Source organism: Orbicella faveolata, unplaced genomic scaffold, assembly GCF_042242905.1.
Source record: "Orbicella faveolata isolate gen_17 unplaced genomic scaffold, um_ofav_v1 contig_47, whole genome shotgun sequence".
NCBI classification, from domain to species: domain Eukaryota; kingdom Metazoa; phylum Cnidaria; class Anthozoa; order Scleractinia; family Merulinidae; genus Orbicella; species Orbicella faveolata.
Genome location: NW_028301577.1, coordinates 28,157,017 through 28,226,177, shown reverse-complemented (window position 1 = coordinate 28,226,177; position 69,161 = coordinate 28,157,017). Strand labels below are relative to the sequence as shown.

Below are 69,161 nucleotides of genomic sequence, written 5' to 3'. Positions count from 1 at the left end.
AGAAGCTGGAAAGTGAGCGTTCAAAAAGTTGCGCTGTGTCCATTTCACACCAGAGCAAGGCCATCAGGAGTTACTTTAGAGTCCGCGGGACTGCAAAATATCCCCCAAGTTCCGGGAAATCGAGCCGAAGTTGGTCAAAATTACGATGGGCGTAAGGCGGTCTAGGCTACTCTTTCACTCTTAAAGTGAAATGGAGCTATATTTTGGCCAAGAAGCTCAAAAGTGAGCGGTCGAAAAGTTTTGCTGTGTCCATTTTACTGCAGACCAAGGACGTCGGGGGTCAGTTTAGAGTCCCCGGGACTGGAAAATATCCCCCAAATTCCGGGAAATTTAACCGAAGTTGGTCAAAATCACGACGCGCGCACGGCGGTCACGGCTACTCTTTCAGTCTTAAAGGGAAGTGGGGCAATATTTCGGCCCAGAAGCTCGAAACTGAGTGTTTCAAAAGTTTTGCTGTGTCCATTTCACTGCAAAAACAAGGCCATCACGACTTAGTTTAGCGTCAAAGGAACTGGAAATATCCCCCAAGTTACGGGAAATCCACCCGAAGTTAGTCAAAATCACGATGCGCTTAAGGGGGTCTCGGCTATTCTTTCAGTCTTAAGGTAAAGTGGGCTTAGATTTAACTCCAGAAGCTCGAAAGTAAGGGTTCAAAAATTTTTGTCTCTATTTCACTCACATCTTAGACAATCAGGAGTGAGTTTAGAGACTTCGGGACTGGAAAATATCTCCCAAGTTTCGCCAGATCGAGCCGAAGATGCTCAAAATCACAATGCGCGTAAGGCGCTCCCGCCTACTCTTTCAGTCTTAAAAAGAAGTAGGGCTATATTTCGGCCAGCAAGCTCGAAAGTGCGCGTTCAAAAAGTGTTCCTATCTCCATTTCACTGGAAACCAAGGCCATCAGGAGTTAGTTTAGAGTCCCCGGGACTGGAAACTATCCCCCAAGTTCCGGGAAATTTAACCGAAGTTGGTCAAAATCACGATGCGCGTAAGGCGGTCTCGGCTACTCTTTCAGTCTTAAAGTGAAGTGGGGCAATATTTCGGCCCAGAAGCTCCAAACTGAGTGTTTGAAAAGTTTTGCTGTGTCCATTTCACTGCAAAACAAGGCCATCACGACTTAGTTTAGCGTCCAAGGGACTGGAAATATCCCCAAAGTTACGGGAAATCTACCCGAAGTTAGTCAAAATCACGATGCCCTTAAGGGGGTCTCGGCTATTCTTTCAGTCTTAAGGTAAAGTGGGCTTAGATTTAACTCCAGAAGCTCGAAAGTAAGGGTTCAAAAATTTTTGTCTCTATTTCACTCACATCTTAGACAATCAGGAGTGAGTTTAGAGACTTTGGGACTGGAAAATATCTCCCACGTTTCGCCAGATCGAGCCGAAGATCCTCAAAATCACAATGCGCGTAAGGCGCTCCCGCCTACTCTTTCAGTCTTAAAAAGAAGTAGGGCTATATTTCGGCCAGCAAGCTCGAAAGTGCGCGTTCAAAAAGTGTTCCTGTGTCCATTTCACTGGAAACCAAGGCCATCAGGAGTTAGTTTAGAGTCCCCGGGACTGGAAAATATCCCCCTATTTGCGTAAATCGAGCCGAAGTATCCCAAAATCACGATGCGCGTAAGGCGGTCTCGGCTACTCTTTCAGTCTTAAAGTTAAGTGGGGCTATATTTCGAGCCATAAGCTCGAAAGTGAGCGTTCAAAAAGTTTTGCTGTGTCCATTTAACTGCAAACTAAGGCCATCGGAAGTTAGTTTAGCTTCCCCAGGAATTGAACATATTCGCCAGCTTCCGGGAAATCGAGCCGAAGTTGGTCAAAATTACAATGCGCGTAAGGCGGTCTCGGCGACTATTTCAGTCTTAAAGTGAAGTAGGGCTATATTTCGGCCGAGAAGCTCGAAAGTGAGGGTTCAAAAAAATATGCTGTGTCCCTTTCACTGCAAACCAAGGTCATCAGCAGTTAGTTTAGAGTCCCCGGGACTGGAATATATCCCCGAAGTTCCGGGAAATCGAACGGAAGTTGGTCAAAATCACGATGCGCGTAAGACGGTCTCGGCTACTCTTTCAGTCTTAAAGTAAAGTGGGGCTATATTTCGGCCCAGAAGCTCGAAAGTGAACCTTTAAAAAGTTACGCTTTGTGCATTGAACTGCAAGGCAAGGCCATCAGGAGTTAGTTTAAAGTCACCCAGACTGGAAAATATGCCGCAAGTTCCGGGAAATCGAGCGGAACTTGGTCAAAATCACAATGCTCGTAAGGCGGTCTCGGCTACTCTTTCAGTCTTAAAGTGAAATACGGTTGTATTTCGGCCCAGAAGCTCTAAACTGAGCGTTCAAAAAGTTTTCCTGCGTCCATTTCACTGCAAACCAAGGCAATCAGGAGTTACTTTAGAGTCCACGGGACTTGAAAATATCACCAAAATTCTAGAAAATCGAGCGGAAGTTGCTCAAAATCACGATGCGCGTAAGGCGGTCTCGGCTACTCTTTCAGTCTTAAAGTGAAGTGGGGCTATATTTCATCCCAGAAGTTCGAAAATAAGCCTTCAAAAAGTGTTACTGTGTTCATTTCACTGCAAACCAAGGCCATCAGGAGTTAGTTAGACTCCTTGGGACTGGAAAATATCGCCCAAGTTCGGGGAAATCGAGCCGAATTTTGTCAAAATCACGATGGGCGTAAGGCGGTCTCGGCTACTCTTTCATTCTTAACGTGAACTGGGGCTATATTTCGGCCGATAAGCTAGAAAGTGAAAGTTCAAAAAGTTTTGCTGTGTTCATTTCACTGCAAAAGAAGGCCATCAGGAGTTAGTTTAGACTCCTCGGGACTGGGAAATATCGCCCAAGTTCGGGGAAATCGAGCCGAATTTTGTCAAAATCACGATGCGGGTAAGGTGGTCTCGGCTACTCTTTCATTCTTAAATTGAACTGGGGCTATATTTCGGGCCAGAAGCTCGAAAGTGAAAGTTCAAAAAGTTTTGCTGTGTCCATTTCACCGCAAACCAAGCCACATCAGCAGATTGTTTACAGTGTCCGGGACATCAAAATATCCCCCAAGTCCCGGCAAATCGAGCCGAAGTTTCTCAAAATCACGATGCGCGTAAAGCAGTCTCGGCTACTCTTTTAGTCTTAAAGTGACGTGGCTGTATATTTCGGCCCAGAAGCTCGAAAGTGAGCGTTCAAAAAGTTTTGCTCTCTCAATTTAACTGAAAACCAAGGCCATCATGAGTTAGTTTAGAGTCCACGGGACTGGAAAATATCCCTTAAGTTCTGGCAACTCAAGCCGAAGATGGTCAAATTCACGATGCGTGTAAGGGGGTCTCGACTACTATTTCAGTCTTAAAGTGAAGTGCGGCTATATTTCGGCCCAGAATTTCGAGAGTAAGCGTTCAAAAAAAATTGTTGTGTCCATTTCACTGCAGACCAAGGCCATCAGGGGTTAGTTTAGCGTCCTTGGGACTTGAATATATACCCAAAATTTCGGGAAATCGAGCCGAAGTTGGTCAAAATCACGATGCGCGTAAGACGGTGTCGGCTACTCAATCAGTCTTAAACTGAAGTGGGGCTATATTTCGGCTCAGAAGCCCGAAGGGGAGCGTTGAAAAAGTTTTGCTCTCTCCATTTCAATGCAAACCAAGGCAATCAGGAGTTACTTTAGAGTCCCCGGTACCGGAAAATATTCCCCATTTCCCGGGAAATCGAGCCAAAGTTGGTCAAAATCACGATGCGCGTAAGGCGGTCTCGGCTATTCTTTCATTCTTAAAGTGAACTCGGGCTATATTTCGGCCCAGAAGCTCGAAAGTGAAAGTTCAAAAAGTTTTGCTGTGTCCATTTCACCACGAACCAAGCCGCATCAGGAGATAGTTTACAGTCTCCGGGACATCAAAATATCCCCCAAGTTCCGGCAAATCGAGGCGAAATTTCTCAAAATCACGATGCGCGTAAAGCAGTCTCGGCTACTCTTTGAGTCTTAAAGTGACGTGGCTGTATATTTCGGCCCAGAAGCTCGAAAGTGAGCGTTCAAAAAGTTATCCTGTGCCCATTTCACTGGAAAGCAAGGCCCTCAGGAAGTAGTTTACAGTGCCCGGAACTGGCAAATATCCCCCAACTTCCGCGAAATGGAGACGAAGTTGGTCAAAATCACGATTTGCGTAAGGTAGTCTCGGCTACTCTTTCAGTCTTAAAGTGAAGTGGGGCTATATTTCGGGCCAGAAGCCCGAAAGTGAGCGTTCAAAAAGTTTTGCTGTGTTCATTTCACTGCAAACCAAGGCCATCAGGAGTTAGTTTAGCGTCCCCGGGACAAGAAAATATGCCCCAAGGTCCGGGAAATTGAGCCGAGGTTGGTCGAAATCACGATGCCCCTAAAGTGGTCTCGGCTACTCTTTCTGTCCAAAAGGGAAGTGATGGTATATTTCGGGCGAGAAGCCCGAAAGTGAGCGTTCAAAAAGTTTTGCTGTGTCCATTTCACTGCAAACCAAGGCCGCCAGGGGTTAGTTTAGAGTCCCCGGGACTGAAAAATATTGCCCAAGTTCCAGGGAATCGAACCGAAGTTGATAAAAATCACGATGCGCGAAATGCGGTATCGGCTATTGTTTCAGTCTTAAAGTGAAGTGGGGCTATATTTCGGCCCAGAAGCCCGAAAGTGAGGGTTCAAAAAGTTTTGCTGTGTTCTTTGACTGAAAAACAAGGCCATCACGAGTTAGTTTAGCGTCCCTGAGACTGGAAAGTATTCCCCAAGTTCCGGTAAATCGAGCTGAAGTTGGTCAAAATCACGATGCTCCCCAGGCGGTCTCGGCTACCCTTTCAGTCTTAAAGTCAAGTGGGGCTATATATCTGTCCAGAAGCTCGAAAGTGAGCGTTCAAAAAGTTTTGCTGTGTGCATTTCACTGCAAACCAAAGCTATCAAAAGTTAGTTTAGGGTCCCCGGGACTGGAAAATATTCCCCAAGTTCCGGGAAAGCGAGCCGAAGTTGATCAAAATCACGATGCGCGAAATGCGGTCTCGGCTACTGTTTCAGTCTTAAAGTAAAGTGTGGCTATATTTCGGCCCACAAGCTCGAAAGTGAGCGTTCAAAAAGTTTTGCTGTGTCCATTTCACTGCAAAACAAGGCCATCAGGACTTAGTTTAGCGTCCAAGGGACTGGAAAATGTTCCCCAAGTTCCGGGAGATCCACCCGAAGTTTGTCAAAATCACAATGCGCGTAAGGTGGTCTCGGTTACTCTTTAAGTCTTAAAGTAAAGTGGGGCTTTATTTCGGCCACGAAGCTCGAAGGTGAGCGTTCAAAAAGTTTTGCTCTGTCCATTTCACTGCAAACCAAGGCCATGAGGAGTTAGTTTAGAGTCCCTGGGACTGGAAAATATCCCCCCAGTTTCGGAATATCGACTAAAAGTTTGTCAAACTCACGATGCGCGCACGCCGGTCTCGGCTACTCTTTCAGTCTTAAAAATAAGGGGGGCTATATTTCGACCTAGAAGCTCGAGACCGGGCGTGCGCTAATTTTACCTGTGTCCATTTCACTGACATCTTAGGCCATCAGGATTTAGTTTAGAGTCCCCGGGACTGGAAAATATTCCCCAAGTTCCAGGAAAGCGAGCAGAAGTTGCTCAAAATCACGATGCGCGTAAGGTGGTCTCGGCTACACTTTCAGTCTTAAAGTGAAGTGGGGCTATATTTCGGCCGACAAGCTCAACACCGAGCGTGCGCTCCTTTTGCCTGTGTACATATCACTGCAAACTAAGTTCATCTGGAGTTAACATAGAGTCCTCGGGACTGGAAAATATTCCTCGAATTCCGGCAAATCGAGCCAAATATGCTCAAAATCACGATGGGCGTAAGGCGGTCTCGGCTACTCGTTTACTCCGAAAATGAAGTGGGGCTATATTTCGGTTCTACAAGCTCGACACCGAGCGTGCTCTCCTTTTACCTGTGTCCATTTCACTAAGAACTAAGTCCATCAGGAAATAGCTTAGAATCCTCGAGACTGGAAGCTATCCTCCAAGTTTTGGCATATCGAGCCATAGTGGCTAAAAATTTCGATGCGCTTAAGGCGGTTTCGTGTACACTTTCAGTGTTAAAAATAAAGTGGGGCTATATTTCGGCCTACAACCTGGAAACCCAGCGTGCGCTCCGTCTACCTGTGTTCATTTCACTAAAAACCAAGGCATTCAGGAGTTAGTTTAGAGCTTGCGGGACTGGAAAATATCCCCCAAGTCCCAGGAAATCAAGCCGAAGTTCGACAAAATTACCATGCGCGTAAGGCGGTCCCGCCTACTCTTTTAGTCTTAAAGTAAAGTGGGGCTATATTTCGGCCCAGAAGCTCGAAAGTGAACGTTCAAAAAGTTTGGCTGTGTCCATTTCACGGAAAACCAATGCCATCAGGAATTAGTTTAGAGTGCCCGGGACTGGCAATTATCTGCCAAGTTCCGGGAAATCGAGCCGAAGTAGCCCAAAATCACGATGCGCGTAAGGCGGTCTCAGCTAGTCTTTCAGTCTTAAAGTGAAGTAGGGCTATGCTTCGGCCCAGAAGCTCAAAAGTGAGCGTTCAAAAAGTTGTGCTGTGTCCATTTCACTGCAAACCGAGGAAATCAGAAGTTAGTTTAGAGTCCTTGGTACTGGAAAATATCCCCCATTTCCCGGGAAATCGAGCCAAAGTTGGTCAAAATCACGATGCGCGTAAGGCGGTCCCCGTTACTCTTTCATTCTTAAAGTTAACTGGGGCAATATTTCCCCCCAGAAGCTCGAAAGTGAGCGTTTAAAAAGTTGTGCTGTGTCCATTTCATTCCAGAGCAAGGCAGTCAGGAGTTACTTTAGAGTCCGTGGGACTGGAAAATATCCCCCAAGTTCCGAGAAATCGAGCCGAAGTTGGTCAAAATTACGATGGGCGTAGGGCGGTCTCGGCTACTCTTTCACTCTTAAAGTGAAATGGAGCTATATTTCGGCCCAGAAGCTCAAAAGTGAGCGTTCAAAAAGTTTTGCTGAGTCCATTTTACTGCAGACCAAGGACGTCGGGGGTCAGTTTAGAGTCCCCGGGACTGGAAAATATCCCCCAAATTCCGGGAAATTTAACCGAAGTTGGTCAAAATCACGACGCGCGTACGGCAGTCTCGGCTACTCTTTCAGTCTTAAAGTGAATTGGGGCAATATTTCGGCCCAGAAGCTCGAAACTGAGTGTTTAAAAAGTTTTGCTGTGTCCATTTCACTGCAAAACAAGGCCATCACGACTTAGTTTAGCGTCAAAGGAACTGGAAATATCCCCCAAGTTACGGGAAATCCACCCGAAGTTAGTCAAAATCACGATGCGCTTAAGGGGGTCTCCGCTACTCTTTCAGTCTTAAGGTAAAGTGGGCTTAGATTTAACTCCAGAAGCTTGAAAGTAGGGTTCAAAAATTTTTGTGTCTATTTCACTCACACCTGAGACAATCAGGAGTGAGTTTAGAGACTTTGGAACTGGAAAATATCTCCCAAGTTTCGCCAGATCGAGCCGAAGATGCTCAAAATCACAATGCGAGTAAGGCGCTCCCGCCTACTCTTTCAGTCTTAAAAATAAGTAGGGCTATATTTCGGCCAGCAAGCTCGAAAGTGCGCGTTCAAAAAGTGTTCCTGTGTCCATTTCACTGGAAACCAAGGCCATCAGGGGTTAGTTTAGAGTTCCCGGGACTGGAAAATATCCCCCTATTTGCGGGAAGTCGAGCCGAAGTATCCCAAAATCACGATGCGCGTAAGGCGGTCTCGGCTACTCTTTCAGTCTTAAAGTTTAGTGGAGCTATATTTCGAGCCATAAGCTCGAAAGTGAGCGTTCATAAAGTTTTGCTGTGTCCATTTAACTGCAAACTAAGGCCATCGGAAGTTAGTTTAGCTTCCCCGGGAATTGAGAATATTCGCCAACTTCCGGGAAATCGAGCCGAAGTTGGTGAAAATTACGATGCGCGTAAGGCGGTCTTGGCTACTCTTTCAGTCTTAAAGTGAAGTAGGGCTATATTTCCGCCGAGAACCTCGAAAGTGAGCGTTCATAAAGTTTTGCTGTGTCCATTTAACTGCAAACTAAGGCCATCGGAAGTTAGTTTAGCTTCCCCGGGAATTGAAAATATTCGCCAACTCCCGGGAAATCGAGCCGAAGATGGTCAAAATTACGATGCGCGTACGGCGGTCTCGGCTACTCTTTCAGTCTTAAAGTTTAGTGGGGCTATATTTCGAGCCATAAGCTCGAAAGTGAGCGTTCAAAAAGTTTTGCTGTCTGCATTTCACTGCAAACAAAAGCTATCAAAAGTTAGTTTAGGGTCCCCGGGACTGGACAATATTCCCCAAGTTCGGGGAAAGCGAGCCGAAGTTGATCAAAATCACGATGCGCGAAATGCGGTCTCGGCTACTGTTTCAGTCTTAAAGTAAAGTGGGGCTATATTTCGGCCCACAAGCTCGAAAGTGACCGTTCAAAAAAGTTTTGCTGTGTCCATTTCACTTCAAAACAAGGCCCTCAGGACTTAGTTTAGCGTCCAAGGGACTGGAAAATGTTCCCCAAGTTCCGGAACATCCACCCGAAGTTTGTCAAAATCACAATGCGCGTAAGGTGGTCTCGGTTACTCTTTAAGTCTTAACGTAAAGTGGGGCTTTATTTCGGCCACGAAGCTCGAAGGCGAGCGTTCAAAAAGTTTTGCTCTGTCCATTTCACTGCAAACCAAGGCCATGAGGAGTTAGTTTAGAGTCCCTGGGACTGGAAAATATCCCCCAAGTTCCGGAATATCGACCGGAAGTTTGTCAAACTCACGATGCGAGCAAGGCAGTCTTGGCTACTCTTTCAGTCTTAAGTCAAGCGGGGCTATATTTCGGCCCAGAATCTCGAAAGTGTGCGTTCAAAAAATTGTGCTGTGTCCAATTCAATGCAAAACAAGGCCATCAAAACTTAGTTTAGGGTCACCGGGACTGTAAAATATTCCCCAAGTTCCGGGAAAGCGAGCCGAAGTTGATCAAAATCACGATGCGCGAAATGCGGTCTCGGCTACTGTTTCAGTCTTAAAGTAAAGTGTGGCTATATTTCGGCCCACAAGCTCGAAAGTGAGCGTTCAAAAAGTTTTGCTCTGTCCATTTCAATGCAAAGCAAGGCGATCAGGAGTTAGTTTAGAGTCCCCGGGACTGGAAAATATCCCCCAAGTTCCGAGAAATCGATCCGAAAATGGTCAAAATCACGATGCGCGTAAGGCGATCTCGGCTACTCTTTCAGTCTTAAAGTGAAGTGTGGCTATATTTCGGCCCAGAAGCTCCAAAGTGTGCGCTCAGAAATTTATGCTGTGCGCATTTCAGTACAAACCAAGGCCATCCGGAGTTAGTTTAGAGTCCCCCGGACTGGAAAATATCGCAAAAGTTGCGTGACATCGAGCTGAACTTGGTCTAACTCACGATGCGCGTGAGGCGGTCTCGGCTACTATTTCAGTCTGAAAGTGAAGTGGGATTGTATTTCGGCCAAGAAGCTACAAAGAGAGTGTTCAAAAAGCTTTCCTTTGTCCATTTCACTGCAAACCAAGAACATCAGGAGTTAGTTTAGAGTACCCGGAACTGGAAAATATTCTCCAAGTTCCAGGAAATGGCGCCGAAGTTGATGAAAATTACGATGCGCGTAACGGGCTCTCGGTTATTCTTTCAGTCTTAAATTTAAGTAGGGCTATATTGCGGCCCTAAAGCTCGAAGGTGAGCGTTCAGAATGTTTTGCTGTGTTCATTAAACTGCAAACCAAGGTCATCGGGAGTTAGTTTAGCGTCCCCGGGACTTTAAATTATTCGCCAACTTCCGGGAAATCGAGCAAAAGTGGCCCAAAATCACGATGCGCGTAAGGCGGTCTCGGCTACTCTTTCAGTCTTAAAATTAAGGGGGAATATATTTCGACCTAGAAACTCGAGACCGGGCGTGCGCTAATTTTACCTGTGTCCATTTCACTGACATCTTAGGCCATCAGGAGTTAGTTAAGAGTCCTTGGGACTGGAAAATATTTCCCAAATTCTGGCAGATCGAGCCAAAGTTGCTTAAAATCACGATGCGCGTCAGGCGGTCTCGGCTACTCTTTCAGTCTTAAAATGAAGTGGGGCTATATTTCGGCCGACAAGCTCAACACCGAGCGTGCGCTTCTTTTGCCTGTGTACATATCACTGAAAACTAAGTTCATCAGGAGTTAACATAGAGTCCTCGGGACTGGAAAATATTCCCCGAATTCCGGCAAATAGAGCCAAATATGCTCAAAATCACGATGCGCGTAAGGCGGTCTCGGCTACTCGTTTACTCCGAAAATGAAGTGGGGCTATATTTCGGTTCTACAAGCTCGACACCGAGCGTGCTCTCCTTTTACCTGTGTCCTTTTCAACTAAGAACTAAGTCCATCAGGAGATAGCTTAGAATCCTCGAGACTGGAAGCTATCCTCCAAGTTTCGGCAAATTGAGCCATACTTTCTTAAAGTTACGATAGGCGTACGGCAGTTTCGTTTACTCTTTCAGTCTTAAAATGAACTGGGGCTACATTTCGGCCTAGAAGCTCGACACCGAGCGTGCGCTCCTGTTACCTGTGACCATTTGACTGAAAACTAAGGCCATCAAGAGTTAGGGTAGAGTCCCCGGGACTGGAAAATATCCCCCAAGTTTTGGCATATCGAGCCATAGTGGCTAAAAATTTCGATGCGCTTAAGGCGGTTTCGTGTACACTTTCAGTCTTAAAATAAAGTGGGGCTATATTTCGGCCTACAACCTGGAAACCGAGCGTGCGCTCCTTTTACCTGTGTCCATTTCACTAAAAACCAAGGCATTCAGGAGTTAGCTTAGAGCTTCCGGGACTGGAAAATATCCCCCAAGTCCCAGGAAATCAAGCCGAAGTTCGACAAAATTACCATGCGCGTAAGGCGGTCCCGGTTACTCTTTCATTCTTAAAGTGAACTGGGGGAATATTTCCCCCCAAAAGCTCGCAAGTGAACGTTCAAAGAGTTTGGCTGTGTCCATTTCACTGAAAACCAAGGCCATCAGGAGCTAGTTTAGAGTGCCCGGGACTGGGAATTATCTCCCAAGTTCCGGAAAATCGAGCCGAAGTTGCTCAAAATTACAATGGGCGTAAGGCGGTCTCGGCTACTCTTTCACTCTTAAAGTGGAGTGGAGCTATATTTCGGCCCAGAAGCTCAAAAGTGAGCGTTCAAAAAGTTTTGCTGTGTCCACTTTACTGCACACCAAGGACGTCGGGGGTCAGTTTAAAGTCCCCGGGACTTGAAAATATCCCCCAAGTTCCGGGAAATTTAACCGAAGTTGGTCAAAATCACGACGCGCGTACGGCAGTCTCGGCTACTCTTTCAGTCTTAAAGTGAATTGGGGCAATATTTCGGCCCAGAAGCTCGAAACTGAGTGTTTAAAAAGTTTTGCTGTGTCCATTTCACTGCAAAACAAGGCCATCACGACTTAGTTTAGCGTCAAAGGAACTGGAAATATCCCCCAAGTTACGGGAAATCCACCCGAAGTTAGTCAAAATCACGATGCGCTTAAGGGGGTCTCCGCTACTCTTTCAGTCTTAAGGTAAAGTGGGCTTAGATTTAACTCCAGAAGCTCGAAAGTAGGGGTTCAAAAATTTTTGTGTCTATTTCACTCACATCTTAGACAATCAGGAGTGAGTTTAGAGACTTTGGGACTGGAACATATCTCCCAAGTTTCGCCAGATCGAGCCGAAGATGCTCAAAATCACAATGCGAGTAAGGCGCTCCCGCCTACTCTTTCAGTCTTAAAAAGAAGTAGGGCTATATTTCGGCCAGCAAGCTCGAAAGTGCGCGTTCAAAAAGTGTTCCTGTGTCCATTTCACTGGAAACCAAGGCCATCAGGGGTTAGTTTAGAGTCCCTGGGACTGGAAAGTATTCCCCTATTACCGGGAAATCGAGCCGAAGTATCCCAAAATCACGATGCGCGTACGGCAGTCTCGGCTACTCTTTCAGTCTTAAAGTTAAGTGGGGCTATATTTCGACCCATAAGCTCGAAAGTGAGCGTTCAAAAAGTTTTGCTGTGTCCATTTAACTGCAAACTAAGGCCATCGGAAGTTAGTTTAGCTTCCCCGGGAATTGAAAATATTCGCCAACTTCCGGGAAATCGAGCCGAAGTTGGTGAGAATTACGATGCGCGTAAGGCGGTCTCGGCTACCCTTTCAGTCTTAAAGTGAAGTAGGGCTATATTTCGGCCGGGAAGCTCGAAAGTGAGCGTTCAAAAAATGTGCTGTGTCCCTTTCACTGCAAACCAAGGCCATCAGCAGTTAGTTTAGAATCTCCGAGACTGGAATATATCCCCGAAATTCCGGGTAATCGAACGGAAGTTGGTCAAAATCACGATGCGCGTAAGACGGTCTCGGCTACTCTTTCAGTCTTCAAGTAAAGTGGGGCTATATTTCGGCCCAGAAGCTCGAAAGTGACCCTTTAAAAAGTTACGCTTTGTGCAGTTAACTGGAAACCAAGGCCATCAGGAGTTAGTTTAGAGTCCCCGGGACTTGAAAATATCGCCAAAGTTCTAGAAAATCGAGCGGAAGTTGCTCAAAATCACGATGCTCGTAAGGCGGTCTCGCCTACTCTTTTAGTCCTAAAGTGAAGTGGGGCTATATTTCATCCCAGAAGCCCGAAAATAAGCGTTCGAAAAGTGTTACCTTGTTTATTTCACTGCAAACCAAGGCCATGAGGAGTTAGTTTAGACTGCTCGGGATTGGAAAATATCGCCCAAGTTCGGGGAAATCGAGCCGAATTTTGTCAAAATCACGATGCGCGTAAGGCGCTCTCGGCTAATCTTTGATTCTTAAAGTGAACTGGGGCTATATTTCGGCCGAGAAGCTAGAAAGCGAAAGTTCAAAAAGTTTTGCTGTGTTCATTTCACTGCAAACCAAGGCCATCAGGAGTTAGTTTAGACTCCTCGGGACTGGAAAATATCGCCCAAGTTCGGGAAAATCGAGCCGAGTTTTGTCAAAATCACGATGAGCGTAAGGCGGTCTCGGCTAGTCTTTGATTCTTAAAGTGAAATGGGGCTATATTTCGGCCCAGAAGCTCGAAAGTGAAAGTTCAAAAAGTTTGACTGTGTCCATTTCACCGCAAACCAAGCCACATCAGCAGATTGTTTACAGTGTCCGGGACATCAAAATATCCCCCAAGTCCCGGGAAATCGAGCCGAAGTTTGTCAAAATCACGATGCGCGTAAAGCAGTCTCGGCTACTCTTTTAGTCTTAAAGTGACGTGGCTGTATATTTCGGCCCAGAAGCTCGAAAGTGAGCGTTCAAAAAGTTTTGCTCTCTCAATTTAACTGAAAACCAAGGCCATCATGAGTTAGTTTAGAGTCCGCGGGACTAAAAAATATCCCTTAAGTTCTGGCAACTAGAGCCGAAGTTGGTCAAAATCACGATGCGTCTAAGGCGGTCTCGGCTACTATTTCAGTCTTAAAGTGAAGTGGGGCTATATTTCGGCCCAGAATTTCGAAAGTAACCGTTCAAAAAAATTTGCTGTGTCCATTTCACTGCAGACCAAGGCCATCAGGGGTTAGTTTAGAGTTCTTGGGACTTGAATATATACCCGAAGTTTCGAGAAATCCAGCCGAAGTTGGTCAAAATCATGATGCGCGTAAGACGGTGTCGGCTACTCAATCAGTCTTAAACTGAAGTGGGGCTATATTTCGGCTCAGAAGCCCGAAGGGGAGCGTTGAAAAAGTTTTGCTCTCTCCATTTCAATGCAAACCAAGGCAATCAGGAGTTACTTTAGAGTCCCCGGTACCGGAAAATATTCCCCATTTCCTGGGGTAAGGCGGTCTCGGCTATTCTTTCATTCTTAAAGTGAACTCGGGCTATATTTCGGCCCAGAAGCTCGAAAGTGAAAGTTCAAAACGTTTTGCTGTGTCCATTTCACCAAGAACCAAGCCACATCGGGAGATAGTTTACAGTCTCCGGGACATCAAAATATCCCCCAAGTTCCGGCAAATCGAGCCGAAGTTTGTGAAAATCACGATGCGCGTAAAGCAGTCTCGGCTACTCTTTTAGTCTTAAAGTGACGTGGCTGTATATTTTGGCCCAGAAGCTCGAAAGTGAGCGTTCAAAAAGTTATGCTGTGCCCATTCCACTGCAACGCAAGGCCCTCTGAAGTAGTTTACAGTCCCCGGAACTGGAAAATATCCTACAAGTTCCGCGCAATCGAGACGAAGTTGGTCAAAATAACGATTCGCGTAAGGCGGTCTCCGCTACTCTTTCAGTCTGAAAATGAAGTAGGGCTATATTTTGGTCCAGAAGCTCGAAAGTGAGCGTTCAAAAAGTTTTCCTCTCTCAATTTCACTGAAAACCAACGCCATCCCATCATGAGTTAGTTTAGAGTCCCCGGGAGTGGAAAATATCATTTAAGTTCTGGCAACTCAAGCCGAAGTTGGTCAAAATCACGATGCGCCCAAGGCGGCCTCGGCTACTCTTTCAGTCTTAAAGTGAAGTGCGGCTCTATTTCGGCCCAGAAACGCAAAACTAAGTGCTGCAACAAATTGGCTGTGTCCATTTCACTGCAAACCAAGGCCATGAGGAGTTAGTTTAGAGTCCCCGGGACTACAATATATTTCCAAAGTTCCGGAAAATCGAGAAGACGTTGGTCAAAATCACGATGCGCGCAAGACGGTCTTGGCTAGTCTTTCAGTCTTAAAGTGAAGTGGGGCTATATTTCGGCCCAGAAGCTCAAAAGTGAGCTTCAAAGAGTTTTGCTGTATCCATTTCAATGCAAACGAGGGCCATCAGGGGTTACTTAAGAGTCTTCTGGACTGGAAAATATCCCCCAAGTTCAGGGAAATTTAGCCGAAGTTGGTCAAAATCACGGTGCGCGTTAGGCGGTCTCGCTTACTGTTTAAGTCTTAAAGTGAAGTGAGGCTTTATTCCTGCCCAGGGGCTTAAAAGTGAGCGTTCAAAAAGTTTCCCTGTGTTTATTTGACTACAAACCAAAGCCATCAGGAGCTAGTTTAGAGTCCCCGGGACTGGAAAATAGCCCCCAACTTCCGGGAAATCGAGCCGAAGTTGGTCAAAATCACGATTTGCGTAAGGGAGTGTCGGCTACTCTTTCAGTCTTAAAGTTAAGTGGGGCTATATTTCGAGCCATAAGCTCGAAAGTGAGCGTTCAAAAAGTTTTGCTGTGTCCATTTAACTGCAAACTAAGGCCATCGGAAGTTAGTTTAGCTTCCCCGGGAATTGAAAATATTCGCCAACTTCCGGGAAATCGAGCCGAAATTGGTGAAAATTACGATGCGCGTAAGGCGGTCTCGGCTACTCTTTTAGTCTTAAAGTGAAGTAGGGCTATATTTCGGCCCAGAAGCTCGAAAGTGAGCGTTCAAAAAAATGTGCTGTGTCCCTTTCACTGCAAACCAAGGCCATCAGCAGTTAGTTTAGAGTCCCCGGGACTGGAATATATCTCCGAAGTTCCGGGAAATCGAACGGAAGTTGGTCAAAATCACGATGCGCGTAAGACTTTCTCGGCTACTCTTTCAGTCTTAAAGTAAAGTGGGGCTATATTTCGGCCCAGAAGCTCGAAAGTGAACCTTTAAAAAGTTACGCTTTGTGCATTTAACTGCAAACCAAGGCTCTCAGGAGTTAGTTTAAAGTCCTCCGGACTGGAAAATATTCCCCAAGTTCCGAGAAATCGAGCTGAACTGGGTCAAAATCACGATGCTCGTAAGGAGGTCTCGGCTACTATTTCAGTCTTAAAGTGAAGTACGGTTGAATTTCGGCCCAGAAGCTCGAAACTGAGTGTTCAAAAAGTTTTCCTGCGTCCATTTCACATCAAACCAAGGCCAGCAGAAGTTAGTTTAGAGTCCCCGGCACTGGAAAATATCCCCCAAGTTCCGGGAAATCGAGCCGAAGTTGCTCAAAATCACGATTTGCGTAAGGTAGTCTCGGCTAGTCTTTCAGTCTTAGAATGAAGTGGGGCTATATTTCGGGCGAGACGCCCGAAAGTGAGCGTTCAAAAAGTTTTGCTGTGTTCATTTCACTGCAAACCAAGGCCATCAGGAGTTAGTTTAGCGTCCCCGGGACAAGAAAATATGCCCCAAGGTCCGGGAAATTGAGGCGAGGCTGGTCAAAATCACGATGCCCCTAAAGTGGTCTCTGCTACTCTTTCTGTCTCAAAGTGAAGTGGGGCTATATATCCGGCCAGAAGCCCGAAAGTGAGCGTTCAAAAATTTTTGCTGTGTCCATTTCACTGCAAACCAAGGCCGTCAGGGGTTAGTTTAGAGTCCCCGGGACTGAAAAATATTGCCCAAGTTCCGGGGAATCGAACCGAAGTTGATCAAAATCACGATGTGCGAAATGCGGTATCGGCTACTCTTTCAGTCTTAAAGTGAAGTGGGGCTATTTTTCGGCCCAGAAGCCCGAAAGTGAGCGTTCAAAAAGTTTTGCTGTGTTCTTTGACTGAAAAACAAGGCCATCACGAGTTAGTTTAGCGTCCCTGGGACTGGAAAATATTCCCCAAGTTCCGGTAAAGCGAGCTGAAGTTGGTCAAAATCACGATGCTCCCAAAGCGGTCTCGGCTACCCTTTCAGTCTTAAAGTGAAGTGGGGCTATATTTCGGCCCAGAAGCTCAAAAGTGAGCGTTCAAAAAGTTTTGCTGTATCCATTTCAATGCAAACCGAGGCCATCAGGGGTTACTTAAGAGTCCTCGGGACTGGAAAATATCCCCCAAGATCCGGTAAATCCAGCCGAAGTTGGTCAAAATCACGATGTGCGTAAGGTGGTCTCGGCTACTCTTTCAGTCCTTAAGTGAAGTGGGGCTATATTTCGGCCCAGAAGCTCGAAAGTGAGTGTTTAAAAAGTTTTGCTCTGTCACTTTCAGTGCAAACCAAGGCCATCAGAAGTTAGTTTAGAGTCCCCGGGACTGGAGAATATCCCCCAAGTTCCGGCAAATCGAGCCGAAGTTGATCAAATTCATGATGCGCGTAACGTGGTCTCGGCTACTGTGTGAGTCTTAAGGTGAAGTGTGGCTATATTTCGGCCCACAAGCTAGAAAGTGAGCGTTCAAAAAGTTTTGTTGTGTCCATTTTACTTCAAAACAAGGCCATCAGGACTTAGTTTAGCGTCCAATGGACTGCAAAATATCCCCCAAGTTCCGTGAAATCGATTCGAAGTTCGTCAAAATTACGATGCGCGTAAGGCGGTCTCATCTACTCTTTCAGTCTTAAAGTAAAGTGGGGCTATATTTCTGCCCAGAAGCTCCAAAGTTGTGCTCTGTCCATTTCACTGAAAACCAAGGCCATCAGGAGTTACTGTAGAGTCTCTTTGACTGGAATATATCCCCCAAGTTTCGGGAAATAAACGCGAAATTGGTCAAAATCACGATTCGCTCAAGACGGTCTCGCCTACTCTTTCAGTCTTAAAGTAAAATGGGGCTCTATTTCGGCCGAGAAGCTCGAGAGTGAGCGTTCAAAAACTTTCGCTGTGTCCATTTCACTGCAAACCAAGACAAGCAGGAGTTAGTTGAGAGTCCCCGGGACTGGAAAATATCCCCCAAGTTCCGGGAAATCAACCCGACGTTTGTCAAAATCACGATGCACGTAAGGCGGTCTCGGCTACTCTTTCAGTGTTAAAGTAACGGGGGACTATATTTTGGCCCAGAAGCTCGAAATTGAGCGTTCAAAAAGTTTTGCTGGGTCCATTTTACTGCAAACCAAGGCCATCAGGAATTAGTTTAGAGTCCTCAGAACTGGAATATATCCCCTAAGTTCCGGCAAATCCAGCCGAAGTTGCTCAAAATCACGATGCACGTAAGGCGGTCTCGGCTACTCTTTCAGTCTTCAAGTGAAGTGGGGTTCTATTTCGGTCCAGAAGCTCGAAAGTATGCGTTCAAAAACTTTTTCTGTTTCCGTTTCACTGGAAACCAAGACCAGCACGAGTTAGTTTAGAGTCCCCGGGACTGGAAAATATTTCGCAAGTTCCGGGAAATCGAGCCGAAGTTGATCAAAATCACGATTTGCGAAACGTGGTCTCGGCTACTGTCTGAGTCTTAAAGTGAAGTATGGCTATATTTCGGCCCAGAAGCTCGAAAGTGAGCGTTCAAAAAGGTTTGCTGTGTCCATTTCTCTGTAAAACAAGGCCATCGGCACCTAGTTTAGCGTTCAAGGGACTGGAAAATATCCCCCAAGTTCCGGGAAATCCAGCCGAAGTTTGTCAAAATCACCATGCGCGTAAGGCGCTCTCGGCTACTTTTTCAGTATTAAAGTAAAGTGGGCTATATTTCGGCCCAGAAGCTTGAAGGTGAGCGTTCAAAAAGTTTTGCTGTCTCCATTTCACTGCAAACCAAGGCCATCAAGAGTTAGTTTAGAGTCCCTGGGACTGGAAAATATCCCCCAAAATCCGGAATATCGACCCGAAGTTGGTCAAAACCAGGATGCGCGCACGCCGGTCTAGGCTACTCTTTAATTCGTAAGTGATGTGAGATTATATTTCGGCCCAAAAGCTCGAAAGTGTTCGTTCAAAAACTTGTGGTGTGTAAATTTCACTGCAAACCATGGCCATCAGGAGTTAGTTTAGAGTCCCCGGGACTGGAAAATATTCCCCAAGTTTCAGGAAAGCGAGCAGAAGTTGCTCAAAATCACGACGCGCGTAACGCGGTCTCGGCTACTGTTTCAGTCTTAAAGTGCAGTGTGGCTATATTTAGGCCCACAAGCTCGAAAGTGAGCGTTCAAAAAGTTTTGCTGTGTCCATTTCACTGCAAACCAAGGCCATCAGGAGTTAGTTTAGATTCCTCGGAACTGGAAAACATTCTCCAAGTTCCAGGAAATGGCGCCGAAGTTGATGAAAATTACGATGCGCGTAACGGGCTCTCGGTTATTCTTTCAGCCTTAAATTTAAGTAGGGCTATATTGCGGCACTGAAGCTCGAAGGTGAGCGTTCAGAATGTTTTGCTGTGTTCATTAAACTGCAAACCAAGGTCATCGGGAGTTAGTTTAGCGTCCCCGGGACTTTAAATTATTCGCCAACTTCCAGGAAATGGAGCAAAAGTGGCCCAAAATCACGATGCGCGTAAGGCGGTCTCGGCTACTCTTTCAGTCTTAAAAATAAGGGGGGCTATATTTCGACCTAAAAGCTCGAGACCGGGCGTGCGCTAATTTTACCTGTGTCCATTTCACTGACATCTTAGGCCAGCAGGAGTTAGTTTAGAGTCCTTGGGACTGGAAAATATTTCCCAAATTCTGGCCGATCCAGGCAAAGTTACTCAAAATCACGATGCGCGTAAGGCGGTCTCGGCTACTCTTTCAGTCTTAAAATGAAGTGGGGCTATATTTCGGCCGACAAGCTCAACACCGAGCGTGCGCTTCTTTTGCCTGTGTACATATCACTGAAAACTAAGTTCATCAGGAGTTAACATAGAGTCCTCGGGACTGGAAAATATTCCCCGAATTCCGGCAAATAGAGCCAAATATGCTCAAAATCACGATGTGCGTAAGGCGGTCTCGGCTACTCGTTTACTCCGAAAATGAAGTGGGGCTATATTTCGGTTCTACAAGCTCGACACCGAGCGTGCTCTCCTTTTACCTGTGTCCATTTCACTAAGAACTAAGTCCATCAGGAGATAGTTTAGAATCCTCGAGACTGGAAGCTATCCTCCAAGTTTCGGCAAATTGAGCCATACTTTCTTAAAATTACCATAGGCGTACGGCAGTTTCGTTTACTCTTTCAGTCTTAAAATGAACTGGGGCTACATTTCGGCCTAGAAGCTCGACACCGAGCGTGCGCTCCTGTTACCTGTGACCATTTTACTGCAACCTAAGGCCATCAAGAGTTAGGGTAGAGTCCCCGGGACTGGAAAATATCCCCCAAGTTTTGGCACATCGAGCCATAGTGGCTAAAAATTTCGATGCGCTTAAGGCGGTTTCGTGTACACTTTCAGTCTTAAAATAAAGTGGGGCTATATTTCGGCCTACAACCTGGAAACCGAGCGTGCGCTCCTTTTACCTGTGTCCATTTGACTAAAAACCAAGGCATTCAGGAGTTAGTTTAGAGCTTGCGGGACTGGAAAATATCCCCCAAGTCCCAGGAAATCAAGCCGAAGTTCGACAAAATTACCATGCGCGTAAGGCGGTCCCGGCTACTCTTTCAGTCTTAAAGTAAAGTGAGGCTATATTTCGGCCCACAAGCTCGAAAGTGAACGTTCAAAAAGTTTGGCTGTGTCCATATCACTGAAAAGCAAGGGACACAGGAATTAGTTTAGAGTGCCCGGGACTGGCAATTATCTCCCAAGTTCCGGGAAATCGAGGCGAAGTAGCCCAAAATCACGATGTGCGTAAGGCGGTCTCGGCTAGTCTTTCAGTCTTAAAGTGAAGTAGGGCTATGCTTCGGCCCAGAAGCTCAAAAGTGATCGTTCAAAAAGTTGTGTTGTGTCCATTTCACTGCAAACCGAGGAAATCAGGAGTTAGTTTAGAGTCCCCGGTACCGGAAAATATCCCCCATTTCCCGGGAAGTCGTGTCAAAGTTGGTCAAAATCACGATGCTCGTAAGGCGGTCCCGGTTACTCTTTCATTCCTAAAGTAAACTGGGGCAATATTTCCCCCCAGAAGCTCGAAAGTGAGCGTTCAAAAAACTGTGCTGTGTCCGTTTCACTCCAGAGCAAGGCCACCAGGAGTTACTTTAGAGTCCCTGGGACTGGAAAATATCCCCCAAGTTCCGGGAAATCGAGCGGAAGTTGATCAAAATTACGATGGACGTAAGGCGGTCTCGGCTACTCTTTCACTTTTAAAGTGAAGTGGAGCTATATTTCGGCCCAGAAGCTCAAAAGTGAGCGTTCAAAAAGTTTTCCTGTGTCCATTTCACTCCAGAGCAAGGTCATCACGAGTTACTTTAGAGTGCGCGGGACTGGAAAATATCCCCCAAGTTCCGGGAAATCGAGCCGAAGTTGGTCAAAATCACGACGCGCGTACGGTGGACTCGGCTACTCTTTCAGTCTTAAAGTGAATTGGGGCAATATTTCGGCCCAGAAGCTCGAAACTGAGTGTTTAAAAAGTTTTGCTGTGTCCATTTCACTGCAAAACAAGGCCATCACGATTTACTTTAGCGTCAAAGGAACTGGAAATATCCCCCAAGTTACGGGAAATCCACCCGAAGTTAGTCAAAATCACGTTGCGCTTAAGGGGTTCTCGGCTACTCTTTCAGTCTTAAGGTAAAGTGGGTTTAGATTTAACTCCAGAAGCTCGAACGTAAGGGTTCAAAAATTTTTGTGTCTATTTCACTCACATCTTAGACAATCAGGAGTGAGTTTAGAGACTTTGGGACTGGAAAATATCTCCCAAGTTTCGCCAGATCGAGCCGAAGATCCTCAAAATCACAATGCGAGTAAGGCGCCCCCGCCTACTCTGTCAGCCTTAAAAAGAAGTAGGGCTATATTTCGGCCAGCAAGCTCGAAAGTGCGCGTTCAAAAAGTGTTCCTGTGTCCATTTCACTGGAAAGCAAGGCCATCAGGAGTTAGTTTAGAGTCCCCGGGACTGGAAAATATCCCCCAAGTTCCGGGAAATCGAGCTGAACTTTGTCAAAATTACGATGCTCGTAAGGAGGTCTCGGCTACTATTTCAGTCTTAAAGTTAAGTGGGGCTATATTTCGAGCCATAAGCTCGAAAGTGAACGTTCAAAAAGTTTTGCTGTGTCCATTTAACTGCAAACTAAGGCCATCGGAAGATAGTTTAGCTTCCCCGGGAATTGAAAATATTCGCCAACTTCCGGGAAATCGAGCCGAAGTTGGTGAAAATTACGATGCGCGTAAGGCGGTCTCGGCTACTCTTTCAGTCTTAAAGTGAAGTAGGGCTATATTTCGGCCGAGAAGCTCGAAAGTGAGCGTTCAAAAAAATATGCTGTGTCCACTTCACTGCAAACCAAGGCCATCAGCAGTTAGTTTAGAGTCCCCGGGACTGGAATATATCTCCGAAGTTCCGGGAAATCGAACGGAAGTTGGTCAAAATCACGATGCGCGTAAGACGGTCTCGGCTACTCTTTCAGTCTTAAAGTAAAGTGGGGCTATATTTCGGCCCAGAAGCTCGAAAGTGAACCTTTAAAAAGTTACGCTTTGTGCATTTAACTGCAAACCAAGGCTCTCAGGAGTTAGTTTAAAGTCCCCCGGACTGGAAAATATCCCCCAAGTTCCGGGAAATCGAGCTGAACTTTGTCAAAATCACGATGCTCGTAAGGAGGTCTCGGCTACTATTTCAGTCTTACAGTGAAGTACGGTTGTATTTCGGCCCAGAAGCTCGAAACTGAGCGTTCAAAAAGTTTTCCTGCCTCCATTTCACATCGAAGCAAGGCGATCAGGAGTTAATTTAGAGTCCGTGGGACTTGAAAATATGGCCAAAATTCTAGAAAATGGAGCGGAAGTTGCTCAAAATCACGATGCGTGTAAGGCGGTCTCGCCTACTCTTTCAGTCTTAAAGTGAAGTGGGGCTATATTTCATCCCAGAAGCTCGAAAATAAGCCTTCAAAAAGTGTTACCTTGTTCATTTCACTGCAAACCAAGGCCATCGGGGGTTAGTTTAGACTGCTCGGGACTGGAAAATATCGCCCAAGTTCGGGGAAATCGAGCCGAAGTTGGTCAAAATTACGATGCGCGTAAGGCGGTCTCGGCTACTCTTTCAGTATGAAAGTGAAGTAGGGCTATATTTCGGCCCAGAAGCTCGAAAGTGAGCGTTCAAAAAAATATGCTGTGTCCACTTCACTGCAAACCAAGGCCATCAGCAGTTAGTTTAGAGTCCCCGGGACTGGAATATATCCCCGAAGTTCCGGGAAATCGAACGAAAGTTGGTCAAAATCACGATGCGCGTAAGACGGTCTCGGCTACTCTTTCAGTCTTAAAGTAAAGTGGGGCTATATTTCGGCCCAGAAGCTCGAAAGTGACCCTTTAAAAAGTTACGCTTTGTGCATTTAACTGCAAACCAAGGCTCTCAGGAGTTAGTTTAAAGTCCCCCGGACTGGAAAATATCGCCCAAGTTCGGGGAACTCGAGCCGAATTTTGTCAAAATCACGATGCGCGTAAGGCGGTCTCGGCTAATCTTTGATTCTTAAAGTGAACTGGGGCTATATTTCGGCCGAGAAGCTAGAAAGTGAAAGTTCAAAAAGTTTTGCTGTGTTCATTTCCCTGCAAACCAAGGCCATCAGGAGTTAGTTTAGACTCCTCGGGACTGGAAAATATCGCCCAAGTTCGGGCAAATCGAGCCGAATTTTGTCAAAATCACGATGCGCGTAACGCCGTCTCAGCTAGTCTTTGATTCTTAAAGTGAACTGGGGCTATATTTGGGCCCTGAAGCTCGGAAGTAAAAGTTCAAAAAGTTTTGCTGTCTCCATTTCACCGCAAACCAAGCCACATCAGCAGATTGTTTACAGTGTCCGGGACATCAAAATATCCCCCAAGTCCCGGGAAATCGAGCCGAAGTTTGTCAAAATCACGATGCGCGTAAAGCAGTCTCGGCTACTCTTTTAGTCTTAAAGTGACGTGGCTGTATATTTCGGCCCAGAAGCTCGAAAGTGAGCGTTCGAAAAGGTTTGCTCTGTCAATTTAACTGAAAACCAAGGCCATCAGCAATTAGTTTAGAGTCCTCGTGACAAAAAAATATCCCTTAAGTTCTGGCAACTCAAGCCGAAGTTGGTCAAAATCACGATGCGTCTAAGGCGGTCTCGGCTACTATTTCAGTCTTAAAGTGAAGTGGGGCTATATTTCGGCCCAGAATTTCGAAAGTAAGCGTTCAAAAAAATTTGCTGTGTCCATTTCACTGCAGACCAAGGCCATCAGGGGTTAGTTTAGAGTCCTTGGAACTTGAATATATCCCCGAAGTTTCGGGAAATCCAGCCCAAGTTGGTCAAAATCACGATGCGCGTAAGACGGTGTCGGCTACTCTTTCAGTCTTAAACTGAATTGGGGCTATATTTCGGCTCAGAAGCCCGAAGGGGAGCGCTGAAAAAGTTTTGCTCTCTCCATTTCAATGCAAACCAAGGCAATGAGGAGTTACTTTAGAGTCCCCGGTACCAGAAAATATTCCCCATTTCCTGGGGTAAGGCGGTCTCGGCTATTCTTTCATTCTTAAAGTGAACTCGGGCTATATTTCGGCCCAGAAGCTCGAAAGTGAAAGTTCAAAACGTTTTGCTGTGTCCATTTCACCAAGAACCAAGCCCCATCAGGAGATAGTTTACAGTCTCCGGGACATCAAAATATCCCCCAAGTTCCGGCAAATCGAGCCAAAGTTTGTGAAAATCACGATGCGCGTAAAGCAGTCTCGGCTACTCTTTTAGTCTTAAAGTGACGTGGCTGTATATTTTGGCCCAGAAGCTCGAAAGTGAGCGTTCAAAAAGTTATGCTGTGCCCATTTCACTGCAACGCAAGGCCCTCGGAAGTAGTTTACAGTCCCCGGAACTGGAAAATGTCCTCCAAGTTCCGCGAAATGGACACGAAGTTGGTCAAAATAACGATTCGCGTAAGGCGGTCTCGGCTACGCTTTCAGTCTGAAAGTAAAGTAGGGCTATATTTCGGTCCAGAAGCTCGACACTGAACGTTCAAAAAGTTTTCCTCTCTCAATTTCACTGAAAACCAACGCCATCATGAGTTAGTTTAGAGTCCCCGGGAGTGGAAAATATCTTTTAAGTTCTGGCAACTCAAGCCGAAGTTGGTCAAAATCACGATGCGCCCAAGGCGGCCTCGGCTACTCTTTCAGTCTTAAAGTGAAGTGGGGCTCTATTTCGGCCCAGAAGCTCCAAAATGAGGGCTGCAAAAAATTTGCTGTGTCCATTTCACTGCAAACCAAGGCCATCAGGAGTTAGTTTAGAGTCCCCGGGACTGCAATATATTTCCCAAGTTTCGGAAAATCGAGAAGACGTTGGTCAAAATCACGATGCGCGTAAGACGGTCTTGGCTAGTCTTTCAGTCTTAAAGTGAAGTGGGGCTATATTTCGGCCCAGAAGCTCAAAAGTGAGCTTCAAAAAATTTTGCTGTATCCATTTCAATGCAAACGAAGGCCATCAGGGGTTACTTAAGAGTCTTCGGGACTGGAGAATATCCCCCCAAGTTCAGGGAAATCTAGCCGAAGTTGGTCAAAATCACGGTGCGCGTTAGGCGGTCTCGATTACTGTTTCCGTCTTAAAGTGAAGTGAGGCTTTATTCCTGCCCAGGAGCTTGAAAGTGAGCGTTCAAAAAGTTTCCCTGTGTTTATTTGACTGCAAACCAAAGCCATCAGGAGCTAGTTTAGAGTCCCCGGGACTGGAAAATATCCCCCAACTTCCGGGAAATCGAGCCGAAGTTGCTCAAAATCACGATTTGCGTAAGGTAGTGTCGGCTACTCTTTCAGTCTTAGAGTGAAGTGGGGCTATATTTCGGGCGAGACAGCCGAAAGTGAGCGTTCAAAAAGTTTTGCTGTGTTCATTGCACTGCAAACCAAGGCCATCAGGAGTTAGTTTAGCGTCCCCGGGACAAGAAAATATGCCCCAAGGTCCGGGAAATTGAGCCGAGGTTGGTCAAAATCACGATGCCCCTAAAGTGGTCTCGGCTACTCTTTCAGTCTTAAAGTCAAGTGGGGCTATATTTCGGTCCAGAAGCTCGAGAGTGAGCGTTCAAAAAGTTTCGCTGTGTCCATTTCACTGAAAACCAAGACAATCAGGAGTTAGTTTAGAGTCCCCGGGACTGGAAAATATCGCCCACCTTCCGGCAAATCAACCCGAAGTTGGTCAAAATCACGGTGCGCTTAAGGCGGTGTCGGCTACTCTTTCAGTCTTAAAGTGAAGTGGGGCTATAGTTGGGCCCAGAAGCTCGAAAGTGAGTGTTTAAATGTTTTGCTTTGTCACTTTCAGTGCAAACCAAGGCCATCAGAAGTTAGTTTAGAGTCCCCGGGACTGGAGAATATCCCCCAAATCCCGGGAAATCGAGCCGAAGTTGATCAAATTCATGATAAGCGTAACGTGGTCTCGGCCACTGTTTCAGTCTTAAAGTAAAGCGGGGCTATATTTCGGTCCCGACGCTCGAGAGTGAGCGTTCAAAAAGTTTCGTTGTGTCCATTTCACTGAAAACCAAGACAATCAGGAGTTAGTTTAGAGTACCCGGGACTGGAAAATATCCCCCAAGTTCCGGCAAATCGAGCCGAAGTTGGTCAAAATCACGGTGCGCTTAAGGCGGTGTCGGCTACTCCTTCAGTCTTAAAGTGAAGTGGGGCTCTATTTCGGCCCACAAGCTAGAAAGTGAGCGTTCAAAAAGTTTTGTTGTGTCCATTTTACTTCAAAACAAGGCCATCAGGACTTAGTTTAGCGTCCAAGGGACTGCAAAGTATCCCCGAAGTTCCGTGAAATCGATTCGAAGTTCGTCAAAATTACGACGCGCGTAAGGCGGTCTCATCCACTCTTTCAGTCTTAAAGTAAAGTGGGGCTATATTTCTGCCCAGAAGCTCCAAAGTTGTGCTCTGTCCATTTCACTGAAAACCAAGGCCATCAGGAGTTACTGTAGAGTCTCTTTGACTGGAATATATCCCCAAGTTTCGGGAAATAAACGCGAAATTGGTCAAAATCACGATTCGCTCAAGACGGTCTCTCCTACTCTTTCAGTCTTAAAGTAAAATGGGGCTCTATTTCGGCCCAGAGGCTCGAGAGTGAGCGTTCAAAAACTTTCGCTGTGTCCATTGCACTGCAAACCAAGACAAGCAGGAGTTAGTTGAGAGTCCCCGGGACTGGAAAATATCCCCCATGTTCCGGGAAATCAACCCGAAGTTTGTCAAAATCACGATGCACGTAAGGCGGTCTCGGCTACTCTTTCAGTGTTAAAGTAATGGGGGGCTATATTTTGGCCCAGAAGCTCAAAATTGAGCGTTCAAAAAGTTTTGCTGGGTCCATTTTACTCCAAACCAAGGCCATCAGGAATTAGTTTATAGTCCTCAGAACTGGAATATATGCCCTTAGTTCCGGCAAATCCAGCCGAAGTTGCTCAAAATCACGATGCACGTAAGGCGGTCTCGGCTACTCTTTCAGTCTTCAAGTGAAGTGGGGTTCAATTTCGGTCCAGAAGCTCGAAAGTATGCGTTCAAAAACTTTTTCTGTTTCCGTTTCACTGCAAATTAAGACCAGCACGAGTTAGTTTACAGTCCCCGGCTACTGTTTCAGTCTTAAAGTAAAGTAGGGCTATATTTCGGCCCACAACCTCAAAAGTGAGCGTTCAAAAAGCTTTGCTGTGTCCATTTCACTGCAAAACAAGGCCATCGGCACGTAGTTTAGCATCCAACAGACTGGAAAATATCCCCCAAGTTCCGGGAAATCCACCCGAAGTTTGTCAAAATCACCATGGACGTAAGGCGCTCTCGGCTACTTTTTCAGTATTAAAGTAAAGTGGGCTATATTTCGGCCCAGAAGCTTGAAGGTGAGCGTTCAAAAAGTTTTGCTGTGTCCATTTTACTGCACACCAAGGACGTCGGGGGTCAGTTTAGACTCCCCGGGACTGGAAAATATCCCCCAAGTTCCGGGAAACTTAACCGAAGTTGGTCAAAATCACGACGCGCGTACGGCGGTCTCGGCTACTCTTTCAGTCTTAAAGTGAATTGGGGCAATATTTCGGCCCAGAAGCTCGAAACTGAGTGTTTAAAAAGTTTTACTGTGTCCATTTCACTGCAAAACAAGGCCATCACGACTTACTTTAGCGTCAAAGGAACTGGAAATATCCCCCAAGTTACGGGAAATCCACCCGAAGTTAGTCAAAATCACGTTGCGCTTAAGGGGGTCTCGGCTACTCTTTCAGTCTTAAGGTAAAGTGGGCTTAGATTCAACTCCAGAAGCTCGAAAGTAAGGGTTCAAAAATTTTTGTCTCTATTTCACTCACATCTTAGACAATCAGGAGTGAGTTTAGAGACTTTGGGACTGGAATATATCTCCCAAGTTTCGCCAGATCGAGCCGAAGATGCTCAAAATCACAATGCGCGTAAGGCGCTCCCGCCTACTCTTTCAGTCTTCAAAAGAAGTAGGGCTATATTTCGGCCAGCAAGCTCGAAAGTGCGCGTTCAAAAAGTGTTCCTGTGTCCATTTCACTGGAAACCAAGGCCATCAGGAGTTAGTTTAGAGTCCCCGGGACTGGAAAATATCCCCCTATTTGCGGGAAATCGAGCCGAAGTATCCCAAAATCCCGATGCGCGTAAGGCGGTCTCGGCTACTCTTTCAGTCTTAAAGTTAAGTGGGGCTATATTTCGAGCCATAAGCTCGAAAGTGAGCGTTCAAAAAGTTTTGCTGTGTCCATTTAACTGCAAACTAAGGCCATCGGAAGTTAGTTTAGCTTCCCCGGGAATTGAAAATATTCGCCAACTTCCGGGAAATCGAGCCGAAGTTGGTGAAAATTACGATGCGCGTAAGGCGGTCTCGGCTACCCTTTCAGTCTTAAAGTGAAGTAGGGCTATATTTCGGCCCAGAAGCTCGAAAGTGAGCGTTCAAAAAAGTGTGCTGTGTCCATTTAACTGCAAACCAAGGCCATCAGTAGTTAGTTTAGAGTCCCCGGGAATGGAATATATCCCCGAAGTTCCGGGAAATCGAACGGAAGTTGGTCAAAATCACGATGCGCGTAAGACGGTCTCGGCTACTCTTCCAGTCTTAAAGTAAAGTGGGGCTATATTTCGGCCCAGAAGCTCGAAAGTGAACCTTTAAAAAGTTACGCTTTGTGCATTTAACTGCAAACCAAGGCTCTCAGGAGTTAGTTTAAAGTCCCCCGGACTGGAAAATATCCCCCAAGTTCCGAGAAATCGAGCTGAACTGGGTCAAAATCACGATGCTCGTAAGGAGGTCTCGGCTACTATTTCAGTCTTAAAGTGAAGTACGGTTGTATTTCGGCCCAGAAGCTCGAAACTGAGCGTTCAAAAAGTCTTCCTGCGTCCATTTCACATCAAACCGAGGCCATCACGAGTTAGTTTAGAGTCCCCGGGACTTGAAAATATCGCCAAAATTCTAGAAAATCGAGCGGAAGTTGCTCAAAATCAGGATGCGCGTAAGGCGGTCTCGCCTACTCTTTCAGTCTTAAAGTGAAGTGGGGCTATATTTCATCCCAGAAGCTCGAAAATAAGCCTTCAAAAAGTGTTACCTTTTTCATTTCACGGCAAACCAAGGCTATCAGGAGTTAGTTTAGACTGCTCGGGACTGGAAAATATCGCCCAAGTTCGGGTAAAGCGAGCCGAATTTTGTCAAAATCACGATGCGCGTAAGGCGGTCTCGGCTACTCTTTGATTCTTAAAGTGAGCTGGGGCTATATTTCGGCCGATAAGCTAGAAAGTGAAAGTTCAAAAAGTTTTCCTTTGTTCATTTCACTGCAAACCAAGGCCATCAGGAGTTAGTTTAGAGTCCCCGCGACTGGAAAATATCCCCCTATTTGCGGGAAATCGAGCCGAAGTATCCCAAAATCCCGATGCGCGTAAGGCGGTCAGGGCTACTCTTTCAGTCTTAAAGTTAAGTGGGGCTATATTTCGGGCGAGAAGCCCGAAAGTGAGCGGTCAAAAAGTTTTGCTGTGTCCATTTCACTGCAAAACAAGGCCATCAGGACTTAGTTTAGGGTCCAAGGGACTGGACAATGTTCCCCAAGTTCCGGGAGATGCACCCGAAGTTTGTCAAAATGACAATGCGCGTAAGGTGGTCTCGGTTACTCTTTAAGTCTTAAAGTAAGGTGGGGCTTTATTTCGGCCAGGAAGCTCGAAGGTGAGCGTTCAAAAAGTTTTGCTCTGTCCATTTCACTGCAAACCAAGGCCATGAGGAGTTAATTTAGAGTTCCTGAGACTGGAAAATATCCCCCAAGTTCCGGAATATCGACCGGAAGTTTGTCAAACTCACGATGCGAGCAAGGCGGTCTCGGCTACTCTTTCAGTCTTAAGTGAAGTGGGGCTATATTTCGGCCCAGAATCTCAAAAGTTTGCGTTCAAAAAATTGTGCTGTGTCCATTTCAATGCAAACCAAGGCCATCAGGAATTATTTTAGAGTCCCCGGGACTGGAACATATCCCCCAAGTTCCGGGAATTGGAGCCGAAGTTGATCAAATTCATGATGCGCGTAACGTGGTCTCGGCTACTGTTTCAGTCTTAAAGTCACGTGTGCCTATATTTCGGCCCACAAGCTAGAAAGTGAGCGTTCAAAAAGTTTTCCTGTGTCCATTTCACTTCAAAACAAGGCCATCAGGACTTAGTTTAGGGTCCCCGGGACTGGAAAATTGTATATCTCCTTAGTTCCGGAAAATCGAGCCGAAGTTGCTCAAAATCACGATGCACGTAAGGCGGTCTCGGCTACTCTTTCAGTCTTCAAGTGAAGTAGGGTTCTATTTCAGTCAAGAAGCTCGAAAGTAGGCGTTCAAAAACTTTTTCTGTTTCCGTTTCACTGCAAACCAAGACCAGCACGAGTTAGTTTAGAGTTCCCGGGACTGGAAAATATTTCGCAAGTTCCGGGAAATCGAGCCGAAGTTGATCAAAATCACGATGCGCGTGATTTTGCTGTGTCGATTTCGCTGCAAACCAAGGCAATCAGGAGTTAGTTTAGAGTCCCCGGGACTGGAAAATATTCTCCAAGTTCCAGGAAATGGCGCCGAAGTTGATGAAAATTGCGATGCGCGTAACGGGCTCTCGGTTATTCTTTCAGTCTTAAATTTAAGTAGGGCTATATTGGGCAATGAAGCTCAAAGGTGATCGTTCAGAATGTTTTGCTGTGTTCATTAAACTGCAAACCAAGGTCATCGGGAGTTAGTTTAGCGTCCCTGGGACTTTAAATTATTCGCCAACTTCCGGGAAATCGAGCAAAAGTGGCCCAAAATCACGATGCGCGTAAGGCGGTCTCGGCTACTCTTTCAGTCTTAAAATTAAGGGGGAATATATTTCGACCTAGAAACTCGAGACCGGGCGTGCGCTAATTTTACCTGTGTCCATTTCACTGACATCTTAGGCCATCAGGAGTTAGTTAAGAGTCCTTGGGACTGGAAAATATTTACCAAATTCTGGCAGATCGAGCCAAAGTTGCTTAAAATCACGATGCGCGTCAGGCGGTCTCGGCTACTCTTTCAGTCTTAAAATGAAGTGGGGCTATATTTCGGCCGACAAGCTCAACACCGAGCGTGCGCTCCTTTTGCCTGTGTACATATCACTGAAAACTAAGTTCATCAGGAGTTAACATAGAGTCCTCGGGACTGGAAAATATTCCCCGAATTCCGGCAAATAGAGCCAAATATGCTCAAAATCACGATGCGCGTAAGGCGGTCTCGGCTACTCGTTTACTCCGAAAATGAAGTGGGGCTATATTTCGGTTCTACAAGCTCGACACCGAGCGTGCTCTCCTTTTACCTGTCTCCATTTCACTGAGAACTAAGTCCATCAGGAAATAGTTTAGAATCCTCGAGACTGGAAGCTATCCTCCAAGTTTCGGCAAATTGAGCCATACTTTCTTAAAATTACCATAGGCGTACGGCAGTTTCGTTTACTCTTTCAGTCTTAAAATGAACTGGGGCTACATTTCGGCCTAGAAGCTCGACACCGAGCGTGCGCTCCTGTTACCTGTGACCATTTGACTGAAAACTAACGCCATCAAGAGTTAGGGTAGAGTCCCCGGGACTGGAAAATATCCCCCAAGTTTTGGCATATCGAGCCATAGTGGCTAAAAATTTCGATGCGCTTAAGACGGTTTCGTGTACACTTTCAGTCTTAAAATAAAGTGGGGCTATATTTCGGCCTACAACCTGGAAACCGAGCGTGCGCTCCTTTTACCTGTGTCCATTTGACTAAAAACCAAGGCATTCAGGAGTTAGTTTAGAGCTTGCGGGACTGGAAAATATCCCCCAAGTCCCAGGAAATCAAGCCGAAGTTCGACAAAATTACCATGGGCGTAAGGCGGTGCCGGCTACTCTTTCAGTCTTAAAGTGAAGTTGGGCTATATTTCGGCCCAGAAGCTCGAAAGTAAACGTTCAAAAAGTTTGGCTGTGTCCATTTCACTGAAAACCAACGCCATCAGGAATTAATTTAGAGTGTCCGGGACTGGCAATTATCTCCCAAGTTGCGGGAAATCGAGCCGAAGTAGCCCAAAATCACGATGCGCGTAAGGCGGTCTCGGCTAGTCTTTCAGTCTTAAAGTGAAGTAGGGCTATGCTTCGGCCCAGAACCTCAAAAGTGAGCGTTCAAAAAGTTGTGCTGTGTTTATTATATTGCAAACCGAGGAAATCAGGTGTTAGTTTAGAGTCCCCTGTAGCGGAAAATATCCCCCATTTCTCGGGAAATCGAGCCAAAGTTGGTCAAAATCACGCTGCGCGTAAGACGGTCTCGGCTACTCTTTCAGTCTTAAAGTAAAGTGGGGCTATATTTCGGCCTAGAAGCTCGAAAGTGAACCTTTAAAAAGTTACGCTTTTTGCATTTAACTGCAAACCAAGGCTCTCAGGAGTTAGTTTAAAGTCCCCCGGACTGGAAAATATCCCCCAAGTTCCGGGAAATCGAGCTGAACTGGGTCAAAATTACGATGCTCGTAAGGAGGTCTCGGCTACTATTTCAGTCTTAAAGTGAAGTACGGTTGTATTTCGGCCCAGAAGCTCGAAACTGAGCGTTCAAAAAGTCTTCCTGCGTCCATTTCACATCAAACCAAGGCCATCAGGAGTTAGTTTAGAGTCCCCGGGACTTGAAAATATCGCCAAAATTCTAGAAAATCGAGCGGAAGTTGCTCAAAATCACGATGCGCGTAACGCGGTCTCGCCTACTCTTTCAGTCTTAAAGTGAAGTGGGGCTATATTTCGGCCCAGAATTTCGAAAGTAACCGTTCAAAAAAAATTTGCTGTGTCCATTTCACTGCAGACCAAGGCCATCAGGGTTAGGTTAGAGTCCTTGGAACTTGAATATATCCCCGAAGTTTCGGGAAATCCAGCCGAAGTTGGTCAAAATCACGATGCGCGTAAGACAGTCTCGCCTACTCTTTCAGTCTTAAACTGAATTGGGGCTATATTTCGGCTCAGAAGCCCGAAGGGGAGCGTTGAAAAAGTTTCGCTCTCTCCATTTCAATGCAAACCAAGGCAATCAGGAGTTACTTTAGAGTCCCCGGTACCGGAAAATATTCCCCACTTCCTGGGAAATCGAGCCGAAGTTGGTCAAAATCACGATGCGCGTAAGGCAGTCTCGCCTACTCTTTCAGTCTTAAACTGAAGTGGGGCTATATTTCGGCTCAGAAGCCCGAAGGGGAGCGTTGAAAAAGTTTTGCTCTCTCCATTTCAATGCAAACCAAGGCAATCAGGAGTTACTTTAGAGTCCCCGGTACCGGAAAATATTCCTCATTTCCTGGGAAATCGAGCCAAAGTTGGTCAAAATCACGATGCGCGTAAGGCGGTCTCGGCTACTCTTTCATTCTTAAAGTGAACTCGGGCTCTATTTCGGCCAAGAAGCTCGAAGGTGAAAGTTCAAAAAGTTTTCCTGTGTCCATTTCACCGCGAACCAAGCCACATCAGGAGATAGTTTACAGTCTCCGGGACATCAAAATATCCCCAAGTTCCGCGAAATCGAGACGAAGTTGGTCAAAAGAACGATTCGCGTAAGGCGGTCTCGGCTACTCTTTCAGTGTGAAAGTGAAGTAGGGCTATATTTCGGTCTAGAAGCTCGAACGTGAGCGTGCAAAAAGTTTTCCTCTCTCAATTTCACTGAAAACGAAGGCCATCATGAGTTAGTTTAGAGTCCCCGGGAGTGGAAAATATCTTTTAAGTTCTGGCAACTCAAGCCGAAGTTGGTCAAAATGACGATGCACCTAAGGCGGCCTCGGCTACTCTTTCAGTCTTAAAGTGAAGTGGGGCTCTATTTCGGCCCAGAAGCTCCAAAGTAAACGCTGCAAAAAATTTGCTGTGTCCATTTCACTGCAAACCAAGGCCATCAGGAGTTACTTTAGAGTCCCCGGTACTGCAGTATATTTCCTAAGTTCCGGAAAATGGAGAAGACGTTGGTCAAAATCACGATGCGCGCAAGACGGTCTTGGTTAGTCTTTCAGTCTTAAAGTGAAGTGGGGCTATATTTCGGCCCAGAAGCTCAAAAGTGAGCGTTCAAAAAATTTTGCTGTATCCATTTCAATGGAAACGAAGGCCATCAGGGGTTACTTAAGAGTCTTCGGGACTGGAAAATATCCCCCAAGTTCAGGGAAATTTAGCCGAAATTGGTCAAAATCACGGTGCGCGTTAGGCGGTCTCGCTTACTGTTTCAGTCTTAAAGTGAAGTGAGGCTTTATTCCTGTCCAGAAGCTTGAAACTGAGCGTTCAAAAAGTTTCCCTGTGTTTATTTGACTGCAAACCAAAGCCATCAGGAGCTAGTTTAGAGTCCCCGGGACTGGAAAATATCCCCCAGCTTCCGGGAAATCGAGCCGAAGTTGCTCAAAATCACGAGTTGCGTAAGGTAGTGTCGGCTACTCTTTCAGTCTTAGAGTGAAGGGGGGCTATATTTCGGGCGAGAAGCCCGAAAGTGAGCGTTCAAAAAGTTTTGCTGTGTCCATTTCACTGCAAACCAAGGCCATCAGGAGTTAGTTTAGCGTCCCCGGGACAAGAAAATATGCCCCAACGTCCGGGAAATTGAGCCGAGGTTGGTCAAAATCACGATGCCCCTAAAGTGGTCTCGGCTACTCTTTCTGTCTTGAAGTGAAGTGGGGCTATATTTCGGGCCAGAAGCCCGAAAGTGAGCGTTCAAAAAGTTTTGCTGTGTCCATTTCACTGCAAACCAAGGCCATCAGGGGTTAGTTTAGAGTCCCCGGGACTGAAAAAATATTGCTCAAGTTCTAGGGAATCGAACCGAAGTTGATCAAAATCACGATGCGCGAAATGCGGTATCGGCTACTGTTTCAGTCTTAAAGTGGTGGGGCTATATTTCGGCCCAGAATCCCGAAAGTGAGCGTTGAAAAAGTTTTGCTGTGTTCTTTGACTGAAAAACATGGCCATCACGAGTTAGTTTACCGTCCCTGAGACTGGAAAATATTCCCCAAGTTCCGGTAAATCGAGCTGAAGTTTGTCAAAATCACGATGCTCCCCAGGCGTTCTCGGCTACCTTTTCAGTCTTAAAGTGAAGTGGGGCTATATTTCTGTCCAGAAGCTCGAAAGTGAACGTTCAAAAAGTTTTGCTGTGTGCATTTCACTGCAAACCAAAGCTATCAAAAGTTAGTTTAGGGTCCCCGGAGTAGTCAATAGCGCTTGTTTGGGCCGTAACCAATCAGGAGCCAGGGATCATACCACGTGACCACTTTTTTCCCATACATTCTCTTAAAATTTAAAATCCAAGATGGCCGCTTTGGCGAAAAATGGCGCATGCGCAGATAGGACAACCTGAAATCGAGGTTGTGACGCGCATGTCCAAATAAGGCGATAGCCAATCCATGAGATCGAGGTTGTCACGTGCATGAAATCGAGGTTCGTATGGGAATAAAAGGGTTTGCGTGAGTGTGGAGTGAGTATTGTTGTTTTGAGATCGGCGACAAGAAGATGTCTTCAGAGGAGAGCAAGACGAAGGCGGATGAGGTTCCTGAGGAGGAGTTAATAGACGACATTACGAGAGAAGAATTTGCGGCGAAAGTGATGGATGCCGTTCATGAGGGTATTCTCGGAAAGATAATGAAGAATGCGGTTTCTCACGCCATGGATGTCGTTCTGAGGAAAGAAATTGTGAAGCTGGCGGATGAGGTGCTGAGGTTCCGAAAAATGCTGTCTGAGAAGATGCTTGCTGACCAGTCAGTCTCGTTTAAAGACCCCGTGTGTTTGGAGAAGTTGCCGGATGGATTTGAGGACGGATGGGAGGCGTGGAAGAGCAGTTGGGAGAACCGAGACGAGTTGGCGTACCGAGCATTTATCAAACAAATTGTAAAAACACCACCACCAGAATCAGAGGAGTGAAAAAAACATTTTTATTCATGCCTGTAACACTAATAAAGATCGTTTAACGAGAGAATGTACATGGTTTGTTGCGTGATTTTTTGCATCATCCTGATTGCTTGCACGTCATTGGTTCCCAGGTGCACGAGGGATAGCATCATGGTCTGTGGGGTGAGAAATTCTCCGTGAAAGCCTGAGGAGGATTCGAACACGCGTCCGAAGGGCGAGACTTTGGAGAGGTCTCTACGCATGTACCAGGGGTAGGGAAAGTGTTAGGTGAGGAAAAGGAGCATGACATCCTCGTCGGGGTGGGGTTCGTCCAAACAGATTTTACAGGCCAGGGGTCTCTATGGAAAAAGAAAAAAATTTTAATGCCCCGACCAGGAATCGAACCTGGGTCTTTGAGGCCACAACTCAACGTCTTGACCATTAGACCATCGAAGCGCTTACCTCTTTAGGACTTGGTTTTGGGGATGTCATCGGGAGGCAGTCCGAAATTCACCGCTTTACAATGAGGGCAGAGTCTTTCGGAGGGTTTCAACCACCAGGTGTGGAGGGCTTTACAGGTTCCGTGAAAGAATTGGTCACAACAGGGTGTCAGGAAGTAGTCTCTGATACTGTGATTGGAGGTGTATCCTTCCTTACACCATATACATTGGGGGTTAGGAAATCGAGACATGGAGTCTGAAAATAGAGCAAAAACAATTTTTATTGGACATTCCACTTGTTATTACAGGGTGGGACGTGTGCACGGTCCTATTGACCGGCGCCCTCTTTTTCCTCGGGATAACAATCAATGAACGATTTCACGTGATTGACACGTGACAGGGCCTGGTTGTAACCGTTTCCCAGGAAGACGGGTTCGTAACATTCGGTTTCCCCATTGTAGTACATCCCGTAGATGACCCCGCAACAGGTGGCGTAGACGCACGCTAGTCCCCATTCTTTTCTCAGTGGTCCCGAGATCGCGCGTACGAATTGGGTGTGGGTTCCATTTCTGCTTAATTCTAGGATGGGTTGGCGGCAGCAGGGTCTCAGCTGTTTGCACACGTGGCAATGGAGGGGTTGTTCCATGTCTAGAATTGAAGCAGTTGATGGTAAGTGTCGCGGACAAAGTCTACATGGACGACTAAATCATTGATCTCGTCCTCGTCGAGGGTCCCTAGCCTCTCCTCCAGGAATAAAAGATCTAGTTCGTCTAGGGCCACCCGGATAAAATCTAAAAGTTGTTCTAAGTCTATGTATAAGGGTGTCTCTTCATCTTCGTCCTTCATCCACTCTCTCACCCGCTTTTCCCTGGTGGTCAACTCTATGTTACACTGCTCTAATAGTTCCATACTCACTCACTCGGTATTTTGAGAAGCCACAGCAAGGAGAGTATCCACAGTCTTCTGTAGTGGGCGCTCATACAAGTTGAAAAAAAACTCAGAGTGAAAAGTGAACGGTCCAACTCGATTTTTATACACACGGTATAATGGTGTCCAGTCTCCTACCGTGAGGGGGTGTGGTAGGGGGATACCCCCCTATCCCCTGGGTCTGGGGTAACACGTGACTTCGTCTTGTTCTGTGATTGGCTGGACGGATCTTCATAAAGCGAATCCGCGCTGCCCCCGATCTTCACTCTGAGTTTTGAACTTGTATTGAGCGCTATCATGGCCTTGAGAGAGATTGGACTACAAAACCATGTGCCGAGAAAGCCCGAGGTTACCTATGAGGAAGCCATTGACCAAATGGAGGCACCCTGGACCAGATTCTATGAGGACATGAACTTTCCCATCCGAGATTTGTTGGTGGGTCGACGATGGCTGACACAACTCAAAGATTCTAGTCAGCTCGAGGTAATGTTCCACCAAATCTTATTTTTCATGGATGAGCAGAGGGAAAACTGGACCCGAAGTCATAGCATGTACCGGAGAATCGAGAAGTGTTTCGGGAGAACTTTGTTTAACTCGATCCTGACCATACGTAAGAACATTGTATGGGACGTGAAAGTGAAGCCGCCCGTGGACCGTATTACGTTTCATAGACTGATGTTATGTTACGGTTTTGAACCATTTCAGTCCACGTGGACGAGGAGACAGAAGAAGACAGCGAGACGCTATATACTCACAATTCACTTCTATTATAGTACTTTCAACAAATGTAATCAGAACACAATGCGAGCGATGATCGACGCGGAAGACAAATTACCCAACGTGTAAAAAAGAAATGTGAATTAAAAATCAGAGTGTGTTTTTTACAAAAAAACTGTCTGTCTCTTTTCTTAGTTTGGGTCCTGTCCATTGATCAGTATGGCTTCGGCAACTCCTCTCGGGTATTCGTCGATCCATTGAAAGAACTTGCAGGTACGCTTGGGACACTTGAGATAGAGTCTGTCTGGGTTGGACTGAGAGTGGGAGGTGGCTAAGACCAGAGACTTGCTGCATAGACATCGGAAACGAGCCGGGTCGATGTTCCTGTAGCAGGGGTGGGTCTGTTCTTCGACGCGTCTCAGGTAGGTGCCCACCTCTTTGACGCCACAGGTCACATAACACTTGGTGTAGAATCTGGAAGAGGGGCATCGGTAATACTCCCAGGTACGACCGTCTGGGGTTCGCACGCTTCCATATTCCAGGGGTACCATACAACGTGGGCAAGTGGGATCTTGTGGTTTCAGTTGGTTCAGGAACTGATCGGGGTCGAATTCCTCCAACACTTGGACTTCGGTGGATTCTCCTCGGTCGTCTACTTCAGGCGGTAATTCTACGAGGTTGTCTTTCTTGAATTTGCCGAGTCCCAGGGGTTCCAGGACTTGCAGGACTTGCATGGTTCGAGGAGGTGAGTCTCTTATCACGGTCATGCATCCGCCTTGAATGGCAGGTAGTTTTGAGTCTGTGAAGATAGAGAACGAGTTAGTATCCCAACAAGGTGTTTTCCCGTCGCATGGTTTCTAGGATGTGGGTGGTTTTTCGCACGTTTTTGGGGGTCAGTCTTTGCCTTCGCTTGTGATGGTTACTTTTCATTTGGCTTTTGACTTCTTGGCGTTGGATCGAAAACGCGCTCCATGGTTGCGAGAAGCCTTTGATAGGGACAGTGGTCCAACTGACCGAGTCAGGGGTGATCTCTTTGAAGAGGACGCGTTCGTTGAAACGGAGTCTGGTACGAGGTTTTTTGAATAACCATCTGTCTAAAGTGGATTGTAGTTGTTTACCTCCTACTTCTCCTTCCACTCTCTGGGGCAAGAGCAGTTTCAGTTTCTTTTTGGACGATTTTTTCTTTTTCTTTTTCCTGTCGGGTTCGACGTGTGAATCCATGACGCCTGCTGAGAAAAAGTGACTCGTGACAGAATGCGTGGTTCGACTTTATGGACGTTTTTGACGACCAATCGGTGCCGTGTGGTGTGATGGGATCATGTGACGGTCTTCGTTCCGATTGGTGGGATCTGAAAAGGAGCACGTGATCCGGGAAAGTACGGAGTGAAAAGTGGATCCACGGCGCGGGTATAAAAGGAGCCCGTTGGACGCAGCGAATCATTCTCGACTTGCTCTTGACGCGGTGATGACCTATAGGATTTTGGATGAGAGAGCTGTGAAAGAGATCCTTGAAGATCTGAGACAGCAGTTGAATCGAGCTTCTGACGTTTTGGATACAATCGAAAAAGAAGGCGAAAGACCGTTACATGGGAAGATAATTGACTTGGAGTTACGTCTTGTCTCCCCTTTGTACTATAGGCTACAGAGGCACTTGATTGACTGGTGCGACCGTAGTTGCTATCCTCATTTGTCGGGCTTGGAGATCACGAAGCGAGCGGATCGAGAAGGAAAGAAGTTTAACGAGTTTGTCTGAGGGTGGGTTTCAAGATGACTTACTATAGCAACTCGAACCAGATTCGGGACCTCGTGGAGCAGATCGTGGATCAGAAGGTACACACTTTAAGAGATCTCGATGCCATTCCGGATGCCAGAGTGGACCTGTACATTTTTGACAATCTCTTTGAACCGTTAGGTCAAATACCCGATAGTCTGTGGTCTTTTGATCTCATGATGAGACGTCGTCCTGACTGGGGTGGTACGATTTTGGAGATGATGAAGAAGAACGAACATGTGTTTTTGTTCTGTGGTGAGTGGTGTCGCGTGATGTACAGAAGTGGTATCGGTCAATTCAAATTCGTTCATTGTCGGGATCCCACCCTGGACACCGAGCGTGCCTGTTTGATCGCCACGGATAACCTCACGTACATGATGAGCGATGCCATCCGTGATCTGTTTGAACCCTTGCGGTTCGCTCGCGACCTGTCACGACGGGTGTTGAAGAACGACAAGAGTCCCAGGGTGGAGGAGATACTGAATTTCAACAGGTGCGCTCACAAGGAAACGTGTCTGAAATTGGAAGAGTTGATCTACGATATCATGCGTCAGCGTGATCTGTGGAAGGATCGGTTTTTCTTCCGCGCCCTCGAAGCCGACGAGGATGACCTGTGTGGTGAGTGTAGAGAGAGTATGCGACAAGCATTCTATGTGAAGGGGAACGAGGAGGAAGCCCTGAAGTGGAGACCCGGTAAATGTGATTGGAGAAATTGTAAATATTATGCCATGGATACCTTTGAGGAGGACTGTGATAATGAGTACGGTCAAGAATGTAAGAACACGGAATATGTTCAGTACTTTTCAGATTCGGACTAGGTCTTTCTTGCCTTCTTTTTCGTTTTTAACCAATCGGAGTCGATTTTTCGTAAGAACCAATCAGGCACGACGTTTTTGTACATATAAGAAAGTGTGAATAAAAAATTGGGTTCAAATCGTTATGTCTCATACCTTGAGTTGGTTGATCTCGAGAGTGTGTGCGACCATGGCCGATCGATGGTGTTGGACCACTTTGTGTTCCAAGTGCGATAGAGTCTACGAGCGATACGGTAAGAGTGAACCCATCCCGTACGACTTCAGTGATTCGCCCTTGGAGGTGTTTGACTATACCGACGTCGAACCCAACGTGATGCGTTTTGTGGTTTATATCTTGTGGTTGAAACGGCAACCCGATTCATTTAAGAAGTATCTGGAGGTACGTGAGCAGCGTTTCGAGTTGTGGAGACAGTGCATTTACAAACTTTATCGACTATGAAGAAGAAAGGTCAAAAGAAGAAGCAGAAGCCGCTTTCGACCGGGACGTTACTGGGACGGTATCGGGATCCTTCTAGACCCGGTAGTCTGGGCGGTCTGACGCGATTCGCCCAGGCCAATAAGATGTCGGTACGACGCGCTCGCGAGGTCTTGCAACGGGATTTGGGGTACACGTTGCACAAACCCAGACGTCGTCGGTTTCCCACGGTCCCGGTGGTAGTGTTCGGCATCGACGAGCAGTGGACGGCCGACCTGATCGAGGTGATCAATATTTCGAGGTACAATCGAGGGTATCGTTATCTCTTGACGGTGGTGGACGTGTTTTCCAAGCACGCCTGGGTCCAGCCCTTGAAGAGCAAGACGGGTAAAGCGGTGACGGAAGCCATGGCCAAGATCCTGAAAGGAGGTAGAAAACCCATCAATCTCCAGACGGACGACGGGAAGGAATTCTACAACAAGACGTTTCAGGATTTGATGAAGCAGAAAGGCATTCATCATTTTTCGACGCGTGGGGATACGAAATCCAGTGTGGTGGAACGGTTCAATCGGACCCTGAAAGAACGTTTGTACCGATACTTCACCGTGAAGAATACGATGAAGTATGTACCCGTGTTACAAGATCTGGTCCGAGGGTACAATCGATCGTATCATCGCAGTATCAAGATGGCTCCCGATCAAGTGACTTTAGCGAATAGCGAGGACGTGTGGGAGACTCTTTACGGGAAGAAAAAAGGGAAATTGAAGAAACCGCAACTCAAAGTCGGGGATCGTGTGAGACTGAACAAGAAGTTCCGACAGTTCAAGAAAGGGTATTTACCCGGTTGGACCGAAGAGGTGTTTGTGATACGTAGGGTGCGTCCTGGGAAGGTCACCACGTACAAGGTGGAAGAATGGGACGGTACGGCGGTCGAGGGTACGTTTTACGCGCAGGATTTGCAAAAGGTGAACGTGAAAGACGACGATCTGTTCCGCATCGACAAGATCGTCAAACGAAAAGGGGATAAAGTCTTGGTGCGATGGAAAGGTTGGCCAGTCAAGTACGACAGTTGGGTGGATAAAAAGGGACTGTACGTGACCCAAAAGCCCAAGACGAAAAAATGAAGGACTTTTACGTGCATTTGTTGAGCAATGCCAGCACGAACGAGTTCACGGACAACAAGGCCAACAGTTTCAAGAATCGTCTGCCGTATCCGCTCCTGTTTGAATCCGACAAGGAATGGAAAGTGGGCTTGGCGAGCGTGTCTTACCCGATCCCGCCTGCACGACCGCATCAAGTACCTGTCACTCAAGCGCACGACTTTGACGACGGCGATTATTTGTTCGGTATCGATTGGACTATTGAAACGTTCAGGTTGCAAGACGATGGGATTACGTGGCGTCCATCTCGTTACCCCGTGACATTTTACGTCAGCGGGAAGGAACTGAACCGTGACCGACACAAGGTGACGAGTGGTAAATCTCTCATGCAATACCTCATCAATCGTTTTCACGAACGCCTGTATCATTACATGGATCATGCGGGTGAAAGTCGGACGGGAAAAAATATTACCCCGTGTTCCGATGGGAGGGGAACGATTTGATTATCGACAACACCGACACGTTCCTCGCCGAGTCCGGAGACAGAAAACGTCCCAGAGTGTATTTTGGTACTAAACTGGTCAAGAAGTTGAGTTTGATTCGCGAGGAATCGTATTACTCCGTTCACTTGGACGTGAACATGCTCAAGATCTTTCCCAACGACAAAGTCCCGTCTGATTTCAAGAAAGACTGGACCAACCATGACAGCAATCGATCTCGCGAATTTTGGAATTTGGACAGTCACGGGACGTTACAGCTCAGTCCCTATTGCAACTGGCGCTTCAGTTACCTGGACGAGGAATACGCCAAGACCTACGATCGTGGAGTCGTCGTTCATCCGGACCTGCCTCCGCCTCGCAGTCCCATGTACCTGTATTCGAATGTGGGTCGTAGTCCATCACGGGGAATCGCGTGACGGATCTCTTGAGAGAAGTCCCCCACGACTCGACCAAGACGAGGTACGAACCGAATCAGATTCAATATAAACCCGTGCGCAGCAACGTTTTGGATATAGTGGAGGTGCAATTGGCCGAGAACGACGGAAGGCTAGTGGACTTTGCGTCGGGCGTGACGTCGGTGACACTACACTTTAAGTATGAATGAGTCTGTCGACGACTTTTACGTGCAACTGATGAGCAATGCCAGCACGAGCGAGTTCCCGGACAACAAGGCCCACAGTTTCAAGAACCGTCTGCCGAACCCGTTGCAGTTGAGAGAGTCGGGATGGAAAGTGGGTATCAGCGACCTCTCGTTTCCGTCCGCGACGCGTAAGATGGGTTTGAAAGATTCTCTTCTGTTTGAAATCTGGTGGATCGATATGGTGGACGCGGATCGAAACATATACACGCGGGTCTCTTCGGTGACGAGAGAGGGCGATTTGGAATTCACGCCTAGGACCGGTACCGAGTTACTGAACGCGATACGAGATCGATACCTGCATAGGTTGAGCTCTCGAACGGATGCCGACGTGACCATGTACAAGAAAAAGAGCAAACCCGACGATCCCACCGAATTGCTGTACACGGTCATACCTAGGGCCGAGCAGGGAGAATGCGTCCTGGACAACTCGAGAACGTGCCTCAGCCTCCTGATCCGTGGTAAACGCGTCTTCCCCCAAATGTCCATCGGCATCGAATTGGCCAAGAAGATGAAATGGGTCAAGATGGGAACGTTGCAGAACGGACGACCGGGTTACGTCTTGGGACCCCATTTGAGGAAAGAATTTCCCAAGGAGGTCGTACCCACGGCCACGGACTTGATCATAGCGCAGAATGACGGGGACGAGACATTTTACAAGATCGACCCTGACACCTTAAATTTGAGTTGTTTCATCAATTGGGTCTTCACGGACCTGGATCGCAGTTACGCGGAAGCGTTCGGTCACGAGCGTCGTTCCTTGTTCGTGTATTCGAATGTGGGACAGAGTATGGTGACGGGGAATCAAGTCACGGACATGTTGAAACAAGTGCGTTACGATCCGGACGTGGTCGACCTTCAACCGAGACACATCCTATATCTACCGGTGCGTACAGCCGTTTTGGACATTGTCGAGACTGAGGTGTCGGAGGAAGACGGACGACTGGTGGACTTTGCGTCGGGTGTGACCACGATCACGTTGCATTTCAAGAAAGGATGAGTGATTTTTACATCACTTTACCCAGTCACAGCAGTAAGAACGAGTTTCCGGAGAACAAGGCCAACAGTTTCAAGATCAGGTTACCCAATCCCATACGCCTGGAGGGACATGGATGGAAAGTAAGGTTGTTTAGCATCGCCATGCCAGATGCGCACGTGACGCTGCCTTCCTTCACCGATGCTGTGGGTAAAGTCACCTTGGCCTATACCGCCTGGAGACGCATTGAACCTGAAACATCCAATGGGTATACGTTTGGAGAAGCGTTCTTCGACACCGAAAATGTCAAAGATGTGTTCAGCAACGTGAACGGTGTTGAATTCATGAAATCAGTTATCAGCTACTTCGAAAGGCAACGCATCTTCAGTCATTCGGGACCGAGAGTGAACTCAAAATACGTCACGAATGATGGGAGAAGAACCTACGTCACGTTCAAGTGGGAAGGCGAAGACCTGGTCACGGATAACAAAAACGTCTACCGTCCCAGAAGGGAACCACCTGAATTACAATTTGACGTCGATCTGGCTTTGAAAATGGGATGGTTGCTGAGGAAGGGAAATAGTTACGTGCTGGGTCCAAACTTGCAAATCGAATTTTTCGATGATGTCATTCCAGACATTCGAACCAGAGGAGACATACAGGATTCGAGTGGAAATCGTCTTTTTTTCCATGTCGTGAAAAACCCCATCAAAAATACTGAATTCTTGGAACTCAGCGTCTTTTGCAATTGGCGTTTTCTGAACCTGAACAGAGCGTTTGAGAGTGTGATCGGAAGCAGTTCGCGTTCCTTGCTCGTGTACTCCAACGTGGGAGGTGGAAGTGTGGTGGGAAATCAAGTCACGGATTTACTGAGGGAGGTCAACTGGATTCGAAGAGGCGAAGGTGTTCAGTACTTCGAACCCGCTCACATTCAATATATTCCCGTGCGCAAAGAGGTGCTGGACATTATGGAAGTGCAAGTGGCCGAGGCAACTGGAGAACTGACGAACTTCGGAGCCGGCAATACGATCGCGACGTTACACTTTAAGAAATCATGATCGGTGGAACTTTGATACGGTTTCATCCTGACGGATACCAATCGGGGTCTGGCATATTCGGCCAGGTTTGGAAAGGCATCAAGAAACGAGGTCCCGGCATTCTCAAGGACGTTCTGAAGGAGACGGCCATCGAGGGTCTGAAAGGTTTAAAATCGGGTGGCACGGGAGCAAAGCCCAATTGGAAAGGTGCACTCGCCGGGTTAAAGCGGGGAGCCATTCGCTCCGGGAAACGTAAAGCGACGGAAGAGTTCCAACGCTTTTTGGGTAGTAAAAGAAAAAGAAGAGACCTGTTTGGATCATGATTCCCATCTACTCGAGACGGGTGAGACGTCTCCCCGGAGGGATACGCACGTATAAAGGGGGTTCGCTCTTCCGGAGACGCTCAAAACTCCCAGACTACCGTTGGGTAAAGTCAGCACTGAGAAGCGTGCAACGACGGAAAAGACGACGTAGACGACGATGACGGACCTCGTGGCTCACGCTAGGTCGGCGGGGGTTCGTAACCCCCGCCTGGACATGTTCACCACTCCTCCCACGGATCTCAGCATGTCGTCGCGACGTGAGGTGAGAATCAATCCGTTCAATACGGGGATCAACCCAGTGACCTTCCAAATCGATCCTCAAGAAGACTTCATCGACATGAACGAGAGTTTCTTCGAAGTGGAGTTGGCCGTCAAGACAGCTGCCGGAGGTAATATAGCGCAAGCGTCTACCGTCGGACTCGCCAACAATCTGGCCCACACCCTCTTCAAACAGATCAATGTGAGATTGAATGGGACTCTCATCAGCCCCCAGACCGATACTTACCACTACAAAGCCTACATCGAAGCGCTGTTGAACCATGACCGAGACGACGGTGAATCGATCCTGACACCAGAGGGTTGGTACAATTGTCTAGGTGTACCCAGTCGCGGAGAAGGCGATGTGATGACAGGCAATAAGTTGGATCCTGCTCACGCCGATTATGCTGCCTTATCCCAAGATCTCAAGAACATGGTTCAAAGTCGAATTCAGTTTTTTGGTGGAAAGAGAGTGACTTTGAGGTTCAAACCTTACCTGGAAGTGTTTTATCTCAGCAAGTTACTGGTACCCGGTGTACAGATCCAGATCGACATGTACTTCAATGCCCCCACTATGTGGACAGTCCAATGGGCCGGTGCCGCTACTCTCAGACTGACTGAAGCCGACGTGAAAGTGAGATTGTTCCTGTCTCAAGTGAGAGTGACTCCCTCGGTGTACCGAGAACTCATGACCAGCATGAAAGGCGGAAGAGTGGCCACTTACCCCACGGTGAGAGGTGAAATTCGCACTTACTCTCATCCCAATGACAATCGTCATTTTGAGTGCAGCAATCCTTTCCACAATAAACTGCCTAATCGGTTAGTGGTGGTGTTGATGAAACAAACAGCCTTCAATGGAACTGTGACGGTCAATCCGTTCAGTTTTGAACAATTCAATCTCTCTTCCATCAAACAACTGGTGAGAGGTGAAGAGTACCCCTACGAGACCTTGGAGCTCAAACACGACGATGACAGTAAAGATCTGAGAGGTTACCAAAGATTCCTCAAAGCCTCGGGAGTCTTGTGCAGAGGAAAAGGAAACATGGTCCGGAAAGAGGACTGGGGGCACGCCAAGAGATGCAACCTGTTTGTATTTGATAACACAGCCAATGGATGTTTGGACAGTCCAGTGTTGAACCCCAAGCAGGAAGGTGAACTGCGTCTGGTGATCGATTTTGCAGACGCCCCAGGCTCAAACCTGACCATCTTGTTGTACGGCGAATTCGAGAACATGCTGGAGATCAACGAGAACCGAGTCGTCCTCTACGACGTGTATCAATGAGAGGAAAGAAGAAAAAAATGGAGAAAGTAGCCTTGAATAATTTACAGTTGGATTATTTGGCACGGGCGAATCCGTCACTCTGCTGTGTTTTTCACGGCACGGTCCCTTGCGATCGGCTTCCAAGGACAGTACCTCAAGAAGGACCGACCGCTTACATCGTGAACACGGACCCTCACGACAAACCGGGATTTCATTGGATCGCTTTGTGGGCCGACAAGAGCAAGTGCGAGATCCTGGACAGTTACGGTCTACCGTTGGACACGTACGGAACCGCCGGACCGATCCAAGCCTGGTTAGACCGTCATTTCAAGTACCAGATTCACAACGGCAAGAGTCTACAGTCCCTGTTCAGTCAGAGTTGCGGCGGTTACGCCCTGATGTTCCTGATCGACCGAGCCGAAGGTCGTGACATGAACGAGTTCTTGAATCGTTTTAAGAAAAACGAGTTTGTGGAGAACGATCGTAAAGTAGGACAGATGTTAGAACGTTTGATCGTGGACGAGTTGGATTGGCGCAAGATTTGTAAAACCCCGTGTCACCAGGACACGTGCGGTTCCTCCCGAGGAGTGCGTCATTTGTTATAAAGTAAGCTGTTCGAAATAAAAGAGGTTCATTTTTCGAGAGAACAAGGATGTTGCGTAGTGAAGGCAGATGGTTCCGTCGATTCTTAGAACTGTGTCGAGAAGAGACGACGAAATTGTCCTCGGACGATCCTCTTCGACAGGTCATGGAACGCATTTTGGATTGCGACAGTTACCGTCGAGTCCGATTCATACTGGACCGGGAAAAAGATCATTGGCTTCGATACAACCTGTTCCACCTGAGTATCCGAGCCAGACTTCAAACGAACGCTAGTCGAGATTACACGTGTTACCCGTATTGGCACGTGCTTCGCTACGGCAATAAGTCCTTGCGCCATCACTTTGTGAGTGCATAAAAAGGGGCGACGGAAAATAAAAGGGTTCATTGTGGATTCACTGACAAAACAAGACGCATCATGGCTCTTCAGTTTCAAGGGCATAGACATTTGGACGACGTGATAGCCAGGTTAGAAAAACGCTATGGAAAAGCGGGTGGAAAAACGCCTCAACCCAGTGAGGCTCATTTCAAGAAAAACCAACCGCCAAAACGGCAACTCAATCTGAAAATACTTCAACCCGCCAGAAGACAAGTGTCTTTTCAACCGCCGTCTGTCCTTGACACCGGCGAATTACCGGCGACCGTGACCACGCGCAGGAAACGCAACAGAGCCGCCCCTGCCATGCCGAAGCTTTCCGAGAAGGAAGATAGGAAAAGAAAAATGAAAAAGAGGCATTGGTACGAAGACAAGTTCGGAGACTTGAGAAAATTCGCCAAGAAAAAACCTCAAAAAAAGAGATCGGCGCCTGCCAAGAAAAAAGGACGTCCCAAGAGAGCCGCTGCCCAGAGGGCCATGGCCAAGATCAAGAGTCGGGCCAAGAAAAAACCCATCTGTTTCAATCGTAAGGTCACCCTATTGGGTCTATTGAAACGCATCCCAGCCGTCAAGACCCCATTGGCCAAGTTGTTCAGATAAAAAACGGAGCGTCTCGAAACCCCGGACCATTTTTCAAGATCATGGAACGGCGCAAAGCGTTTCGATTTCACACTCCGTCGAGTTTGTTGATAGCGGGTCCGTCGGGGTGCGGCAAGACGGTGTTCACGACCAAACTGCTCTTGGAGAACGGCGACTTGTTCCAACAAACACCCAAGAGTATTCATTACTGCTACGGATCGTGGCAAGACGGTTTCCAAAAGCTCAAGAAGGGCGGGGTCAAGTTTCACGAAGGCATCCCCGAAAGCGAACAGTTACCCCGATGGTTTCCTGGAGGGGGCGTGTTGGTCTTGGACGATCTGATGGACGAGGGTGATAACGACAAGCGCGTGTTGGATCTCTTCACCAAACATTCGCATCATCGGAACATCACGGTACTTTACCTGTGCCAGGATCTATTCCCCAACGGAAAATTCGCCAAGACCATTTCCCGAAACGCGCATTACATCGCGGCCTTCAAAAACCCTCGGGATCAGTTGCGGATACGGAATTTACTTCTGCAATCGTTTCCCACGCAATGGCAGGAGGTGTTGGACACGTTTCGAAAGGTCACCGATCGACCTTACGGTTACATGCTATTGGATCTTCATCCAGCCAGTCAGGACGATCAACGCGTTCTCAGCCATGTGTTAAAAGACGAAGGATTCGTCCGATGCCATCAGTTTGCGACACCGTCATGCTGAGGAGCAAAGTCGAGTGGTTTCCTCTTTTCATTCACCTATGTAAAAACAGGCTCAAATACATCATGAATCCCGATGAGCTGGACTACGAACCGATGAGACAGGTCACGGAATGCGAGAGTTACCGTCAAGTGAGGTCCATCCTAAACGCATATAACGGTGAGGGTTTCGATTATTTGGTTCCTAAGCAACGAGAACTCGCCGAGAAGAAGATAGAAAGAGAGAGGGGAATGGATAAAAATGAGCTCTTATGGTAGCGACGATTTCAACCTCTCGGCTCTGGAGGATTATTCGCCTTGGAGTCCATTGGCTCGAACGAGTACACCCATTCCATCTGCAGCGGGTGTGGGTGCGAGTCTGAACACGCCTCCTTCACCGCTATCGTCACTGCCGACACCACCCCTGCCCAACGTCTCGCCCGTCGGAGTAGGCACCGCAGGCTCGGGTGTGCCGCAGACCAACGTCACGGTGGGTGTCGGTGGCGCTGGATCCGTGTCGCGCTCCAACGTCACAGCGGGTGTCGGTGCACCCCGAATAACATCCGCCACCCCTTTGGCACACGCTGTTCGAGGAGGGAAACGACCGAGACGCGTCCCGCGTCAAAATACACCGACGTCCTCCAGTGATTCCGGCAGCCGCAGAAGAAGTAGCGCTAGTGGTAGCGGTGGAAGAGGCAGAGGCAGAGGCAGAGGCAGAGGCAGAGGCAGAGGCAGAGGCGGAGGCAGAGGCGGAGGCGGAGGTGGAGGTGGAGGTGGAAGTGGTGGTGACTCCACACCGCCTTCGTCGATTCGATCGGGTCGCGGAGGAAGAAGAAGTCGAGGCGCACGTGTTCTCGACCAAGCCCAGATGCAGCAACAATTGGAGGAGATTTTGCGCCAACAACAACAAACGGCGGCGGGTCGACGAATCGCAGGCATCACGACCACGAATACGATCACGACCACCTATAAGAACGGACAACGTCCTACGGTGACTCGCAATTCGACCAGTGTACGAAACTGAGAACATCAACATGATGAGAAGCGAAGTCAAGTGGTTCCCCTACTTCCTGCATCTATGTCGATGCTCCCGCTCTTACTGGGATGCGACCAGCATGGATCACGAAGACATGAAACGTATCGCGGACGAGTGCGATAGTTACAGACAAGTCCATGATATCCTGAACCAATCCGTAGAAACCGCCTTCAAGGACGAGATCTGGGAATACGAGCAACAAGCTAAAAGGATCGAAGGTCCCGACAGAAAGTCAGACTACGTTTGGCACTGGTTGGAAAAGAGTCATGAGTACTTCGGTCTGTTTATTGGATGAACCTTTTACCTCCGTGGTGGATTTGGACGTGTTGAGACGTCTGGACGGACTGTACGCTTTCTACCACAAGTATTGGTGGTGTCGAAGACAGATGTTCGGTTACTACAAATTGTGCAACGCCATTCTCAACGGACTGGCCTTACTGACTGCGGCAGCGAGCATCGTCGTGGGATCCGTGTGGAAAGACGGGTACGTGGCGGTAGGATTGACGGCTTTCGCCGCCGCGCTGAAAGGATGGAACGATTTAAAGAAGTATTCGCTCAAGATGGACATGACCCAATTCGCTTACACGACGTACGAAAAGACATTGACTGAACTGCGGAACTACGCTCTGGGCGGTGTGGAGGAATTGGATGGGTTTTTGATCAAGATGCAAACGTTGGACGACGTGGTGACGGATTTCACACCTCCCACGTACGACCGATACTTTCGAGACTACGAAACACGATTCGTTCACGCGCCTCTATAAAAAGGACACGTGATCACCTGCCTACGTCATTCTAGTGGTAAAGTGCGTGCGTGTCAGAACACGTCATGGTGAGGAGAAGGCGAAGGAGACGGCGAGTGGGATTACGTCGAGTAGGAGTAGGAAGAAGGAGGGTCCAAAGGGGAAAGGGTCTTGGTAAAATTGTCAGCACCGTAGCCAAGACGGTGTTGGGCCTTCTCGAAGAGTTGTGAATAAAAGAGCGGGACGAACCAACCGGACGTTAGACGTGAACGATGAAGCGGTTGCGACGACAACGTCGTTTCTTGACGAGCGTCCTGAAAGAAGCCAATCGAAATAAACGTCAACGGATGTTGCATTACGCCGACAGAGACCAGATCAACGCCATCAGCGAGATGGTTCTCAATTTGCTGAAAAAGAGGATCCCCACCGACGCAACGACTTATGGGAAACTGAAAAGACATAAAAAGGTTCTGCGCGAAGTGGGTAGACGCAAAAACTCTCTCAAGCGTCGAAGAGAGCATCTCCTGAGTCAGAACGGAGCAGGGTTCTGGAGCGGATTACACGGTTGTTTCAAAGCATGTTGTGTACGGTGAAAGGACGCAGCGAAGACGGTTACCCTTTGGAGGGGATCGACGTCATACCCAATTTCCCGCCGAGAGAAGACGAGTCCAATACCATTCCTAAACTCGTGCAGTTGTTGCAAGATGCCAATCGTCGCGAAGCCCGATGGAAAGACTCGTACGAGTACTTGAACAAGAGGTACCACGACCTGTATCAAGAGTACATGGCTTTAAAGTTCGGTGACTTCTGCCAAACCTGTCAAACGAAACGAGATACCACACCGCCCGGTGGGTGCATCGAGTTGTGCAGGGAGTGCGGTAAAGGCAAGCGAACCGTTCAAAGTCTTGAACTCGAGTTGGAAAAGAAAGACGAATCCATACGGTACTGGCAAGACTGTTACGAGACGGCCTTGAGAGAATTGTCCGAGTTTCCCGACACGACCCTGAGTCAGCAGAAGGTATGAACGAAGTCATGATGGTACCCGTTCAAGAATTCAATCGTTTGCAAGATTATTACAAGGGGAAGATCACCCAGAGCGCCTTGTTGACCAAAGCGGGACGTTTGGCCGCCGAAGAAGATCTCATCCTGAAAGACAAACGTATCCCCGCAAGCATGGCCGTCAAGATGACCAAACCCATGGCAAACGAAGAAGTCAAACTAGTGAAACGTATACGGACGGGTATACGCGGCACTCCGACGTACCAAGGAACGGTGGAACCCGAAGGCATGGCCGACGCACCTGTCGAACGTCTGTTGAAACAGATCGTCAAGGGAGTCAACCAACCCCCCGCAGCCCCCGTGGTCATCAAACAAGAACCCGCTACACCTTCCACGTCAGGTTTCAAAAAGGAGTCCAAATATACCAAACCATCCACAAGCAAGAAGCCACCCGTGCCACCCAAACCAACTGCCAAATCAGCCCCAGCTAAACTCATGACCGAAGCGCAAAAAGAGTTCTTAAGATCCCTCGGTGTCGCCGAGAAATACATAGACGACGACGGTGGTTACAGTCCCAAAGGCAAGGGCAAGGGCAAGACGTACAAGAAGGCCAAGCAGACAGAAGCACAAAAGTTACAAGAAGGATGGGAAGATTTCGAACCTTGGAGAAAGGGACTGAAATATGACACTACCTAAGACAAGAAAAAACGTTGGAAAACTTTTATTGTTGATGTTGTAATCATTAAAGTTACACGCTTTGTTTTTTTTTCAAAAAAAAGAGTCTCTTTTGTTTTTTCTTCTTCTTCAAGTCTCGCACGCCATGCCATTGTGGTACAGAGTATCCGAGGCATTCGATGTCACAAACAAACGTTCGATCCTTATTTGGTCCCCGAACGTCGACGAAGATATGAATAACAACCGAAACCTAATTCTGGAGGTGAATTCGAACACCGAGAAAGGGGTGTTGAAATAAAACATGCGATACACCTCCATGCGTATATGATCGTACGAAATGACACTGAAGGGAAAGAACACGGTGCCGTGAATGTACATGGGACTTCGAAACTCCGAGGATCGCACAAAGTTCTCCATCTCGCGGTAGTACTGGAACCACACCGTGACGGGAAGGTGATAAGGCAAATGATTCCACGAACGCGTCAAGGAATTGTGCGTCTCGAAGGGTTTTCCAAGGTCCCTCATATTAGCAAGGTGGTCGTGAATCATTCTGCGATGAGTGTCCACTGCAAAAAACGAAAAAAAATGACAGTGTCAGGTCCATAGTCCGTCCTCGTGGTAAAACGAGGGGCCGCCGGGAAAGGGTAAGAGACACAGCTCTCGAATCTCAATATCCCTTTGTCCCTCCACGCGTCTAAAGTAGAGTCTGAACCTTTGAATTCGGATCAAGTTATACGTATAGTACGGAGTGTTGTAAATGAACAGACGGTACAGATAACTTCTAATCTCTCGGGTCGGTTCCACGGGGAGACGCACGCAACCGTGAATGTACAGGTCTCGATCCCGATACAGAGTCACGAAATTTCTGACAAAGGTATAATAACGTGTCCAAATGCCTGGGTCGATGGCATACGGTAAATCATTCCACAAGTACGAGCCCTCGTGATGACAGTGATAAGGTCTACCCTCTCTACGATATCGCTCCAACTCTCGATCCATTCTAACTAAACGAGCATTCGCACCTGCCGTTAACGGGTACTCCTCATCGTTATCATCTTCCTCCATTTCCTCGTCGGTTTCCAACACGACCTCAGGCTGAATATCGTCGATCACGCGTCGACAGTTGCCGCAGGTCATAACCCGTCTCTCCATCTCACAGTAGCATCGCCGATGCATGAACACGCCGCAGCAAGGAGTACGTTGGCACGATGGTAGAGAATCAATGTGAATATCTCTCTGACAAATAAAACACACTTGTTGAATCGGTGTTTCTTCAGGTAGACGACCCTGAAGGCGACGACTGCGTCTCGGCGGTTCGTCGTCATCGTGTGATCGGGCACGACGGCACCGACGTCCTCGTCTCGGTGATCCTTCGGGGGACTGACTTCGAGTACGGCGGCGGCTAACGTGCCCGGATTCAGTCTCCATCACCGAAAACCGAAAAAATGCCAAAGGCACACCTCGCTTTATGTCCATCATGCACCAATCAAACGAAAAAGGCCGACATCACGTGATCTGGGTAGACCCGGGGGATAGGGGGTATCCCCCTCTCGGTCGGAGACTGGGCCCCGGTCGAGTGTGAACCTGGGATCCAGTTTTTACCGTAAGTATAAAAAGATCGGTTCGAACCGTTCAAGTTACTCTGAGTTTTTGACTTGTATCGAGCGCTGAAAAAAAAATCATGGCACAGGAGCTGACCGACGAGGAGATGAACCAACAGATGGATCAACATGAAGCAGTGAGTATAACGTGCACTCTATGTGAGAAAGTCATCCTTAAAACCGAAACCTGCGCTTGTACCAAGTGCTGTCGTCACTACGTGCATTTCGATTGCTTCGCCAGGGCACTCGATGAGCAGATGGTGAACAAGGGGGTGACACAGGAAAAGTTGCACTGTCAAATCTGTCGCACCCCGTGCTATCTAAGTATGCTCGTGGCTTCCCTAGACAACTGACCATGGAACTGAGACTCGTCGTCACCTCCTTTATTCTAGAATTCTACCTCCGTTTGGACTTGAGATTTTGTTTCGTTGTGTTTTGCGGTTACAAATTCTCACGACGTCTTGGTCACGCCTTGTTCATCACCTTCTTTTCATAGAGTTACTGGGATTGTCTACCCCCAGAGATGCAGACCTACATCCTCCACTTAAGAGAGGCCCAGGCTCTCGTCGAGGCGCGCGAACGTGAAATGAGGCGAGAGCTCTGTAAGGAGATACGCGCCTTCGCCAAGGTCAAAGCAGAATGGGGGTTAGGTCCAATCAAAGTGGTTCTAGAGACATGTCTGCTGGGTTATTGCCCCAAAGGAAGAATTCCAGGAATGGGAAATAGGCACATGGTCGTGTATGGATGCTACACGGACGAACAAAACTTCAAGCGAGCCATGTATTTAGGGTACGGGTTAGATCATGCCTATCTCAGAATACCGGACGTTAAGAGAATATTATCCTCACCTCCCACAGAATAACAATGACTGGGACCGACTACCTCATGAACTACAGGACTACATCATGCGCTTAGCCAGGAATCAAATCCTACTCGAGCGTAGAAGAAACAAAAAGTTACGGCGTCTTCTCAAGGAAATAGTAGAATACGGCAAACTGAAAGAACAATGGGGGTTAGGACACATTAAGATTGTCAGGGTTCCATGTGACGCGGGATGTTGTATAAAGAAGGAGAAAAAAGACAGATACAGAGATACCAAAATAATAGGATGTTATATTGACATTTACGACAAACCTAAAGAAACGTGTTTAGGTTACGATATAAAAGGGGCCAAGAGACGCGCCCCCATAGAAAAGACTTTCATCTGCCCTACCTTTCATCAAATACAACACGCGGACCATTATGAATTATAAGTAACCACTCTCTTACAGAGTCACTGGGATAGGCTACCAGAAGAACTAAAGTGTTACGTGATTGACCTAGCAACCTGGCAGTGCATACGCGATCGGAGGAACAATAAACCATTGAGTCGACTTCATAGAAGAATCTTGGATTATGCCAAACTGAAAAGACAATGGGGCTACGGCCACAGACAAATCAAAAGACAGAAATATATATGTAGATTAAATTATGGAGGCAGATCTCATTTCCCAGCTTTCTATGGTTATTATGTCAACAAGCGTAACGAGAAAAGGAGACTCTATTTAGGATTTAGTTTCATAAACGTTTTCTGTCTCTTAGAAGGTAAAAAAGCGTTATTGTCAGACCCTTTGCTTGGAAACCTGGCAGTAAAAAACTGACCAATAAAAAACGTTGTGTTCATTGTCTTAACAGAACAGACGGACCCACGACGAAGCCTTCCCCTTCGATGACGATGACGACTGGATATTTGATCCGGCTCTCGACCGAGTGATGATCCAAACCGGAGGTGGTGGTAGCAATACAAGACCCCTCCTAGAATTCGAATTAAGACCCGTAGGCGCTCGACGTAACTGGAGAAACGTCCTCAACAAACAACGGTACGAAGCCACGCTCAGACAACACAGAGACGTGACTCCCAGGGACAATCTAGGCCAAGAATTAACTCAGGCCCTTCAACGATCCATCGAGCAACAAATCGCTCAGGATCCTACCCTGACACCAGACTCCACGGTCCATTTCACCATGCAGTCCAGTGCCTTCACGCACGCCTTTCAATCCACCACCTTCACCGTGCGCGAATTCGAAGAAGGGAGTGAAAGACTAGACACTTATCTCCAGTCTCTCGCGGCCAAACTCAACTCCAACGAAGAATTCACCCCCGACGACACGTTTACCATGGAAACCACCTTCATACGCACCCCAGGTCGTGGGCGCGGGAACGGAAAACGATACAAACCGAGTTGTGCCGCCGTACGGGGAATCGTCAAACGGTCGCGCGTGACCATCCAAAACAAAGACAATCTCTGCTGCGCTCGCGCTATCGTCACCATGAAAGCCCTGGTAGACGCGAACGGGAATACGCGTGACCAAGATTACCACAATCTCAAACATGGACGGCCCGTCCAAGAGCGATTGGCCAAAGAACTCCACCGTCTAGCCCACGTCCCCGAAGGACCTTGCGGCATTCCAGAACTGCAGCAGTTTCAGACCGCGTTACCTGGGTACCAACTCAAAGTCCTTTCCATCGATCCACCCCACATGCTCATCTATGCGGGACCCGAACCCTCGGACAAGATCATCCGTCTCATCAAAGAAGACAGTCACTACGACGGATGCAACTCGTTCAGTGGGTTCCTCAACAAATCCTACTTCTGCGACGAATGCAATCGAGGATTCGATCACGACAACTTTCAACGTCATCCCTGCCACGGTAAATGGTGTCCCGCCTGCAAACGAAAGGACTGCCCCGATTTCCTAGAAGCCAAACGACCCCTAGCACGTGGCAAGTTTCCCGAACCCACCTCGATCTGCCGATTGTGTCACAGAAAATTCTTCGGAGACCAATGCTACAACTACCACTTGCAACGGCGGAGCTTGAACATTCCATCCATCTGCGACACTTACAAAAAGTGTCCGGACTGTTGCCACGTCTACGAACCAAAAGATAGAAACAGGCGAGGAGGTGACCGTCGTACCCCCGATCACAAGTGCGGATGGGGCGAATGCCACATCTGCGAAAAGAAAGTCTTTCTGCAGACGCACCGATGTTACATCCAACGCATCCCCGAAGACGAAGACGAACCCAAAAAGAAACGCGTCTCCCGAGACGAAGTCAAAGGTCGACCCTTCGAAGAACCCGAACCCAATGATCCAGACACACGCGTCTGGGTAGCCAAAGATCCTCCCCTTCAAGTGTACTGCGACTACGAAGCCATCACCGACGCCGAAGGGAATCAGACACCCATTCTACTCTGCCTGGAAGACGACGAAGAGGATCAATTCTGCTCCTTCTACGGTCCCAACTGCACCGCCGACATGTTCGACCACCTCGAATCCCTCGCCGTCGACGTGGACGGTGACGATCGGGACGTCATCGTCCTCTTTCACAATCTCAAAGGCTACGACGGGATGTTCATCCTGCAACACTGTTACGCCACGCATCGAGAAGTCACAGACCAAATCACCGTTGGCACAGAGATACTGTCCCTAAAATCCGACAGACTGACTTTCAAAGATTCCCTTTGCTTTCTCCCGTTCCCGCTGGCCAACTTTCCAGCCACCTTCGGAATCCACGAACTGTGCAAAGGATTCTTCCCGCACAAATTCAACACCCTAGAAAATCAAGAGTACGAAGGACCCATGCCACCGCGAGACATGTACGATCCCGACGGCATGTCCGCCAAAAAGAAAGCCGAATTCGAACAGTGGTACCAAGAGAAAGTCAACGACAACTACCATTTCGTACTAAGACAAGAAATGGAAGCTTACTGCGAGTCGGACGTCAAACTCCTCAAAGCAGGCTGTCAAAAGTTCCGGCAAGAATTCAAACAAAAAGCCGACTTTGACCCCATGGAGAAATGCGTCACCATCGCCTCCGCCTGCAACCGATTCTGGCGCAAGAAACTCGTCCCGCTCAACACCATCGCTTCCAGACCCCCGCGAGGATGGCACGGCGCCCGATCCAATCAGTCCGTCAAAGCCCTGAAATGGCTAGCCTGGCAAGAACACTCGTTGCAACACACGGACCAAGGCGATCGCATACGCACCGTGCGAAACGGAGGTGAAATCCGACTAGCCAATCATCTCGTGGACGGATACGATCCAGACACTCGAACCGTCTACGAATTCCACGGATGTCTATGGCACGGATGTCCTCGCTGTTTCCCTCAAAAGCGAGACCGATATCCCATCTACCACACCGATCGCACCCTACACGAAGTCTACGAGTCCACACTCCGCAAACACGACCTTCTCAGTCACCAAGGCTACCAGCTCTGCGTCAAGTGGGAATGTGACTGGGACCTAGAAGTCAAAACCGACCCTGATCTCCGCCAGTTCCTAGACACGTTCGAAATCGTACACCCGCTCGATCCCAGAGAAGCCTTCTTCGGAGGGCGCACGAACGCTGTCAAACTGCATCACGTGACCGACGTGGCTCAAGGAGAAAAAACCAAGTACGTCGACGTGACGTCGCTCTACCCCTGGGTCAACAAGGAATGCGTATACCCCGTAGGACACCCGCAAGTCATCGTCAACCCACAAGATCAAGACATACACCACTACTTCGGCATGGCCAAAGTGGACATACTACCACCTCACGAACTTTACCATCCCGTTCTACCTTTTCGGCACGGAGGTAAACTCACCTTCCCACTCTGCCACTCGTGCGTGGAACACGAAATGCCTAAACCCCTCCTAAAGAAATCGCATCGCTGCCCTCACACGGCCGAGCAACGCACGTTACGAGGGACCTGGTGCACACCCGAAATCCAGAAAGCCGTCGCCGTGGGATACACGCTCAACAAGATACACGAAGTCCACCAATTCCCACCCGAACAACGCCGTAAAGGCCTCTTCGCCGATTACGTGAACACCTGGCTAAAAATCAAACAGGAATCCGCTGGCTACCCGAACTGGTGTAACATCCCCGAAGACAAGGCACGGTACATGCTACAATACCACCAGAAAGAAGGCATCGCTCTCGATCCGACCATGATCCTGAAGAATCCAGGACGCAAAGCCACCGCCAAACTCATGCTCAACTCTTTCTGGGGCAAGTTCGGCGAAAACCTACACAAACCCACTACCCAAGTTGTCTACAACGCAACGCAACTCTTTGACCTCGTTTCCAATCCCTTCAACGACATACGACAAGTCAGAATCGCCAACGACGAAGCCCTAGAGGTCGTCCACGCCGAACTCAAAGACAATCAACCCGATAACGGACGAATCAACATCTTCGTCGCCGCTTTCACTACCTGCTGGGCTCGGCTCAAATTATACAGCTACCTGGAACTGTTGAAACAACAAGTTCTCTACTTTGACACCGATTCCGTCATCTACTCGCACAAACCAGGTCAATACGACGTTCCGCTAGGCGATTACCTGGGAGAGATGACCAACGAACTCGACCACAACGATTTCATCGTCGATTTCACCGCCGCTGGACCCAAAAATTACGGATACAGAACCCACCAAGGGAAAGTCTGCTGCAAAGTCCGAGGCTTCTCACTCAATGTACGAGGATCACGCCAACTCAATTATGACGTCATGCGACAAAATCTACTCGACGAACTCACACAACCTCTAGAGAAACGACGCAACATCAATGTCGTCAACCCCAACTTCTTCTGGAGAAACCCAGCCACAAAACATCTCAGAGTCATCACACGGACTAAACGATACGGACTCGTCTTCGACAAACGCGTCGTAGACACGAACACTTTCATGTCGTTTCCATACGGATACACACCATTGTAATTTTTACTTCCTGTAAATCAATAAAAATCATTTTTTGAAACTCACTTCCGGTCTATCGCCTTATTTGGACATGCGCGTCACAACCTCGATTTCAGGTTGTCCTATCTGCGCATGCGCCATTTTTCGCCAAAGCGGCCATCTTGGATTTTAAATTTTAAGAGAATGTATGGTAAAAAAGTGGTCACGTGGTATGATCCCTGGCTCCTGATTGGTTACGAACCAAACAAGCGCTATTGACTACTCCCCGGGACTGGAAAATATTCCCCAAGTTCCGGAAAAGCGAGCCGAAGTTGATCAAAATCACGATGCGCGAAATGCGGTCTCGGCTACTGTTTCAGTCTTAAAGTAAAGTGTGGCTATATTTCGGCCTAAAAGCTCGAATGTGAGCGTTCAAAAAGTTTTGCTCTGTCCATTTCACTGCAAAACAAGGCCATCAGGACTTAGTTTAGCGTCCAAGGGACTGGAAAATGTTCCCCAAGTTCCGGGAGATCCACCCTAGGTTTGTCAAAATCACAATGCGCGTAAGGTGGTCTCGGTTACTCTTTAAGTCTTAAAGTAAAGTGGGGCTTTATTTCGCCCAGGAAGCTCGAAGGTGAGCGTTCAAAAAGTTTTGCTTTTTCCATTTCACTGCAAACCAAGGCCAGGAGGAGTTAGTTTAGAGTTCCTAGGACTGGAAAATATCCCCCAAGTTCCGGAATATCGACCGGAAGTTTGTCAAACTCACGATGCGAGCAAGGCGCTCTCGGCTACTCTTTCAGTCTTAAGTGAAGTGAGGCTATATTTCGGCCCAGAATCTCGAAAGTGTCCGTTCAAAAAATTGTGCTGTGTCCATCTCAATGCAAACCAAGGCTATCAGGAGTTAGTTTAGAGTCCCTGGGACTGGAAAATATCCCCCAAGTTCCGAGAAATCGATCCCAAAATGGTCAAAATTACGATGCGCGTAAGGCGATCTCGGCTACTCTTTCAGTCTTAAAGTGAAGTGGGGCTTTATTTCGGCCCAGAAGCTGCAAAGTGGGCGTTCAAAAATTTATGCTGTGCGCAGTTCAGTAGAAACCAAGGGCATCCAGAGTTAGTTTAGAGTCCCCCGGACTGGAAAATATCCCAAAAGTTGCGTGAAATCGAGCTGAACTTGGTCTAACTCACGATGCGCGTGAGGCGGTCTCGGCTACTATTTCAGTCGGAAAGTGAAGTGGGATTCTATTTCGGCCCAGAAGCTACAAAGAGAGTGTTCAAAAAGCTTTCCTTTGTCCATTTCACTGAGAACCAAGGCCATCAGGAGTTAGTTTAGAGCCCGCGGAAATGGAATATATCCCCCAAGTTCCGGGAAACCGACCCGAAGTTGGTGAAAATCACGATTTGCGCAAGACGGTCTCGGCTACTCTTTCCGTCTTAAAGTAAAGTGGGGCTATATTTCGGTCCAGAAGCTCGAGAGTGAGCGTTCAAAAAGTTTCGCTGTGTCCATTTCACTGAAAACCAAGACAATCAGAAGTTAGTTTAGAGTTCCCGAGACTGGAAAATATCCCCCAAGTTTCGGCAAATCGAGTCGAAGTTGGTCAAAATCACGGTGCGCTTAAGGCGGTGTCGGCTACTCCTTCAGTCTTAAAGTGAAGTGGGGCGCTATTTCGGCCCACAAGCTCAAAGCTCAAAAAAAATTACTGTGTCCATTTCACTGCAAACCAAGGCTATTAGTAGTTAGTTTAGAGTCCCCAGGAGGGGAATGTATTAGCGAAGTTCCGGAAAATCGAGAAGACGTTGGTCAAAATCACGATGCGCGTAAGACGGTCTCGGCTACGCTTTCAGTCTTAAAGTGAAGTGGGGGTATATTTCGGCCCAGAAGCTCAAAAGTGTGCGTTCTAAAAGTTTTCCTGTATCCATTTCAATGCAAACCAAGGCCATCAGGGGTTAGTTAAGAGTCCTCAGAAGTGGAAAATATCCCCCAAGTTACGGTAAATCGAGCCGAAGTTGGTCAAAATCACGATGTGCGTAAGGTGGTCTCGGCTACTCTTTCAGTCTTCAAGTGAAGTGGGGTTCTATTTCGGTCCAGAAGCTCGAAAGTGAGCGTTCAAAAAGCTTTGCTGTGTCCATTTTACTGCAGACCAAGGACGTCGGTGGTCAGTTTAGACTCCCCGGGACTGGAAAATATCCCCCAAGTTCCGGGAAACTTAACCGAAGTTGCTCAAAATCACGACGCGCGTACGGCGGTCTCGGCTACTTTTTCAGTCTTAAAGTGAAGTGAGGCAATATTTCGGCCCAGATGCTCGAAACTGAGTGTTTAAAAAGCTTTGCCGTGTCCATTTCACTGCAAAACAAGGCCATCACGACTTAGTTTAGCGTCCAAGGGATAGGAAATATCTGCCAAGTTACGGGAAATCCACCCGAAGTTAGTCAAAATCACGATGCGCTTAAGGGGGTCTCGGCTACTCTTTCAGTCTTAAGGTAAAGTGGGCTTAGATTTAACTCCAGAAGCTCGAAAGTAAGGGTTCAAAAATTTTTGTCTCTATTTTACTCACATCTTAGACAATCAGGAGTGAGTTTAGAGACTTTGGGACTGGAAAATATCTCCCAAGTTTCGCCAGATCGAGCCGAAGATCCTCAAAATCACAATGCGCGTAAGGCGCTCCCGCCTACTCTTTCAGTCTTAAAAAGAAGTAGGGCTATATTTTGGCCAGCAAGCTCGAAAGTGCGCGTTCAAAAAGTCTTCCTCTGTCCATTTCACTGGAAACCAAAGCCATCAGGAGTTAGTTTAGAGTCCCCGGGACTGAAAAATATCCCCCTATTTGCGGGAAATCGAGCCTAAGTATCCCAAAATCACGATGCGCGTAAGGCGGTCTCGGCTACTCTTTCAGTCTTAAAGTTAAGTGGGGCTATATTTCGAGCCATAAGCTCGAAAGTGAGCGTTCAAAAAGTTTTGCTGTGTCCATTTAACTGCAAACTAAGGCTATCGGAAGTTAGTTTAGCTTCCCCGGGAATTGAAAATATTCGCCAACTTCCGGGAAATCGAGCCGAAGTTGGTCAAAATTACGATGCGCGTAAGGCGGTGTCGGCTACTCTTTCAGTCTTAAAGTGAAGTAGGGCTATATTTCGGTCGAGAAGCTCGAAAGTGAGCGTTCAAGAAAATGTGCTTTGTCCATTTCACTTCAAACCAAGGCCATCAGCAGTTAGTTTAGAGTCCCCGGGACTGGAATATATCCCCGAAGTTCCGGTAAATCGAACGGAAGTTGGTCAAAATCACGATGCGCGTAAGACGGTCTCGGCTACTCTTTCAGTCTTAAAGTAAAGTGGGGCTATATTTCGGCCCAGAAGCTCGAAAGTGACCCTTTAAAAAGTTACGCTTTGTGCATTTAACTGCAAACCAAGGCTCTCAGGAGTTAGTTTAAAGTCCCCCGGACTGGAAAATATCCCCCAAGTTCCGGGAAATCGAGCTGAACTTGGTCAAAATCACGATGGGCGTAAGGCGGTCTCGGCTACTATTTCAGTCTTAAAGTGAAATACGGTTGTATTTCGGCCCAGAAGCTCGAAACTGAGCGTTCAAAAAGTTTTCCTGCGTCCATTTCACTGCAAACCAAGGCCATCAGGAGTTAGTTTAGAGTCCAAGGGACTTGAAAATATCGCCAAAATTCTAGAAAATCGAGCGGAAGTTGCTAAAAATCACGTTGCGGGTAAGGCGGTCTGGCCTAGTCTTTCAGTCTTAAAGTGAAGTGGGGCTATATTTCATCCCAGAAGCTCGAAAATAAGCCTTCAAAAAGTGTTACTGTGTTCATTTCACTGCAAACCAAGGCCATCAGGAGTTAGTTTAGACTCCTCGGGACTGGAAAATATTGCCCAAATTCGGGGAAATCGAGCCGAGTTTTGTCAAAATCACGATGCGCGTAAGGCGGTCTCGGCTACTTTTTCATTGTTAAAGTGAACTGGGGCTATATTTCGGCCGAGAAGCTAGAAAGTGAAAGTTCAAAAAGTTTTGCTGTGTTCATTTCACTGCAAACCAAGGCCATCAGGAGTTAGTTTAGACTTCTCGGGACTGGAAAATATCGCCCAAGTTCGGGGAAAGCGAGCCGAATTTTGTCAAAATCACAATACGCGTAAGGCGGTCTCGGCTATTCTTTCATTCTTAAAGTGAACTGGGGCTATATTTGGGCCCAGAAGCTCGAAAGTGAAACTTCAAAAAGTTTTGCTGTGTCCATTTCACCGGAAACCAAGCCACATCAGCAGATTGTTTACAGTATCCGGGACATCAAAATATCCCCCAAGTTCCGGGAAATCGAGCCGAAGTTTGTCAAAATCACGATTCGCGTAAAGCAGTCTCGGCTACTCTTTGAGTCTTAAAGTGACGTGGCTGGATATTTCGGCCCACAAGCTCGAAAGTGAGCGTTCAAAAAGTTATGCTGTGCCCATTTCACTGCAAAGCAAGGCCCTCAGGAAATAGTTTACAGTGCCCCGAAATGGAAAATATCCCCCAAGTTCCGCGAAATCGAGACGAAGTTGGTCAAAATAACGATTCGCGTAAGGCGTTCTCAGCTACTCTTTCAGTCTTAAAGTAAAGTGTGGCTATATTTCGGTCTAGAAGCTCCAAAGTGAGCGTTCAAAAAGTTTTCCTCTGTGAATGCCACTGAAAACCAAGGCCATCATGAGTTAGTTTAGAGTCCCCGGGACTGGAAAATATTCCCCAAGTTGTAGGAAAGCGAGCAGAAGTTGATCAAAATCACGATGCGCGTAACGCGGTCTCGGCTACTGTTTCAGTCTTAAAGTGAAGTGTGGCTATATTTAGGCCCACAAGCTCGAAAGTGAGCGTTCAAAAAGTTTTGCTGTGTCCATTTCACTGCAAACCAAGGCCATCAGGAGTTAGTATAGAGTCCCCGGAAATGGAAAATATTCTCCAAGTTCCAGGAAATGGCGCCGAAGTTGATGAAAATTACGATGCGCGTAACGGGCTCTCGGCTATTCTTTCAGTCTTAAATTTAAGTAGGGCTATATTTCGGCCCTGAAGCTTGAAGGTGAGCGTTCAGAATGTTTTGCTGTGTTCATTAAACTGCAAACCAAGGTCATCGGGAGTTAGTTTAGCGTCCCCGGGACTTTAAATTATTCGACAACTTCCGGGAAATCGAGCAAAAGTGGCCCAAAATCACGATGCGCGTAAGGCGGTCTCGGCTACTCTTTCAGTCTTAAAATTAAGGGGCGCTATATTTCGACCTAGAAGCTCGAGACTGGGCGTGCGCTAATTTTACCTGTGTCCATTTCACTGACATCTTAGGCCATCAGGAGTTAGTTTAGAGTCCTTGGGACTGGAAAATATTTCCCAAATTCTGGCAGATCGAGCCAAAGTTGCTCAAAATCACCATGCGCGTAAGGCGGTCTCGGCTACTCTTTCAGTCTTAAAATGAAGTGTGGCTATATTTCGGCCGACAAGCTCAACACCGAGCGTGCGCTCCTTCTGCCTGTGTACATATCACTGAAAACTAAGTTCATCAGGAGTTAGCATAGAGTCCTCGGGACTGGAAAATATTCCCCGAAGTCCGGCAAATCGAGCCAAATATGCTCAAAATCACGATGGGCGTAAGGCGGTCTCGGCTACTCGTTTACTCCGAAAATGAAGTGGGGCTATATTTCGGTTCTACAAGCTCGACACCGAGCGTGCTCTCCTTTTACCTGTGTCCATTTCACTAAGAACTAAGTCCATCAGGAGATAGTTTAGAATCCTCGAGACTGGAAGCTATCCTCCAAGTTTCGGCAAATTGAGTCATACTTTCTTAAAATTACGATAAGCGTACGGCAGCTTCGTTTACTCTTTCAGTCTTAAAATGAAGTGGGGCTACATTTCGGCCTAGAAGCTCGACACCGAGCGTCCGCTCCTATTACCTGTGACCATTTTACTGAAAACTAAGGTCGTCAAGAGTTAGGGTAGAGTCCCCGGGACTGGAAAATATCCCCCAAGTTTTGGCAGATCGAGCCATAGTGGCTAAAACTTTCCATGTGCTTAAGGCGGTTTCGTGTACACTTTCAGTCTTAAAATAAAGTAGGGCTATATTTCGGCCTACAACCTGGAAACCCAGCGTGCGCCCCTTTTACCTGTGTCCGTTTCACTAAAAACCAAGGCATTCAGGAGTTCGTTTAGAGCTTCCGGGACTGGAAAATATCCCCCAAGTCCCAGGAAATCAAGCTGAAGTTCGACAAAATTACCATGCTCGTAAGGCGGTCCCGGCTACTCTTTCAGTGGTAAACTGAAGTGGGGCTATATTTCGGCCCAGAAGCTCCAAAGTGAACGTTCAAAGAGTTTGGCTGTGTCCATTTCACTGAAAACCAAGGCCATCAGGAATTAGTTTAAAGTGCCCGGGACTGGGAATTATCTCCCAAGTTGCGGGAAATCGAGCCGAAGTAGCCCAAAATCACGATGCGCGTAAGGCGGTCTCGGCTAGTCTTACAGTCTTAAAGTGAAGTAGGGCTATGCTTCGGGCCGAGAAGCTCAAAAGTGAGCGTTAAAAAAGTTGTGCTGTGTCCATTTCACTGCAAACCAAGGAAATCAGGAGTTAGTTTAGAGTCCCTGGTACCGGAAAATATCCCCCATTTCCCGGGATATCGAGCCAAAGTTGGTCAAAATCACGATGCGCGTAAGGCGGTCCCGGTTACTCTTTCCTTCTTAAAGTGAACTGGGGCAATATTTCCGCCCCAGAAGCTCGAAAGTGAGCGTTCAAAAAGTTGTGCTGTGTCCATTTCACTCCAGAGCAAGGCCATCAGGAGTTACTTTAGAGTCCGCGGGACTGGAAAATATTCCCCAAGTTCCGGGAAATCGAGCCGAAGTTGGTCAAAATTACGATGGGCGTAAGGCGGTCTCGGCTACTCTTTCACTCTTAAAGTGAAGTGGAGCTATATTTCAACCCAGAAGCTCGAAACTGAGTGTTTAAAAAGTTATGCTGTGTCCATTTCACTGCAAAACAAGGCCATCACGACTTAGTTTAGCGTCCAAGGGAATGGAAATATCCCCCAAGTTACGGGAAATCCACCCGAAGTTAGTCAAAATCACGATGCGCTTAAGGAGGTCTCGGCTACTCTTTCAGTCTTAAGGTAAAGTGGGCTTAGATTTAACTCCAGAAGCTCGAAAGTAAGGGTTCAAAAATGTTTGTCTCTATTTCACTCACATCTTAGACAATCAGGAGTGAGTTTAGAGACTTTGGGACTGGAAAATATCTCCCAAGTTTCGCCAGATCGAGCCGAAGATCCTCAAAATCACAATGCGCGTAAGGCGCTCCCGCCTACTCTTTCAGTCTTAAAAAGAAGTAGGGCTATATTTCGGCCAGCAAGCTCGAAAGTGCGCGTTCAAAAAGTGTTCCTGTGTCCATTTCACTGGAAACCAAGGCCATCAGCAGTTAGTTTAGAGTCCCCAAGACTGGAAAATATCCCCTTATTTGCTGGAAATCGAGCCGAAGTATCCCAAAATCACGATGCGCGTAAGGCGGTCCCGGCTACTCTTTCAGTCTCAAAGTAAAGTGGGGCTATATTTCGGCCCAGAAGCTCGAAAGTGACCCTTTAAAAAGTTACGCTTTCTTCATTTAACAGCAAACCAAGGCCATCAGGAGTTAGTTTAAAGTCCCCCGGACTGTAAAATATCGCTCAAGTTCCGGGAAATCGAGCTGAACTTGGTCAAAATCACGATGCTGGTAAGGCGGTCTCGGCTGCTATTTCAGTCTTAAAGTGAAATACGGTTGTATTTCGGCCCAGAAGCTCGAAACTGAGCGTTCAAAAAGTTTTCCTGGGTCCATTTCACTGCAAACCAAGGCCATCAGGAGTTAGTTTAGAGTCCCTGGGACTTAAAAGTATCGCCAAAATTCTAGAAAATCGAGCGGAAGTTGCTCAAAATCACCATGCGGGTAAGGCGGTCTCGCTTACTCTTTCAGTCTTAAAGTGACGTGGCTGTATATTTCGGCCCAGAAGCTCGAAAGTGAGCGTTCAAAAAGTTATGCTGCGCCCATTTCACTGCAAAGCAAGGCCCTCAGGAAGTAGTTTACAGTGCCAGGAACTGGAAAATATCCCCCAAGTTCCGTGAAATCGAGACGAAGTTGGTCAAAATAACGATTCGCGTAAGGCGGTCTCGGATACTCTTTCAGTCTTAAAGTGAAGTAGGGCTATATTTCGGTACAGAAGCTCCAAAGTGAGCGTTCAAAAAGTTTTCCTCTGTGAATGCCACTGAAAACCAAGGCCATCATGAGTTAGTTTAGAGTCCCCGGGACTGGAAAATATCTTTTAAGTTCTGGCAACTCAAGCCGAAGTTGGTCAAAATCACGATTCGCCTAAGGCGGCCTCGGCTACTAATTCAGTCTTAAAGTGAAGTGGGGCTCTATATCGGCCCAGAAGCTCAAAAGTGAGCGCTGCAAAAAATTTGCTGTTTCCATTTCAGTGCAAAGCAAGGCCATCAGGACTTAGTTTGGAGTTTCCGGGACTGCAATATATTTCCCAAATTCCGGAAAATCGAGAAGACGTTGGTCAAAATCACGATGCGCGCAAGACGGTCTTGGCTAGTCTTTCAGTCTTAAAGTGAAGTGGGGCTATATTTCGGCCCAGAAGCTCAAAAGTGAGCCTCAAAGAGTTTTGTGTATCCATTTCAATGCAAAAGAAGGCCATCAGGGGTTATTTAAGAGTCTTCGGGACTGGAAAATATCCCCCAAGTTCAGGGAAATTTAGCCGAAGTTGGTCAAAATCACGGTGCGCGTTAGGCGGTCTCGCTTACTGTTTCAGTCTTAAAGTGAAGTGAGGCTTTATTCCTGCCCAGCAGCTTGAAAGTGAGCGTTCAAAAAGTTTCCCTGTGTTTATTTCACCGCAAACCAAAGCCATCAGGAGCTAGTTTAGAGTCCCCGGGACTGGAAAATATCCCCCAACCTACGGGAAATCGAGCCGAAGTTGGTCAAAATCACGATTTGCGTAAGGTAGTCTCGGCTACTCTTTCAGTCTTAAAGTGAAGTGGGGCTATATTTCGGGCGAGAAGCCCGAAAGTGAACGTTCAAAAAGTTTTGCTGTGTTCATTTCACTGCAAACCAAGGCCACCAGGAGTTAGTTTAGCGTCCCCGGGACAAGAAAATATGCCCCAAGGTCTGGGAAATTGAGCCGAGGTTGGTGAAAATCACGATGCCCCTAAAGCTGTCTCGACTACTCTTTCTGTCTTAAAGTGAAGTGGGACTATATTT

The 69,161-nt window shown here is 47.4% G+C and overlaps 7 protein-coding genes, 1 non-coding gene and 1 pseudogene across 8 annotated transcripts; 7 read left to right on the top strand and 2 right to left on the bottom strand.

Moving 5' to 3' along the window:
• Positions 1–34,607: 34,607 nt before the first annotated feature.
• Positions 34,608–35,854, top strand: LOC149097809 (uncharacterized). Its single transcript, XM_089280135.1, has one exon. It carries the CDS (start codon positions 35,392–35,394, stop codon positions 35,797–35,799), a length of 408 nt encoding a protein of 135 aa, XP_089136261.1. The 5' UTR covers positions 34,608–35,391; the 3' UTR covers positions 35,800–35,854.
• Positions 35,855–36,150: 296 nt separating this feature from the next.
• Trnah-gug (transfer RNA histidin (anticodon GUG)) lies at positions 36,151–36,222 on the bottom strand. Its single transcript has one exon. It is a non-coding gene; the product is annotated as a tRNA-His (tRNA).
• Positions 36,223–39,612: 3,390 nt separating this feature from the next.
• On the top strand, positions 39,613–40,439 carry LOC149097807 (uncharacterized). The gene has a single exon (XM_089280134.1). The coding sequence runs from the start codon at positions 39,618–39,620 to the stop codon at positions 40,437–40,439; it is 822 nt and encodes a 273-aa protein (XP_089136260.1). The 5' UTR covers positions 39,613–39,617.
• Positions 40,440–45,278: 4,839 nt separating this feature from the next.
• LOC149097806 (uncharacterized protein F54H12.2-like) lies at positions 45,279–46,972 on the top strand. Its single transcript, XM_089280004.1, has one exon. The coding sequence runs from the start codon at positions 45,582–45,584 to the stop codon at positions 46,962–46,964; it is 1,383 nt and encodes a 460-aa protein (XP_089136130.1). The 5' UTR covers positions 45,279–45,581; the 3' UTR covers positions 46,965–46,972.
• A 1,565-nt stretch (positions 46,973–48,537) lies between these two features.
• LOC149097805 (uncharacterized) lies at positions 48,538–49,221 on the top strand. The gene has a single exon (XM_089280007.1). The coding sequence runs from the start codon at positions 48,561–48,563 to the stop codon at positions 49,218–49,220; it is 660 nt and encodes a 219-aa protein (XP_089136133.1). The 5' UTR covers positions 48,538–48,560; the 3' UTR covers position 49,221.
• A 195-nt stretch (positions 49,222–49,416) lies between these two features.
• Positions 49,417–50,219, top strand: LOC149097804 (uncharacterized). The gene has a single exon (XM_089280006.1). The coding sequence runs from the start codon at positions 49,458–49,460 to the stop codon at positions 50,217–50,219; it is 762 nt and encodes a 253-aa protein (XP_089136132.1). The 5' UTR covers positions 49,417–49,457.
• A 267-nt stretch (positions 50,220–50,486) lies between these two features.
• On the top strand, positions 50,487–51,210 carry LOC149097803 (uncharacterized). The gene has a single exon (XM_089280008.1). It carries the CDS (start codon positions 50,498–50,500, stop codon positions 50,993–50,995), a length of 498 nt encoding a protein of 165 aa, XP_089136134.1. The 5' UTR covers positions 50,487–50,497; the 3' UTR covers positions 50,996–51,210.
• A 1,548-nt stretch (positions 51,211–52,758) lies between these two features.
• LOC149097802 (uncharacterized) lies at positions 52,759–55,467 on the bottom strand. Its single transcript, XM_089280005.1, has one exon. It carries the CDS (start codon positions 54,125–54,127, stop codon positions 53,243–53,245), a length of 885 nt encoding a protein of 294 aa, XP_089136131.1. The 5' UTR covers positions 54,128–55,467; the 3' UTR covers positions 52,759–53,242.
• Positions 55,468–55,917: 450 nt separating this feature from the next.
• On the top strand, positions 55,918–60,035 carry LOC149097801 (uncharacterized; annotated as a pseudogene).
• The last annotated feature ends 9,126 nt before the right edge of the window (positions 60,036–69,161 follow it).

Coding starts and splice junctions, on each gene's coding strand:
- LOC149097809 (XM_089280135.1), top strand. CDS start 35,392: ATGTCTTCAGAGGAGAGCAAGACGAAGGCGGATGAGGTTCCTGAGGAG.
- LOC149097807 (XM_089280134.1), top strand. CDS start 39,618: ATGACTTACTATAGCAACTCGAACCAGATTCGGGACCTCGTGGAGCAG.
- LOC149097806 (XM_089280004.1), top strand. CDS start 45,582: ATGACGGACCTCGTGGCTCACGCTAGGTCGGCGGGGGTTCGTAACCCC.
- LOC149097805 (XM_089280007.1), top strand. CDS start 48,561: ATGGAACGGCGCAAAGCGTTTCGATTTCACACTCCGTCGAGTTTGTTG.
- LOC149097804 (XM_089280006.1), top strand. CDS start 49,458: ATGAGCTCTTATGGTAGCGACGATTTCAACCTCTCGGCTCTGGAGGAT.
- LOC149097803 (XM_089280008.1), top strand. CDS start 50,498: ATGAGTACTTCGGTCTGTTTATTGGATGAACCTTTTACCTCCGTGGTG.
- LOC149097802 (XM_089280005.1), bottom strand. CDS start 54,127: ATGATGGACATAAAGCGAGGTGTGCCTTTGGCATTTTTTCGGTTTTCG.